We start from the raw sequence: 71,590 nt of genomic DNA on the forward strand, positions 1-71,590 counted from the left end.
ATAGGGAGAGAGAGAGAGAATTAACATTTGAAAATATTTGCTTAAGGCGTTTATAAAATTATGTACTAAAGAATGACAAATAGTTCTCATATGATAGTATTCGCATAAAGAGTTTATAGAAGTTTGAACAAACAATGACAAATAATTAACAGTCTGAAAATATTCACTTAAAGAGTTTCATGCTGCGAAGGAATGTGGGCTAAAGTAGGACTTTTAATGTTAAGTGCAATGAATACAAAGTGAGCCATGCACGACATGCAATATATTAGGGTTGATAGCAATCCCTTAATGTCATCAGTCATCTGTCCTGACCTCGTAAAAGAAAAACTGAAGAAAAGCCTTTGTCCCTTTCATTCCCCCCCCCACCCCACCCCAACTCTGTTCACTCCATCGTCCAGGTGCCTGTGATTTTCTCTAGGTTTACCAACCGTCCTACATCCATCCCGTCCTTTCCATTCCCTGTCAAAAAGAAACATAATGAAGACGCAGACTCTACAATAGAAGACAGACTCCATCATCAATCGCCGATTACATATCATTAGCGAAAAACCTTGTTGCCAAAGATGGTGGATGAGGAGTAAAATAAAATCCAACCATGTAAACCCAAATATCCATACATGTATAGTGCATGGACGCGGACGGGATGGTTTTTTTGTCCCAGGACTAAAAAATCATTCGGTCTGTGAGGTTGGACCAAAACTGGGACGGAAATTCTTCCCGAAACAAATGGACGGGACGGTTTTCATCCACTTGGACGAAAAAATCGTCTCGTCTAAACGTCTGGGACGAAAAAACTGTCCCCTCTGCGTCCCTGGACTGATTACGAACGTCGGATGGGATGATCTTCGTCCCGTACTGTCCATTGTTCACGTCACAGATGATTTGTAACTATACTAGTACAGGGACAAAAACCATCCCAGAGGTTGGACGAAATCTGGGACGGAAATTCGTCCCGAGACGAACGGACGGGACGGTTTTCGTCCACTCAGACGAAAAAATCGTCCCGCCCGAGGGTCTGGGACAGATTCCAGACGTCGGACGGATGTGACGATCGTCGTCCCATCCCGTCCATTGTCAACATCCTGGACGATCCTGAACTATACATTCATGTTTATTTTTAGTTCTTAATAAAAAAAAGAAAAGAGAAAACAAGAAAAGAGGAAAAAAAAAAGAAAATTAATGGGCTTAATGGGCCGATCGGTTGGCCAAGTCGGGGTCTATAAATAGTTCAATTCTCGAGCTCATATCAAGCTTCTTCAATGGCGGGTCTGCTGGCTTGGGCGGCAGACGTGGTGGGAGGCGGGCACGGCGACGAGGAGGATCGATTTCCGGCGTTAGTCTTCTCTCCTGAGCAGGAGAGGCAAGCGCGAGAGCTGGACGAGAAGGCGGCGTTCCTCAGGCGCGAGATTCAGGATCTACGCCAAAGAATTCCGCCGGCCGACATCGCTCAGAGCCTACCGCATCTCCACGCGCACTCTCTCGCCTCCAATGCGGCTCTTGCGCTCCAGTTGAACGCCCATTCGGCTACGCGGCAGCAGGTATTGCTGAGCCAGATTGTGTTTTTTTCTTTTTTTTTGGGAGTTTTAAAGGTTGATTTTTGGGACAATTTTTCTATCCGGATTGGATTTCTGTCTTAAACATATGAATTTTTCTTGGGTATTTGTTTATTTTGGAGAGGGTTTGGAGATATTCTTGTGGTTGACGTGTTTGCATGCGTAGGTTGTTTTAAAGCATGATTTTTGGTAAATTTTCTCAATTAATATACGATTTCGGTCTTACAACTCGAAGTTATATTAGGGTATTAATTTATTTTGGAGAGGGCCTGGATATTTTCTTGTGGTTGACGTATTTGCATGTGTAGGTTGTTTTAAAGCTTGATTTTAAGTAGAATTTCTCAATCCTGACAGAATTTAGGTCTTGGAACTCGAAATTATGTTGGGGTATTAGTAAATTTTGGAGAGGGCGGGGATATATTCTTATGGTTGACGTATTTTCATGTGTAGGTTGTTTTAAAGCTTGATTTTTAGTATAATTTCTCAATCCTGGCAGAATTTCGGTCTTGGAACTCGAAAGTATGTTGGGGTATTAGTTTATTTTGGAGAGAGCCGGGATATATTCTTATGGTTCACGTATTTGCATATCTAGGTTGTTTTAAAGCTGAATGTTTGGTAAATTTCTCTATTTGAACCGAATTTTGGTTAATAACTCAAAGTTATGTAGCAGTGTTAGTTTATTTGTGAAGTTTCTGGACGGATTCTTATGATTGAAGTATTTCCGTCTCTAGGTACAATTAAGAGAAGAAACGTTGCAAGAGGAAAACGCGGCGTATGAAAAGGCTATACTTGCTTGCCACAAGAAAATTGAGGAGAAATCAAACGAAGCCACTGTACTTCAGAAAAAACTGAAGGTTAGTGAGTCAAATTTCTGAGACGCATGAGTTTTCACCTTGATGCTTTCTTCTCTGTTCATTACCCGCCGTAAATTATTGTCATTCTAGTTATAACCGAAAAGATATTTTTATGGTTCATTGTCACTCATTTTTAGTTTTATCTATGTCGTCAGCAGGAAGAAAGCTTGAATTTGAGATGAGAGTAGATGCTTATTATGAAAAGTCCAAAGGCGTTTCTAAAATTTCATACCCCTATCTCTTTAATTTATGACATCTTTCATGTTAGATGAATTTAAAATTTTGTTGCCATATTAACGGACAATAAAATAAAGTTTAGCCGAGTGAATAGAAGGTGTTTTTCCTCCACTATTTCCTGAAGATTTTCCTCAAAATTTGTTCCTAAATAATGTTTGTATGGCCTGATTTATTTGTGCACAGTGCTTCTATGGATGAAACTTGGGATTTGTCGTACTGCACATTGTTTAGGGTTTCTTTATTATACTTCACCACTGTGTTACTAAAGGATAAACCTCGAAAAAAAAGATTAATGAGTTTTTTGTAATAAAAAGGAAAAGTAAGAAAAAAGTCCGTTGGAGAATGCTTAGGCGCAATTTGGGTCGGATCTTAATATCGTTGAGATCAGATGGTATTTCACCAAACTCAATCTTTAGTGATCGATCCTTATTGATCAGTCATCGATTGATTATTAAGATTGATGCTAAAATCTTATAAAATAAAAATAACGTGGTAAAAAGTCTGGCTAAAAGACCAAAAAGTATGCGACTTGTGCCAAATATGACGTGCAAAAGGACCAAAATGTTACCCATCTTAATCAAATTTACAAAATTTTTAATTCGATCTATTAACGATAGATCATGATCAGATCATCCATCAAACGATTAGATCCAATCATGATCAGATCTAAACAATGTCGATTGGATCATTTAAATACAGATATTTTACAGTGGAGTTCATTTTTTCAAAATTATTAGTTTTTCGTTAATTTATCTTCTTGAAGACGTTTACCTGACATTCTTGAGCTTCCTTTTAAAATAAAGACATATCCTACCCATTCTAGGAACTAGACTTAGCGGAGAAAAACTTGCTGACTGAACTCGAGAAGGAAGAAGCCACTTTGGCGGTCAATCAGTCAGCAGTATCATCTGAAGGAGAAAGCTCCACAGACGACGACAAAACTCAGCTGAATCAAAATCTAGTCGAAAAGGTGTCTCTAGAACAGTTGGAAGAAAAAAAAAATGAGCTGGTGAGCACAGGACAACTCTTGAAAATGTTGTAAGAATACCTGTAATATTGATAGAATGTGTCACTTTGCTGTAGAGCACATGTGAAATCGCAGTTCATGATTTGGAGGGCAGATGGGCTGCTGTTCAACGTGATTCTCTTAAGCAACCTTCATCAGGTATGTCCTTCAATTAGTGTCTATCTTTTTTCTCAATTTAATTAATATCATTTACGCATGTTTCAATAAAATATTCTGAAAGGAGCCGAGGCAGTTTCTTCTTTATATATCTTTTGTATGAACCCTTTTTTAGTTTTCCCTTTTTATGCGGTCGAGTTAGTTTCCAACATTTTATTTAATTTTAACCGAACCATTTACACTCAACATTTTATTTCACGTGCATTTTCATCTATGTACCTTTTTTATTTCAACATTAATTACTTGTCCCTTTGAATTTTTCAACTTAGTTTCTGTCTTTGTCTTTTTATTTGAAGAGTATCGTTTACGTAAATCTTAGTGGGCTTTTTTATTTCACTAACAGATTCTGAAAGGAGCCAACGCATCATTTCTCCCAACCCTTGATTAATTTTCCGTTAAAAAACTTTCAAATTTTGCAATTAATCTTATATATTCCTCTCTATGGTCTATTTATTAACGTAATTTTTCGTCAGTCCAAAGGGAGAAGAATCTGGAGAAGCAACTTCATGGCTTGATTGAGCAACTAACTGTGAAGCAGGTAACTTCTGGCATCTTATTTTTAAATCAATATGGAAATCTCTAAAAGTTTTCTGTAATTACCCAATTTGGATTATGTTATGATCCTGTATCCCTGATGGTATCTTAGGCACTCAAAGCCTAAGATACTGCTTCAATAGAGGCAGCTTGGCTCAACCAGTCTCTCTCTATCTTGCTCTTCCACTCACTCTCTTTCTAATCCAAGAATTTCATGTCTCTCTCTCTCTCTCTCTCTTCCGTCCTTTGCTCTCTCTCTCTCTCTCTTTCTCAGTTCCTTCCCCTTTGAGTGTTCAGCCCTCACCAAACCCTACATCATCCCCAACGGTCTCTCTCTCATAGTGTTCAACAACTGTCGTCATCAATGTTGACGTCATCAACCCTCATTGACTTCAATGCTAGCGAGGACAGTGACGATTATTTGGCAGTTTATGATGGAGCAACTCCAATTGGATTAACCATCATCATGTTTACGATGACATCGACCATCATCGTGTTTATGATGAGAGCTCTCTAATAATGTACACGTGTGGACCATTATCGTGTTTATGATGACGTCGACAGTTATTTCAGTGGTTCATGATCAGTACACCTCTGGACACGCGACGCTGACGTTGACCTTTTCGTCGTCGATGACTTGACGTTGACCGGTCGTCAATGTCTGGTGTTGACATGCCAAACCATACTCCCTCAATCTTTGGCAATTACTTGCCAAAACTCCGGATAGCTTGTCCCGGGTCGATCCCTACCTCCTCGGATTGATCATGATCATCGATAGGAACCTATGTTGAGGTTCCAATTAGTTTGCTCTTTGTTTTCGTAATTTTTTGTCTCACTAGGCTTGGTTTGTGGCCATCCAGACCCAAGCAGAGGCGCTGATGGGCGAGATTAAGGCGAAAGAAAAGGAATTAGAGAGATTGAATGTGATTTGGAGGCGGCTCGAAGAGAGACAAAGCGAAGAAACTGCTGCTCGGAATCGATTTAACAACCGGGGAGGATCTTCTTCGTCTACTTTCCTGGATGGATTTAGTGTGGAGGGCGGCCGCCGGCACGGCTTCTTCAGTGGGGGAAGGTTAGAGAGAGAGGAGAAGCCTATCATCCTCAGGTCTCTTCTCTTACTCTACATCCTGACCCTCCATTTGATCGTTTTCATCAAGATCTCTTTCTGATTCTCTGAGTTACCCCCCATCTATTTCCTTCTCTCTATCTCTCTCTCCTTTCTATCTTAATCCCCATAACCAAAACTTCATAGCTCTGTAGGACAGTGCGTCTCTTTCATCTTTACTCTGAGAGAGAGAGCATGGAGATGGAGATAAATAGGGATATATAAATATATTTATCAAGAGAGAAATAATTAGGGACAGTAAAAGAGAGAAATGGGGGGAGAGAGGGAGATAAGAGAGCATGGAGAGAGATAAATATGGATGGAAAGGGAGATAAAATGGAGAGAGAGAGAGATGAGAGGGCATGGAGATAGAGATAAATGTGGATGGGATGAGAGATAAGTAGAGAGAGAGAGATGAGAGGGCATGGAGATAGAGATAAATGTGGATGGAAAGAAAGATAAATGGAGAGAGAGAGAGAGAGATGAGAGGGCATGGAGATAGCGATAAATGTGGATGGAAAGAAAGATAAATGGAGAGAGAGAGAGAGATGAGAGGGCATGGAGATAGAGATAAATGTGGATAGAAAGAGAGATAAATGGAGAGAGAGAGAGATGAGAGGGTATGGAGATAGAGATAAATGTGGATGGAAAGAGAGATAAATGGAGAGAGAGAGATGAGAGGACATGGAGATAGAGATAAATGTGGATGGAAAGAGAGATATATGGAGAGAGAGAGAGAGATGAGAGGGCATGGAGATAGAGATAAAGGTAAATGGAAAGAGACATAAGTAAAGAGAGAGAAAGATGAAAGGGCCTGGAGATACAGATAAATGTGGATGGAAAGAGAGATAAGTGGAGAGAGAGAGAGATGAGAGGGCATGGAGATAGAGATAAATATGGATGGAAAGAGAGATAAATGGAGAGAGAGAGGTGAGAGGGCATGGTGATAGAGATAAATGTGGATGTTAAGAGAGATATATGGAGAGAGATAGAGATGGGAGTGCATGGAGATAGAGATAAATTGGGATGGAAAGAGAGATAGATGGAGAGAGAGAGAGATGAGAGGGCATGGAGATAGAGATAAATGTGGATGTAAAGAGAGATAAATATATAGAGAGAGAGATGAGATGAGAGGGCATAGAGATAAAGATAAATGTGGATGGAAAGAGAGAAAAGTGGAGAGAGAGAGGGGAGACAGCAAAAGGATAGAGAAATTAGGATCAGGATGGAAAGAGGGAGAGAAATTAAAAAAGACAGATCAGAGGGAATGGAGATAGTAATAAATTGGGATGTAAAGATCGAGGGAGGGAGAGAGATAAGTCGAGAGAGAGGGCGAGAGGGAGAGAGAGGAAAAGTGGAAGAGAGGGAAAAAGAGGGAAAGAGAGGAAAAGTGGAAGAGAGGGAAAAAGAGGGAAAGAGAGGAAAAGTGGAAGAGAGGGAAAAAGAGGGAAAGAGAGGCGAGAGAGACGGAGAAAGAGAGAGCGAGAGAGAGAGAGAGATCAAAAGAGAGAGCGAGAGAGTGAGGAGTGAGCGAGAGAGAGAGGAAGAGAGCGAGAGAGAGAGGGAGAGAGCGAGAGAGAGAGGGAGAGAGCGAGAGAGTGGAAGAGATCGAGAGAGAGAGAGCGAGGAAGAGAAAGGGAGAGAGCGAAAGAGAGCGAGAGAGAGAGGAAGAGAGGTAGAGCGAGAGAGAGATTGAGAGATATAGAGAGAGGAAGAGAGAGAGAGAGAGAGAGAGAGAGAGAGAGAGAGAGAGAGAGAGAGAGAGAGAGAGAGAGAGAGAGAGAGAGAGAGAGAGAGAGAGAGGGATAGAGCGTGCCCTTCGAAGCAGGTTGGGGGGGATGGTCAACTCAAGTGATAGGATACCGCTTTCTCAACAGTCAACAGGATAAATCCCTTCCAAAACATGCAGCCACGTTCAGCCGACCGACGATAAAACACCCTCCCCAACCCCGATACTTCACACAATCAAACCCACCCATCTCCCAACAATGAACCCACAATCCCAATTCCCCCCACCAACCCTTCTTCCTCTTCCTCTTCTTCTTCTCCTCCTCCTCTGCTTGCCGGCGCTCTACTTCGCCCAGCCCCACGTTCTGGACTCGGACGGCGACGCGCTGCAGAGAGCGCGCCGCTACTACTTGCAGGCCGCCGGCGGGCTCGTCCTCGGCCCGGCCACCGAGCCCTGCCCAACCCACCTCGCCATGGCGCGGTCCACGGCCGGGCCCGGCAAAGCTCTCGCCTTCTTCCCCGAGAACCCAAAATCCAAGACTGTCAGCGCAGGACACACGCTCTACGTCAGGCTCGCCGCCTGCGCAGGTCTCTGGCGGGTCCGCGCCGACCGAGCCGGGCTCGTGACCACGGACGGTACCGGCTCGGCCGCGATCGGCCCTCACGACAGCCGGTTCGCTGTCTCCAGCGAGAAAGGCGATGGGAGAAGGTACCGGATATGGGCTTGCCCGTGCAGCGTCGGCGTGGACCGCGGCTCGTGCCGGATGGGCTGCTTGGGTCCGTTGGGTCTGACCCGCTCGAACCTGCTGGGCTTGGCCGACGGTCGCCCTCTCCTTGTTAGTTTTGTCAAGGCATAGCTCCTTGTTAGTTTGCTCCCTCGTTGACGTTGTGCGTTGTTGGGGTGTTCTCGTAGGTTTTGAGGTTGGTGCATGTTTAAAAGGTATTGGCGTTTTGTGAGTGTGACAAATGTAGTAACTTTGTTTTTAGTAGAAAAACTACCTTCTCAGTTTTTTGTTCTGTTCTATGTACTGAGTCTGTAATGACGGGGTTCAAATTCCATTCGACTTGATTTTAGTGCACATTTTGATGTGAATTATGCTCTCTCTCTTTCTTTCTTTTTCTCTCTCTCTCTTCCTTTCTTCCTCTCTGCCTCGCTCTCTCTTCCTTTGTTTCTCTCTTCCCCGCTCTCTCTTCTTTTCTTTCTCTCTTCCTTGCTCTTTCTTCCTTTCTTACTCTCTTCCTCGCTCTCTCTTCCTTTCTTCCTCTCTTCCTCGTTCTCTCTTACTTTCTTCCTCTCCTCGCTCTCTCTTCCTTTCTTCCTCTCCTCGCTCTCTCTTCCTCTCTTCCTCGCTCTCTCTTCCTTTCTTCCTCTCTTCCTCGCTCTCTCCCTTCCTCTCTTCCTCTCTTCCTCTCTTCCTCTCTCTCCCCCTTCCTCTCTTCCTTTCTTCATTTCTTCCTCTCTTTCTCGCTCTCTCTTCCTCTCTCTCTTCCTTGCTTCCTCTCTTCCTCTCCCCCTTTCTCTTCCTTGCTTCCTCTCTTCCTCTCTTCCTCTCCCCCTTTCTCTCTCTCTCTCTCTCTCTCTCTCTTCCTGTCTTCCTCAATTCCTCTCTCTCTCTTTCCCTCTTACTATCTCTTTCTTCCTCTCTTCGTCTCTCTCCCTTCCTCTCTCTCTAAATATTCCTCAAGAGATAGAGAAATATAACATAAAGGGAGACTATTTGGCTCAAGAGAAAGGTACTAGCCTATTTCCCTGGCTTCAAATAAACCTCAATAGAAAGTAAGAGGTATATCACTTGACTTCAAGGTAGTAAAATTGGGTTAGTCTTATAACAAAAATAATTATGTAAGATAAATGGATATCATGATTTTAGTGAAAATTTACATTTATTAATATTTCAAAAATAAAACATGTTAATACATTCTCGAAATTTCATGATATGTATAATATTGCACATTATGATTTGTGGTTCTCATATCTAAAAAAGTTATAATTTAATGAACTTTGAGGTAATGGTTTCATGATCCAAGCTTAAAATCCAATAAAAGCAACCATTTTATTCTTGCATAACACAAATCACCATTCACAACCATACTGTAGAAATCTTCTAACGAAACATGATCTTGATACATGGGAAATGCATTGGAGTTATGAAAAGTAAAACCATATATAGGAACTTAAAACTGAAAATCCATTCAAATATTTACTTTTACATGTGTGGAATCCTTTTAAAAGCTTGTACATTAAGTCTCATATTGTGGGACACAGACAATGTAGGAAATATTTAAAATTAAATGTAGAAGGTGTCTCAAAAGGAAACCCAGATAAAAAAGACGGGGTCCGTACACTCAGCCCTATTGAAAGGCCTCAGAATATTAAAAGAGGTTCAAATCATATCAGAATTGCACCAGCATAGAGTAGAAGAGGAGGAAAAGCCAAACTGAGGTTAGGGGACAGCAATTGAATTCGTATAAAAGAAACGGCACACTGAGGTTAGGGGACAACTATCAAATTCATATAAAAGTTCAGAACACTTCTTGAAATATTTCTGAATAGTTTTAGCCCTTCTAATTGAACTTAAATCATTGGGATTTGTATTTGGAACCACGTTTTCAATCAAATTTGGGAGAATGGCTTCTTTGATGAATTTCATTGAACAGTTTGTGGCTCTATCAAATTTTATCCAATTTTACCTTACTTTATCTTTGTTTTATGTCCAAAAAATATCAAAATTAATTATTACATATGTAAACCATACACTACTACTAGAGTGTACCTCCTAACCATATAATAATATAAATACGTATCTCTTAATTACTATTATTATTCCCTATTATCATCTCTTATCCTCTCCTTATCTGCCTAATTTCTTAAACTCTTCTAAAAATTTATAATGTATTATCTTCCTATTACTTTATCTCTTAAATTCCAATCATATATCTACAACCTACCTCACCCAATTAATCTATAGATAAAGGATAATCTCTTTGTCTAATCTATCTAATTCTCATCCCTTTTATCCACCATCCTACCTATTATCTATAGATAATACTAAAATAAAATGTCCCTTATTTAGTTCTCCCTAACATGACTTAGTATTATTTATGATTGTATATCATTCTAACTTCTCCCTTACTATTACTACTTATTTCTACTTACTACTTACCTTCTACCTTATCACTATCCCTTAATTTATTTCATTATATACTTAATTCCTCTTAGTACTTATCATCGTATTTTACCAAACCTTAACTAAAAAATTAGATCTATCTTGAAAGGCTAGTCCATGTGGAGATGACCTCACTCTGTCTATACATATTTGAATGAGTCTATATAGCTAAAATTTTAGTTTTATTTAGGTTATTTCAATGAACAAAGACATTGAACTAATACCCTAATTTACCTTCGTCAGTTCTCACAAGCTATAAATGAAGAAGGAAGCACATTCAGAATGCACAAAACCAATATCATAAGGGACCAAAAGGAAACACCACAGTTTTAAGAGCTTCCAGATTTTTCCCTTCAATGCTATAGCATAAACCTCGTTTATAAGTATTATGCATGAATCACCTCATACATTTTTGTGTTGCATTTTAGGGGCAAATTGATTGAGATCAGACAAACTAAAATTTCTAACTAGAAGCAGAATCGATGGTGACTATCCAGATAAATTGTGGAATATCAGGCATCTGCTGATTAATCACCATTTGGAAGGCTTTTAAATGATAGGGAAGATCCATATAATATTTTACCATTAGAATTGCCACTAGGAAAGACTAAAAGACGCAAAATGAAGCAAGGTATTTCAGGGGAAATTTTATTGTATATATTTGGTTTTACATCAAACGAAGGGCATGAAAGATATCAAGTGTGCATTCAAAAGCAGAATGATCAAAGATAGCGGTAAAATCCAAGTGCCTAAAAACATCAAGCTACTGACTCAAATTATATAATAACCCCTCAAAGGACAAGGAAAATATTTTATTATAAGTCATAGATCTCTTTGAGAGAAGGAAAATAACAATGCCATTTGATTAAGTATAAGAAGAAACACAATATCCTAGGAAAAAATTGCAGTTAGAGAAGCAGTGCCACATCCATGTTGCAAATAGATTATCAAATCATTTCATTTCTCATATCAGCAATACGCTGGTATTACCAATTCTCACCTTGTCCTAATTTACTTCCCTTTACACAAGACTCATGCGAAGAAGAATATATAGTACTTTTCTGTTTGATATAGAATTTATCCCATCCCCGATATATCAAACCACATTATATTGAAGGATTGATCTTCCTCAATTTATCAGATATCCCCTCACAAAACCCTTTCCACACAATTTGTCATGGACTTAGAGGTATTATTCATCTTATTTTCTATATGGTCTTTACCTCCATTACAGGGATTTTTAGAGACGTCACCATGATTCTTTACATGTACTTAATGCAACCATAATAAGTATGTCGATTCACTAATACCATGGAATCCAAGGATACAATTCCACATGGAATTATTTTCTTCTTTCCTTTCTCTCAAGAGAAAAATCACATCATTATTTCACTCATTAGAAATCTTCAATGATGAGGGGCACAAGCACATACCAAGTGAAAATTCTCAATGAATAAGAGACACCGAAGATCCAGATTAAGGGACACATATATGGATACAGATATAGATTTAGATGATACAGATACATAAATGGATACAGATGATATAGATGCATATATGCATACAGATCTAGAGATACATATAGATATAGACAGATATAGATATAGACAGATATAGATATAGATATAGATATAGATATAGATGATAGATCCAGATATGGACACAAATATATATAGATTCAGATATAGATATAGACATAGATGATATGGATATGTATATATAGGGGCAGAGATAGAGTGAGAAAGATTTGATAGAGATAGAAATATTTAGAGAGCAATAATAAGGGGTTAAAGAAAGATATATTTAGAGATGGAAATACAAACTCATAGATATTGAGAAAGGTTGAGTCTTACACAAACAATAAAGGAGAGGAAAAGAAATCTCAGGTGCATATTCAGAGATGCTATAGCCTGAGATAATTACCAATATAGAGAGGTAAATATGCATATAGATATTGAAGAATATAAAGAGATAGAGAGTAATTAAACAGAGATTGAGACAAAAGCATATCTGGGAAGAGAGATAGGTATATTGACAGAGAAACAGATAAATGTAAGCATATTTTGAATAGACATATGTTTAGAGATAGAGATATATAGATCGAAATGGAGGGAATTAGAAAGAAGATTTTGATATTGACCTCACTTTTAAATCTATTTTTCAATCTAAATAGGTTTTTAAAAATGGTTTATGGTATTATTAATTGTCGTATATCATAATTTCATGGTGTGTGCCCTATCTCGTCATCTATTTTGTTTTGTCACTTTCCATAAGGTTATGACACATTAGAATATATTTTCTTACAAAACAATCCATTGGCTAGCCCTACCCACAGGTAGGAAAACCCTCTATCTATGCCCCTCTTCTGTCTCCTTCTTCCAGTTTCAATATTGCATGCAAAGATAGTGAAACTACTTTCTATCTGGCTGCATTATAAAATGTTAACATTACTTCAAAACCAACTAAAACCAAACTAAAAGAGGGCTTTACATTCATCTCGTTTTTTCTCCTCCCCCATTTTCTCAATCATAAATAAATAATCTGTAAAAATTAAAAAAATACTACTCTCTCTATCCTGACACCATCTGGTTCACCTTTGAAAGAGAAGGTACTTTTGAAATTTTCCTGCAATAATCTAGTTGTGATGGCCACCAAAAGAAATTAGGAATCAAGCTAATCCGAAATTATCGTGTTTATCAATCTGAAATGATATCTTTGTGTGACTGCAAACTTTTTGAAGTACACCAATTTAGTTTACAGAAAACAATATGTTCGCTGAAAAAGTTTTTTCCAATCTGGTCGCATAAAAATTGAAATAAGATCTATATGTTATACAGGTTGTATTTATTTCATCTCAACCGACAACGACGACCGAAGTTGCTACCCTCACCGCCAAATTAATTTACTGGATGTGACGTCAATCTCGCCAAAGTGAACTAAAAGGGACGGCCCAGATCTCACCATTATCTTCCAAAGATTGACTGTAAATACAACAATCTTAAGGGATATTTGATACTTCTCTCACTAATATTTTATAGGAGTAGATAAGGTAGAGAACTATGGAGGCATTTTCTAGGCCGTGGCCAGGGCAAGCTGCAATTTTCCCACAAATCATGAGCTTTTTGTCATCTGCGGTGTAAGAAAAAATCAAAACGTCATAAAAGTTTCAAGGAATTCTTTAATACTATTAAATTCACAGAAGGGTTATAAGTAAGCGATGACAATAACGCTGGAGAAATCATTTCCTCAGTTTTCTTGGTCATGGCGAGTTCATTAGAACGGATTTTTGGGAGTCTGAAGACGAAGATCAAGGCGATGAGGCCGAAGAAGATCTACAACAAAGTGGAGAAGAGCGACAGCATGAGGATGGCGATCCGGAGCAAGAGAGCTCGACTGCTCATCGCCAAGACTTTAAAGATCGCTGATTCTCCTGGCAAGAAGAGTTTGGCCTTTTAATTGTAGCCAATCTTTCCTTTGTTTCAAGGCCACATTTCTATGTTTTGATGGAACAACAAGATGTAACTCGTATCAAGTAGTTCTGTTGCCTGTTTAATGGGTAAGAAGTTAAATATCGTTGTGAATTGGAACACTGCTATGTTTTGATGAAACAACACGATGTTATTTCTAAGTTGTAACAAGTAGTTTTGTGACTGATTAACGGGTCATAATTTTTAATAAGTGTGTTGGGTGAGTGCTATTCTGAATATGGTAAAATAATCCCCCTCAATATGTCTATTTTTCAATGAAATAACGGGAAACTTTGTTGGTTGGTTCATTGGGCATACCTTTTTTGTTTGAGTGCGTTGGATTGTTATCGTTCAAAATCATTAAGCTGTGGAATGAGTAAGCTCGTAGAGATTTGTAGTTTTGTGCTTATTAAGTTACCTGGTATGGCTTGGTGGTCAGACAAATCGCATCTTTGCGTACGTGAATTATTCAAGTTGTGTGAATTAAGTCTTCCCGTCATGTGAAGAAATATTGGGCGGCTCTATGAGCATCTTGATGATTATGATTCTCCGGTGATTTTGTAAAATTTCGATCGACCGACAGACGGAGGATCCGAGAATTGGTTATGCATGATGCCTACGGAATATTCGCTTTTCCCGTGGCGTCTTTCTTTGATTCGCATGTCTCTATCTATATTCATATTCATATCTCTTTCTCTATCTCTCTCTTCATCTCCATCTGTCTGTCTCATCATCTTCATCTCTCTCTATCTTTATCTCTCCCTCTGTCTCCTTCTATCTCCCTCCGTTTCTTTCTCACTCTTTTCTCATTTCTTCTCCCTCCCTCTTTTCCTTTTCCCTCTCTCCCTCTTCATCTCAATCAATCTCTCGTCCTGCCTTTTCATCTCTCTCTCTCCCCCTCCATCTTCGTCTCTGTCCCTCTTTCTCTCTCTCCCTCCCTCTCTCCCTTTTCCTTTCTCTCTATCTCTTCCTCTTCATTTCTTTCTATCTCTCTTCCTCCCTTTTCATCTATCTATCTCTCCCTCTTCATTTCTCCGTATCTCTTTTCCTCCCTTTTCATCTATCTATCTCTCCCTCTTCATTTCTCCGTATCTCTTTTCCTCCCTTTTCATCTATCTATCTCTCCCTCTTCATTTCTCCCTATCTCTCTTCCTCTCTCTTCCTCCCTTTTCATCTCTCTATCTCTCCCTCTTCATTTCTCCCTATCTCTCCTCCTCCCTTTCCATCTCTCTATCTATCCCTCTTCATTTCTCCCTATCTCTCTTCCTCCCTTTTCATCTCTCTATCTCTCCCTTTTCATTTCTTCCTATCTCTCTTCCTCCTTTTTCATCTCTCTATCTCTCCCTCTTCATTTCTCCCTATCTCTCTTCCTCCCTTTTCATCTCTCTATCTATCCCTCTTCATTTCTCCCTATCTCTCTTCCTCCCTTTTCATCTCTCTATCTATCCCTCTTCATTTCTCCCTATCTCTCTTCCTCCCTTTTTCATCTCTTTCTCTCCCTTCCAGCCTCTTTATTTCCCTCTCTCCCCCTCCCTCTTCGTCTCTGTCTATCTTTCTCTCTCTATCTCTCTTCCTCCCCTTCATCTTTTTCTCTCTCGCTCTCTCTTCCTCCGTGTCAATTTGTCTCTCTCTTCCACCGTCCATCTCTCTCTCTGTCTCTCTTTCTCCGTCTCAATCTGTCTCTCTCTTCCACCGTCCTTCATCTCTCTCTCTGCCTCTCTCTTCCTCTGTGTCAATCTCTCTCTCTCTCTCTTCCTCCGTCCTTCATCTCTCTCTCTGCCTCTCTCTTCCTCTGTGTCAATCTCTCTCTCTTTCTTCCTCCGTCCTTCATCTCTCTCTCTGCCTCTTTCTGTCTCTCTTCCCCCGTCTTCACCTTTCTCTCTCACTCCCACCCTCCCTCTTTAACTCTCTCTCTTCCTCCGTCTTCATCTTTCTCTCTCACTCCCTCCCTCCATCCCTCCCTCTTCATCTCTCTCTTATCCATGTCCCTCATCTTTTATCTACAGGTTCGAGATCTTTCTTTCTGCATAACTCTCGATCTCTTTCTATCCATCCATCTATCTATATATCCTTCCATCTATCCGACCATATATCTACCTATTTTTTATTCATCTATTTATACATCAAAAACAGATCTCAGTGAGACGTCAACGGTGTCCAATACATGCCTACGAGGCCCTATCATAGCCAGAGCTCCAAGTCAACTCAGAATGCCAGGCTCTCTCTCTCCCAAAACACAACACAACTTAGTGGATGTTACAGGTGTCCACTATTGTTATATGCTCAGTGGACCCATAAGAGACAGAGTCTCACATTTTCTTTTATCCCTCATCGCTCCACCTGTTTGTCTGAAATAAACTAACTTATAAAGATGTGAACGGCATCCACTATTCTTTTACTGACTATTTCCAGGAGTCTCACTCTCTCTCTCTCTCTCTCTCTCTCTCTCTCTCTCTCTCTCTCTCTCCCTCTCTCCCTCTCTCTCTCTCTCTCAATCCTTCTCTCTAGTGACAGAATGGCAAGTATTCTACAGAATGCCAAATTTACACTCTTCCTCTATCTCTCCATATCCCTTTCTATTTCTATGTCTATTTCTCTATCTATCTATCTATCTATCTATCTATCTATCTATCTATCTATCTATCTATCTATCTGTCTCTCAGAAAAAGGAACTCAACTTAGTGGAACGAAAACGGTGTCCATTATTCATATGGTGACTGTTATGAGTCATGTATGGATGGGGATTTACCATGGTCAGGCTCGTATGCCAACTCACATAATTTTAGACTTATACTTTATCTCCTCAGATATCTATCTCGTTTTCTCTCCATATGTTCTAGAAGCAACTGAATATAGTGGGATGTAATGGGTCTCCACTATTGGCAGGGTTACTATTTCGAGTGATATGCTGACGGGGATCCACCAAAACCAGAGTTACAATTCAACCCACAAAATGCCAGCAAGAACATGAATGAAAAATCTTTTATCTAGTATGTGCGCTGGCTTTTATTTTTAAATAACTCGAATCATGTGTCAGTTGTCATCCATTTGCCACAAGTCCCGATAGAAGACAAAACTAGTGAATAGATTGAAAGATGGAAAATTTACAAGAGTGAGATCGTTGGAAAACAACTTTATGTTTAGTATTCCTGTAAAATGAGGACTTCATCTTTTTATTGATAATTACTTGATTTATTTGCATTTGAAAATTATAATCCACAGGTCGTTAATATCCCTCTTTGGGAAGACACTCTCCAAATATCCCTCTCACTGGAAAAAAAAACATATATAATCAGATTTGTATTCACCTCGAACCTCTGTTCGCCATGCGCTTCAGTTATATAATATGCTCTTATACAGTATGCTGATAAATTTTGCGATAACTTTTCACAATGTTTGTTAGAGGAACTGGACTAGGCCATTTCACAGTTGATGATACCGTACCTTCTGAGAATAATCTTTAATCATGGATTTGTTGATTGGTATTTCGCAGAACTTAACTGTGCCATCGTCATTTTCAGTTAGGCATGGTTTTAGTCATACATTTTCTCGTTTTGGAAAAAGATAAATGATTTTTTGCTCTTTCCTGAATTTACCTAATATGTTTATTAAGTTTGAGGTATCTTGAACATGAAGAAATAATTTTTCTAATGTGTAATGAAATCAAGAAATAATTTTTCTGTAGATTAAAAGACGTAATTGGCCATCAATCGTTACATGAAGAATAATTTTAATCAGTATTGATATTAGAGTTGTCATCATGCCTAAGGAGAATAAAAAAACTAGGAAGGATCATCTGTCATATAAAACTGTTTGCCCTTATCTAATGTCAAACGTATTCTATTCACTTATCATATTTCTTAGTGTTTTTAAACTGCATGAGATTTGCAATTGAATGGTTCACGACAAAAGAGAATATGAATAAAAGTCAAACTGTCTGCTTCATTGGACCTTACTAAGATCACATGTGCTATTTTTCACAAAAAATATTACTATTATCTGTATAAGTCACAAATATGATTTAGAATGGATCATGACCCACTTGCCACGTATGACAGAATAAAATGAAAAATGAGAATAAAAGGTAAATAAAGGAGAAAATTAAATATATGTCTAACAACTTGGCATATATAGTAAAGATGGAAGATCAAGGAAGCCAAGACAATGCCCAGTGGGTGCCAAAGTGCAGGATGCAAAGATAAATGAGCCACATGCAGACAAGGGGAGACATACGTAATTGCAACCTTTGTAAGGATATTTAATGATTTTACAACATGGTGCATACCATTTGATATCTTGCTATATTTTTTTCTGAAACGTCCAATATAAGAGATATCACTGAGTTTTTGAGAAGGCAATTCAGATATGCCAGTAAAACTTTACAATTCAAAACGTGATTTGGAATGTTATGCTTAAAAATTAGGCTCACCTGTGGACAAGCGGGCAGCACACTGAGCTAAGTTTTCAAACCTAAGTAACAGTTTATGCTTTTATTCACTTAAAGTGACAGATTATGTGAAGTAGACACTGGAAGATGATGATCAAAGGCCAGTCAATCATTTCATGCCCTAGCCATTTCAAGGTCACAATACAATGCAATGAAAATGGGCCTCCTAGGGCTCATGCCATCAAGTAGTGGTAAAATATCATGGGATATCTGATTGGCCTGAAAATCCAACTATATGTACAGTATCACAATCCCCCCTTTTTCTAATTCCTATTTCGAACAATCATGGTTGGATGCTTTGGTTGATACAGGTTGAAGGAAAAAGCTTACTGGATCTCTGACCTTTTTGGGGTGAAAATGAATGTATTAGAGATTACTATATTGGTCAGGCAATTAGGTTGGGAAGAGCGAATCAGGTTGGTTGGGCAATCAGTGTCAATCAACCAGAGGATATGGGGGCCACGATTTACCACCATGGGTTATCATCTGTTTGGGAATCACATATCATTTTAAAATCACTTTTGTAGTGCATGTGTCGTGAGCTCTGACAAACTATAAATTCGTGATGTATTAGAGATATTTCTAGAGATTATGTTTGAATCCTTACAACATTCCTGTTTTGCACTAATTTCATTTATGCTACTGATTCTTGTCCTATTTGGACTCAATTAAAATGAGTTTATACTCATTATTCGTCCTGCTCATTATTATTTTTTATCAAAATTATCCATCCACTGAAATATTTATCCATTTTCATGTTATTCTCGTTTTTCTTCACCTATTCCTGTTTTTTACATAATTTATTATATTCCCCGTCCCGCCTTATCGTAAAATATCAGTCTAATTTCGTCTTCATAAAAAAAAATTAATTTCTTCTTCATAAATCCCCTTCCTGACACGGTGATTTTTAGGCAATTTAGGCCTAGTCCTTTACTCTAGTCCCTGGGATATCCTTTCACTGAGTTTACTTGAAACCTAACCTGAGTTAAAATCCCTCCAAAAAAATTCTTCGAAAAAAGGGTAGGACAGATATAAAATAAAGAAAGAGTTGGGGAAGACTCTGCCACTCGTGGCCCACTTAGCCTTGTCGGATGCATATCTCTTCCATCTACATCTATTCATACCATGTATATATCTTCACTAGTATTACTTAACCATATGAGAGAGGTTAACACAACCTCTGTGTTGACCACACAGATCACTAGATTGAACCCTTTATTCTAGCCTAGGAAATTTTCTCAATTTCCTTAACTACTTGAGATAAATCAATTGAATGAAAATAGTGACAACTAAATGATACATTTTGAGATGTTTAACTTTATGTCATTTATGTTAACTTGCTCCTTGCATTTTCAAAACTCATCATTCGCAAAGATTCACCTTGATTTACCAACTTGACCCAAAAAGGACCTATGAATGGCCTACCAAGCTTCACTCACCTTGGTCCACCCAAAATCACTTATGATTACTCAATAGTATCCGTTAAATTGATTCAGTTAATATTATCCATGTCCCTAAAACTGACCTTAAATATTACTCCACAGATTAATATGATAATATTTCCTTAAAATATCGAAATAGAACCTTGAATCAATCAGATTGATATTATATCAATGCATATAATATCTTCTCCCTCCCTTTTTTTTAGATCCACACTTAAGCTCTATCTCAGTCAATGAAGTTTCCTCTAGGTTTCCTGACATGCCCAATCTTAATCCACAAATTTTCCTCTATCTAGGTTCACTTTAAAGCTCAATATTAATGAAAAATTTTCATCTCTAGGTTATTTTTGATACACAATCTCGATAAATTAAATTTCCTCACTGAGATAATGCTCACCATCAATCCACAAAATCATCTATTGGATCTCTTTGATACAAAAAGGGGATCAATGAAATTTCCTATCAGAGATAATGCTCAATCTCATTCAACAAATTTCTCCTTCACTAGGTTTATTTGAATGCCCACTATTAATAGGTGAATCTTCCTCTCTCTACTTGTCAAAATTTTTGAGATCAGACCCTCAAAATTCTTCCTCAATAATTACCTCCCCACAAATGATGCGATTGATGGGTTAAGAAAAAAATGAGTATGAATTGTACACCTTGTCTGTGCATTGAAACCTGGCCTACTCCTCCCTCTCCTTTGATGAATGACCTTCTCTCCTCTTCTTCTCATGGCCAGTGACCTGGTAGGTGACCTGAAACATATGCTAAAAACAAAGAAAATAAAATTTACTAGAAAGAAAAATAGATCTTGGAAGATGATCCAAAATCTTCTGTCTCAACTTCGAGGAATGCGTTAGTGAAAGAATGATGGAGAAGCTTTAAATGCACAAAATGGGATTTTCTTTTCTTTTGCAAATGCAGGAACTTACAACTCGATTTCAGAATTAGAATGGTGCCTTAGGATATCCAAAGAAGCACCTTAATCATGGAATTTAATTTGGCAAAGAGATAGTGATGAATGTGTAATTAAGGATGTTAAAAGATTAATATCAATGAAAGCATCCTTTTGGAAGGACGTCCCACCTTTAATATGCATCAATAACCATTAATTACCACCTTAAATACTTTTAAAATGTGAGTTAGAATTTTCAGAGCAAGGCACGTGCCCTTCTAATGAAAGAGATATATGGCTGCCATTTCAGGTTAGAAATGATTTAAAGCCTACGTTTACGAGTCTCATCACCAAGTTCAAGATTCGTGAGATAATCTATTGTAAACCGCGGAAATCCTGTGAAATTATCCACAAACATATCATAAAAAAACATAAAAAATTAAAATTAGGATGGTGAACAGTCAACCTACGTACCTTTGTCTATTTTTCTGTGCCAACCCCCACCGTAATACAAATAACAAAAATGCATAAAACTCTTCTTGGATTGCTTACTTAATAAGAAAAAAATTCATTTTAAGAAATCACTAATTCAATATATTTTCTCCTGTGCAAATTATTCATTAAAGTAGTAGTTTATTGACCCAAAATGAGACTCCGATGTCAATTGACACTTTTGGCATATCTACACAGCAAATAACAGGTCATAAAATGCTGACATAAATTGATTAGATAGTTCATTAAGAATAAGTAATTTTTTATTTCAATGTAATACATTTTTCAGATATATAGGCTCCTATAGAAAATGTTCAATGAAATTGAGCGTAGTTGGCCCAAAACCGGAAACTGGATATTGGTCAATGTGTTTGATTGGTCAAACATATGCAAATTGATAAAAAAAAAACTCTGCTTTTTTTCAAATAATCATTCTAGTGTTGAGCATTCAAATATGGGGCCAAAATATGTATGTTTGGCTTGTTGACCTAACTTGCAAAGTCCAGTAGCTCATTGCATCTCCATTGACCTAGGGTGACACATCCATTCAATTAATGTATTTGACATATTAGATTATCCTAATTAAATGATCATGTGTTTATGATGTTTCCTCCCTTTAAAGTATGTTGATCATGAGTTTACTAAATTATATTTATAAATTCACCAAAATTCACGCATTTACATAAAGTCGATGAACTTCAATTTTCGATTTTGCTAAGTGATAAGACAGAAATATGCAATGATGTAAACACAACCAAGCTTATAAAAAGTTACTCACCAATTTCACAACTAGAATTTTAAGTTCATGTTTCCCATCTTTCATTATAATTTCGAAAAGGGAAAATACACAACAGTTGGTGTACTAAGGGTATTAACATATTTTTTATGAAGTCCCATAATTCATGGATTTGTGAAACATATGTGGCTTAATTTTGATTCCATCATGGTATTAAACAAAAAAATGTCTTCAATTGAAACCCTTACTTGATTATGTTTCCATATGAAACTGTGGTACTGGTGATTAAGTGTGACTATGATCAAAATTAATCTCATTTCTGATAGGAATCATGACCAAACGAGATAAGTGGGTATAAAAAGGGGTAAAAGTCCTTACAGTTTTCATTCAAACCCCTCATTTAATGTAGATGAAATGTAGACCAGGGGTCTATAAGATGCTTAAAAGTATTTGTTTTTACGGGATGAATATAGGTGATCAGGAACAGATCCCATACCATATATTGTAAAAAATAAACACTGCTGCTGTTCTTTATAGATTTATTTCATAAAACACCACAAATTTAATTAGTATAATGTTGGCATCAATAAAGCATGATCATCAAGTCTCTTCATCATTCTTCCACGTTCTCTTAATCTTTAGTTCATGATTATCCTTTGAAGTACCCATTAAAGTAAATAATTTATTTTCATATGTATTTCAAACGTCCCATTATTTAACTCCAAATTTTGAAGGACATTGAGGAGAGAAGGAATTCCTATTTGGGACGGTATTAATTATTGATAATGAAGAGTTTAAGATGAAAACTTCTACAGAAAGATATATACTCGTAGAAGATATATTCTCATTGAACATATTAAAAATATTATTCTTAATGTTTTTTATGTGGGACTACGCTAGGCTCTTTCTTAGTTTTCATTTTCATTTTGATACTTCTGACTCTCTCATGGATCCAAACTTGTAGCCCTTTGAATTGTGATGGTTACTGCTATAAAAGTAGTGAAAACATAGGGTTCACTAGTAATGCTTATTAAGCTAGGCATTTTATTTGGAGCCTTATGATAATACTTTAAAATCAACTTCCCATGTTCTCTATTTTGAGACTTATTTCTCACTCTATAGGACTAAAAAAGGTTCATCAATGAAGGATATTATAAATGCGAAATATTGTGACCCAATTTCTCCTTATAGAATAGAAGCCCACATGTATTTTAAGCCCAATCAGTCATTATGGGGGAAAGATTTATCTCACATGGCATTAATTATGGAGGGCTAAACATAAACATAATTGATGATAAACACATTTCAACTCTTAGTATGAACGTCAAAAAATGTATGATTTATTAAAAAAATTATGATCAGTCTTTTCCATATAAATCCCTTCTCTTTACTTTGTACTTTGATGTGAGAAGCTTACATGAAAATGCCATAAATAATCTGATTTTGGATTCAAACTTTGACACCCTTTTATGATAATCGTGGACACTCAGATGAATAAGATAACCCTTCATTCCATGAAAACATAGAGGATATCCTATTTCAATGCAATAATGGAAGAGGGAAAATATGATATAATATCTCTATGTATATGATGAATATGCCAGACAGAATGATGCAGATATCAATAACAGAGAAGGAATCCATGGCTAAGAGTAGACAGCAGAGAATACAAAGAGAGATATCTCTTGTAATGACAGATGGGACAGAATTATGTTATGTTTCCAAAATTTCATTCCAATCAAGGTTCAGAAGAAATAGAGGGGGCTATCTTGGTGGTTCAAACAAAGGCGGCTGAGAAGATTATAATTAATTAAGGTAATCCTCTCATCTCCCCAAACAAAATTACCGTATTATAAAACCTCTCTTCATCTACCATTGAACAGGGCTGTTATCAGCCAAATAAATAAAATGACCTAGTCAACACAACAGTCCCAAAAACCCAAACCGATACATATAATTTATCTCTACAATTTTAATCTTATACATCCATATAATTTTGTTACCAAATACATAGCGTGCATACAACTTGATGATATCTTCAAAATTTACTCGGAAGGTAAGCAGACAACCAACAGAAATTAACATTGAAGTAACTTGTGAAATACATTGCTGCAAGTTTCTAGCTTCAACTCTCTCTCCCCCACTCTCCATCTCTCTCTCTCTCTCCTCTACTCTGTCTACCTCTCTCCCATCCTCTCTTTTTCTCTACCTCTCTCTCTCTCTCTCTCCCCTATCCTCGCCCTTTCTCTCTCTCTTCTCTCCTCTGTCTTCCTCCCTCTCTCCCTCTCTTTCTCTATCTTTCTCTCTATCGATCTATCTATATCTATCTCGCTGACTCGCTCTCATCCTCTCTCCCTCTCTCTTTCTCTATATCGATCTATCTATATCTATCTCGCCCCCATCCCCTCTCCCTCTCTATCGATCTATCTATCCCTATCTCGCTCAAATCCTCTCTCTCCTCTCCTCTCTCTATCTCTCTTTCTCCTTCTCTCTCTCTCTCTCCCATCCTCTCTCTACCTCTCTTTCTCCTTCTCTCTCTCTCCCATCCTCTCTCTAACTCTCTTTCTACTTCTCTCTCTCCCATCCTCTCTCTACCTCTCTTTCTCCTCTCTCTCTCCCATCCTCTGTCTACCTCTCTTTCTCCTCTCTCTCTCCCTTCTCTCTCCATCTCTCTTTCTCCCTCTCTCTCTTCTCCTCTCTCTACTTCTCTTTCTCCCTCTCTCTCTTCTCCTCTCTCCATCTCTCTTTCTCCCTCTCTCTACCCCTCTTTCTTCCTCTCTCTCTTCTCCTCTCTCCATCTCTCTTTCTCCCTCTCTCTCTCCACCTCTCTTTCTCCCTCTCTCTCTTCTCCTCTCTCTACCTTTCTTTCTCCCTCTCTCTACCTCTCTTTCTCCCTCTCTCTACCCCTCTTTCTTCCTCTCTCTGTTCTCCTCTCTCTACCTCTCTCTCTCCCACCCTCTCTCTCTTCTCCTCTCTCTACCTCTCTCTCTCCCACACTCTCTCTCTACCTCTCTTTTCTCCCCTCTCCCCTCTCCCCTCTCTCTCTCATCGATCTATCTCTATCTCTCTCTTCTGTGACAAATAGAGCTCTGGGGAGACGCCAAGAGAGGAGAAGATTCAGAGGGTAGTCAGGCTGTATTTCTTGAGTTGTTGATGAAGGCCGCAGTGCACAAGACGGACGCAACGAGGAGGAAAATCCCCGCACCCACCGCCGCCGACACCCCCGCCACCGCCACGTCCATCGCCCCCTGCAACGCCCCCCACCCCACCATCCTCCCCCAAATCTCCTCAGCTGCCCACGATAAGAGAGAGAAAATATAGAGAGATAAACGCAAGAAGATAGAGAGAGAAGATCGAGGGAAGAGAGATAAAATAGAGAGAGAAAGAGAGAGGGTTTTCTCACTTTTCGGGGGACTGCTCACTGCTGACACGTCGCTGTGATGGGTGTCGCGTGTTGGGGAAGAAAAATTATTCGGGCTTGGGCTAGAATGATAGTTGAGAAGATAGAAAGAGAGCTGGAGAAGATAGAAATAGAGAGGAGAGGAGAGAGAGAGAGATGTAGAGAGAGAGGATGGAAGAGATAGAGTGAGGTAGAGATAGAGGATGAAAGAGATAGTGGGCGGTAGAGAGAGAGGAGAGGTAGAAAGAGAGGATGGAAGAGATAGAGGGACGTAGAGAGAGAGAGGATGGAAGAGATAGAGGGAGGTATAGAGAGAGGAGAGGTAGAGATAGAGGATGGAAGAGATAGAGGGAGGTAGAGAGAGAGAGGATAGAAGAGATGGAGTGAGGTATAGAGAGAGGATAGAAGAGATGGAGTGAGGTAGAGAGAGAGGATGGAAGAGATGTAGTGAGGTTGAGAGAGAGAGGATAGAAGAGACGGAGTGAGGTAGAGAGAGAGGATAGAAGAGATGGAGTGAGGTAGAGAGAGAGAGAGGATAGAAGAGATGGAGTGAAGTAGAGAGAGAGGATAGAAGAGATGGAGTGAGGTAGAGAGAGAGGATAGAAGAGATGGAGTGAGATAGAGAGAGAGAGAGGATAGAAGAGATGGAGTGAGGTAGAGAGAGAGGATGGAAGAGATAGAGTAAGGTAGAGCGAGAGAGGATAAAAGAGATAGAGTGAGGAAGAGAGGGAGGATGGAAGAGATAGAGTGAGGTAGAGAGAGATGATGGAAGAGATAGAGTGAGGTAGAGATAGATGATGGAAGAGATGGAGTGAAGTAGAGAGAGAGGATAGAAGAGATAGAATGAGGTAGAGAGAGAGGATAGAAGAGATGGAGTGAATAGAGAGAGAGGATTGAAGAGATAGAGGGAGGAAGAGAGAGAGAGGATGGAAGAGATAGAGGGAGGTAGAGAGAGAGGAGAGGGGAGAGAGAGGGTGGAAGAGATAGAGGGAGGTAGAGAGAGAGAGAGGATGGAAGAGATAAAGTTAGAGAGAGGGGAGAGGGGAGAGAGGATGGAAGAAATAGAGGGAGGTAGAGAGAGGAGGGGAGAGACAGGTAGAATGATAGTTCCCAGATTTTATGGACATGTATTTTTTTTCTACTCACCTGTTAAGAGAATCACAGGTTTTTACTTCTCAGAGGGTGAAAGATTTTTCTAGGGTCTACATCGAAAGCTACTATCGTAGTGCTCATTCAAAGGAGCTGGGTAATCTTAAGAAGTATTCGGTTGGGGGTTTTTCTTTTTTGGAATTTACGAGCAGTAAATGTGTTCATGATAATAAACGAGTGGATCAAATGCTCATATGACTTTTGGAATATCAAGCCCAAAAGTAAGAAGTATTCCCTGCTAACCCTAGATACCTGTAAGAAGAGAGTGATAGGCACAAAAGACGATAAAAATATATTAAGAGAAAGGAAGATGTAGACGGAGAGAGATGGTTGTTCTAGCCACTGCTTTTTAGTGTGGACCAAACTTTTAGCATGGATTTGCTTCAAAAGTCATACCAGACCAAAGACCGACATATAATTAACATTTTATCAAGTAAAAAACAACATATTGCTTTTTGCCACCCACACCACCTTCGAAGGTCGGTCACCTCCCTGTTAGAGAATATTATTTTGGAACTCTTAATATCTATGCAATTTAGTTAATTATGTTACTAATTCTGTTTGGTGATATTCTTCCATAAATAATTAGACATCTGTGATTTCGTATTGATTTTATCCAGTCTCCTATAGCATTCTATAAGGCATCCGAATTATGTGCAATTTCATTTATATCATTCTATAAATAGTCAGATACGTAATTATGTTATCTATTCTATTGAATTGGTTTTTTGATATCATTATGTAAATCATGGTATATTTTTAATTATGTTATATTCTGTATTAAATCTTTTAGTTTATATCATTAGGTAAATTCTATGACATCTACTATTTCTTTCTTGAGTCTATCCAAATTATTTGGTGATATTCTATTCCAAATATCCAGTGTGAAAAATCTATTCCTCATCTTATGAAGTAATGACCTGGTCTTTGTATCCTCAGTTTACCAAATAAGATTTGTGTCTTAATTCTCTTGAAGTTAAAATTAAACTTTGGCTTTTTCAGTGGTGTTATTTACTCAGATTCAATAAATATTTATTCGTTTTATTCATTATTTGTCAATGTTAACGGACTCCGAGTTCAAATTTTTGACAAATCATCTCTTGAATGATGCCATAAATTCATGACTTTCTAAACCCTTGGAACTGACTGAATACTCTAGTGGTCACATTTTAACCATTGGGACTATCATGATAATTTCTCTGAACTGAATCCTTGGTCTATTTGTGCTTTTGCTGAATATAATCTTTGGATTTGTTAATATATTCAAACAAAAAAATTAAGTTAAATTCTTTAATTTATTATCAAATGATCTTTGACTCTGCAAAAGTTGATAAAGTACATGAACATTCTGAGAGAAGGTTATTTGATTATTTCCCGATCTAATTGATAACTTGTCTCATTGTATATTTGTTATACATCTAATTAAATGATTCAGCGATAAATTTTCACTACATTATAATACTATCAGAGGTTACCAGTTCTTCTAACATATGAACATTTAGATTTGTCAAACGATTTCTTATATTGTAGGCCTATCATTTAATATCCACTTTTTATTGTTTCATTTTTCACGTTCTATGACCATGATACTGAGAATTTGTCATGATCGGACAAAGAATGGACGAACCAGTCCTAGGCCAGACTGAGACAATCAAAGACTTGACTTATCTTTTGGTATAGTGGTACATATTTGCTAAAAACTGAGACTGAACCCATCATTCTCTAATTGTGGCTTCTAAATTCCAAGATATATGTTGATTGGTTCAATATTTTAGGACTATATATGTTATTTCACTTGAAATGTTTAAAGTCTCACGATGAAAGTGGGAGACAATGGAGAATAGGAGAGCATGACAGATGGAAAGATACACACATACATGGAGAGAGAGGTCAAGAGAGGTATGAGTGCTGGCTATAGGTAAAATATTTATATATAATTTTAAAAACAAAATATAAAATAGTAGTTTTATGTAAACAAATGGAGCTATAACGAGCCGGTAACGAGGCTTCAGTAAGATCAGGTATTGATATTAATTAACTTAATTGATAACAGATAAAAAAGATAATTCATATAATTCATGGTCTGCTGGGCTTGAGAATTTGAGCATGCCTAATAAAGCATGGACCATACCCGAAGCTACTCATCTACACTATTTTAATGTCCCACCTCGTCTCCACTGGATCTGTTCCCATGGCTCCCCGTTTAGCTCTGCTTGTCCAAAACAATTTTTCTCATTGGACACAAGTAAATGTGTTTCACTGGGTATATACAACTTTTGAAGCTAAAATAAGATTATCTTTACTACAGGAACTCTTGGTTTCTTCTGTAATCACATTAAGCTCAGGAAGAGATGCCACGCGGCTAAACTTGTTGGGCTCTCACTAGAGAGCCCTCGCGGCACGGAGAACTGTCTGTAAAGTTTTAGGACGGAGACTTGACAATGGTTTAGGATGAACATAATGGGACTAAACGGGCTTCTGCTAAGTCATCTATCGCTAGTGTTCGCCCATCCCGATATCGACATTGGATTATAGTATCAGGATGGATGCTGAATCAGATATTAGAAATCACATTTCTGATATCCGTTGCTACAGTACCGTTATCTGGATATCAGATCACGATATCCAATATCTGTTGCTACAGTACCGATAAAGATATCATCATCCGTTTCGATGTCATCATCCACTTCTGTCTCTCGGAAAGGATGACGATATCGGATATCTGAGTTGGATATTGGGTTTCGATATCCAACATAGAATGGTTGTAAAAATACATTTATTCGTTGAAGCTGTCATTGTGCAATGGTTTGGTGAGGAAAACCGTTGGCCAGCAGGTAAGAAGAGAACTTTTAAGTATATTTTTATCTATTGTAATATATACGCTTCAAAATTTTTGTTTTCTTCCATATGGGAAATAATATTCAGAGTTTAAGATAATAGGATTCCATATGGATAATAGAATTTTTTATGTATATTATTATCTCATTTAATATCTACGCTTCAAAATTTTCATTTTCTTCCATATGTGACAATAGGCTTCGGAGTTAAAATGAGATATATTATACTTGAAAGATTTCAGTGTTGTTACCGTTAAACATCTAAAATCATGTTCCATACTGTTTTTTCCTCTTGTTACTGGATATCAATATCCAGATGTCAGATTCCGGTATCCGGTTTCCGAGATCGACCTCGTCCCTTGCCTAGTCGATATCTGTCCCGATATCCGTTATCGATAAGGATGTCGGTATGCGTGTGATATCCCATATCCGATATCAGAAACCGCCTTGTCATTTACCGGATATCAGATATCGGTTGGCCGATATCGGATGTAGGAACAGCCGATCCCTATCTATCTCTCTTACACAGTCTCTCTCTTTTTCTTTCTCTCTCTCTCACTCACTTTCTCTCTCTTACATTCTTGTAGTCTCTCCATCTGAATCTTTTACATTTCACTGCAGTCTCTTTTAAGTCACCCTCACTCAGTAATAGTCACCATCTAACAAGATTATTTACGAGAAAACCCCCCCAAAAATATTATTGCTGATATGCCATGGATTTGCGAACTATTTAACAGGCGGACGATCGCAGTCTTTCCCGCCGGTTCTTCCTTCTCGTCGTCTTCTTCTTTCCTGCAATTCAATGGCGGCTTCTGCTTCTCCCAAAACTCCACAACCAGCGCCTGAGGTATCTCCTCTCTCTCTATCGATCGCTCAATCTCCCTCTATCGATCGCTCAATCTCCCTCTATCGATCGCTCAATCTCTCTCTAGATCCCCCAGTTGCTGTTATTCGAAAGATTTAGAGGGATAGGGAGGTTTTACGGTTCCAGATCCCCGATTTCCTGATCGTTTTTTTTTAATCTACGTATCTCTCCTCTCTCTAGTTCCGCCAATGGATGTTATAGTAAGGATTTGGAGTTTGTACCGTTCCGCATCCTCGATTTCCTGAAATTTTCCAATTCGGTCTCCATATCAAAAGTTTTGTTTACCTTTTTTTACCTTTTTATTCGTTAGATAACAAGGATGTGGATTTTCTACCGTTCCAGATCCTCGATTTCCTAATTTTCCTCTATCTATCAAGTTATCTCTCTCTCTTTCTCTATCTATCTCGGTCTCTAAATCCGCAGATGATTGTTATTCGAAAAAAAATAGCACGGATTTGCAGTTTCCACCGTTCCAGATCCTCTATTTCCTAGTTTTCACCGCAATCTGTTTCCATTTCTAGAAACCTAGCTTGGTTTCTCGTCCTTCTTTCTGGACTCGCCAATTGTTAATATTCCAAAGATAACGAGGGTTTTGAAATTTTCCCTTTCCGGATCCTCGATTTCCTTATTTTTTCCATTGTCTCCAAATCTAGGGCACTAGATTTAATTTTTAAGCCTCTTCTGCTGTGCGATTAGAAAATTAACTTGTTCATAGATTAGAAATTTAAATTAGAAAATTAGATTTCACATGTTCATCGATCGAGAGAATTTCGTCCCGGAATAAGAATCAATGATCTTTCCAAAAAAAAAGTCCCGGAATGATTCAATTCCATGTTCTTCCGTGTTCTCTTGTGAATGATTCAATTCCTCTTCATTTTGTGATTTTTATCAGGTGATTATGGCTGATGCGCCACTAGAAGGCGAGAGGGAAATGTTGCCGCTGCCGCCCTGGTAAAGGTCTCATCTCCGATCGCCATCCTTCTCTAACGAGTAAATAAATTAAAATGTATGATTGCTCGAAATTAAAATTGAAATTAAATAAATTACACTCGTTCGAGATCTCAATTACGTGATTTGTAGATGATTGTTTGATCCTGAAGACTAGAAATTAAAATTTATTCATCAAACTGAACTCGCAGACAGATCTTGTGGTTTATGGATTGCTCTCTCGGTTAAATCATGCTGCCAGACTGAAATTTTACTTCTGGGGGGGAAGATTTCTCTTGCGTGCTCTCGTCGGATTAAATTTTTTTACCAAATTATTGTGAACTGCTCACAAAAATGGTTGGAATCCATGTTTTTATCGACACTCTGATGAGCAAGAAATATGATCTCGCTCTCATTCTCTTTAATACAAGATATGCACATTAGTTTCGTGTTCCGTCCATTTTTTATTACATAAAGTTGTAAAAAAAACTTGGTAGGAGTGCAAGATCTTATTAAATTCTGATGATTAAACCTTGACGGTCTTTTTTTTATAGAAAAACTGATCTTGTCAAATTTGATAGACACTCGTGATCTTGATATCATCCTCTCTTAGGGAAGAAATTTTATTAAAAAACTGGATGGAAACCACGATTTCATCAAGTTCCGATGAACAAAGATTCAAGATCTTGATTTCAAATTCGCTAAGGAGAGGAATTTTCACGATTTCTCTGCTCCTATCAATATTTTTGGGAACTATACATTTATTTAATCTTGGTAGGAATCCACGATTGCATCAAGTTATGATAAACAAAGATGTATGAACTTTATCTCATCCTCGTCAAAGGAAGAAATTTTTTTTACCAAGAATGTATCAAAAACTTGATCAGAATCCATGTTTTTATCAAATTTGGATGAACAAACATTGATGATATTGATCGAATCCTCGTTAAGGGATAGCGCCAGTGCGGCGGAGCACAGGGAGAAGTACAGCCGATACCAGACCGCCTACGCTAGACGGCTCAAAGCCAAGTACTTCTCCAGGAAGGATTTGGACGGAGGTCTGCTACCTTCATCCCGTCTTCGTCTTGTGATTTTCTCTCTATCACTTCATTTGGTTTTCCAGGGGACGTATTCGACCAAGAAATGAACATTGATGGTGAAACCATCAAGGCTGGCAGGTAATGATTGAAGATACTATTTCCTAGAGAGAGCAAATAATTCAATAAAAAAAGCTTCCATCTGGATGGCTGTTTCTCTCTCTAGGAAATCTTTTTTTTTTAAAGAAAAAAAAACTATTTCCTAGAGAGAGAAACAGCCATCCAGATGGAAGTTTTTTTTTATTGAATTATTTGCTCATTCAAAATTTCCAGATGGAAGGTTAGAGATAGGGTTGATGGCAATGTAGCGTGATGTTGACGATGCTGTTGACAAGTAGATGATGTTTCGTCAACGTCACCATCAACGGCACTCCATGCCATCGATTTCAGAAAAGATTGTCGAACGTCGTCAACATCAACGAGGGCCAGTGAACTTGGCGTAGTTGACAATTTTTAATAAAAAAATTATCGAATTAAGGGTTTGTTTTGGTGGCCGGTTTCAACGTTAACTGTTGACGGTGATCTTGCAACGTTACCGCCAACTGTCCATCGTCCATAATACAAGGATCAATGACGTCAATACGACTATTGACGAGTGCTGAACCTGGGTACTCATTCTTCCTAATATACCTAAATGCATCGAACCATGGTTTGCCGAAATGTTGAACTAACTTAATGTTTTATAATCTATCATGATCATGAAGATTTGGGCTGATTTCAAATTTTCTTGGCCAGGTGGCCGTGCACGAGATCGTTCATAGAACAGGCGACATGGTCGCCCGGCGCAGGAGCTTTTCCAGTGGCCCGGAGGCATAATTCCAAGAGAGAGCGATAGCCACCAGTTATTACTCGACACTCAATCTTTTTTTTCATTGAACCATCATAATGTTTATGATCAGATCATGATCGAACGATCGACATAAATCCAAGAATGAAAGGTTAGAGGAATTCATACCCATTGATATGCATCCTGGGTTGCATCAGATCTTGAAGTTTTCCAAAGTTTATCTGACCTAAGATTATGCTTATGATATTTGAATGCTAGGAGGCATCATGCAAAGGGAGAGATAGAAAGCCAGTACTTTATACAAAAATGAAATAAGATAATTTGAAAAAAAAAGCATATATGATCTTGTTATTCTGTTTAAATCAAATACCCAAACCTGTCAGATTTACCCAGATAATGCCTTTTTCTTCCTTTTTCTCCCATTTTTCACGGCTTTATGCGAACAACAAAGGAACCTGCCAAGGTGAGAGCCGGCATCAGAAAATGACGTCGACCAATCAGAAGCCGAGGAAGAGGATGATAGAACTCACAAGCAGGAAGGTTGGATATATCGGCGGAGACGGCACACGGGATACCCAGATTGGTGAGGGCCCCCCGGATAATCCCACATGGGAAATAAAGATGCATGCTTGCTGCCTGGGCCGCCTTGCTGTCCGAATCCTGGCCGTCGATAGACTGATCCACGGATATCCGCGTCAGCCACCGGAACCGATTATCCTGCAACACAAAGGTTCCCTGCCAGAAATATGCATATGATAAAACAGATATAAAAATTCAAGTCAAGAAGCATTAATAAAAACAAATCTGACTTTTGAGAGTTTATTTTTTTCTTTTATCACGCACCTTGTGGTTCGTCTTGAGGTTATCGATCTGCTTCTTGAAGAGCTCTGACCAGAATTCTTTGCAGATGAACTTGATGATCTCGAGATTGTCGGTGAACCGCGGCCGCTCCATCGTGTACCTGGAATTTTTCATTATGTTTTGTTTATAAAGATAAAAAAAACTAAAATTCCCCTTGTTGACAAGACGACAGATGAAAATTGACAGGGCATAAGGAAGTGAATAACACATGGCTCTTCTATCAGATCAAGTGTAGATTCGACGGCTGTTCGTGTCTTTCGAGGCTCGAGTTCGCCACATAGAATAGCTGATGAAGTCAAGTTTCTGATAAGATCTGGAGGACTTATCGTCAAAGAGGTGAGGGACAATGTGATAGAATCCTATAACCCCAAGGGTATCTTAGGCGTTTTAGTCCAATAGGGGCATATTAGTCATATCATGCTTAGGGTAGATTGTTTGCTTTTATTATAAACATGTATAGCCCTCCTTTGGGGAGGGCAGTCAAGACTTAAGGTAAGATAGACCTCTAGGCTCACTATCTCGTTCCTCCCTATCTCGGTCCCGTCCCCTTGACCGTCCAGCGATCCCCTAACCCCGTGATCGTCTCACCGGATCTTCAGACAGCTCCCCTCCAATCCGATCCCTACCCTTGCCGTTCGGTTCTCTTCTAGTCTCCGACGATCCCCGTCCCCGTGATCGTCAACCCTTCACCACGTCATCAGGCGGCTCATCCTTGGCCGAACACTACCCCCTCTGCTCGGCCTCCTCCCGATCCTTCCCATTTCACCTCTCTACCCGGGGAACGTCTACCTCGCCCCGCCCTCTACCCTCCTTCTGATACGAACCTAGATCAAGGTACGTATCGCAATGCTCAGGCCTATCAAAGTCGGCCTGTCACGGAATTGGGCCAGACCCAGCCTAGAGCTACTAAAACAATGATGGTTAGATGATTAAGTTTTTTCCTGCCAGGCTTATTATAATTATTCATCATAGTTTTGAATTGCGTAAAGGAATTATTATAATGACGAGGAAGCAAAGGACTAAATTTACAGATATAATAAAGAAAGATCACTAAGATATCAGTGGCACCTCAACTTCTTCTCACCTCCGTAGGGGAGGGTTACATATATTTTAACCATACTTCGATGGCATCTGGTATAAGAACTTTAGACTATTTGATGAATTAACTCATAGATTTTGCCTCTGGATTCCCTGCGTCACCTCTTTCTCAGATGGGATCTTATCCATTTAAGCCAACCAGAACTAAATAGTTCTTTCCTGATCCCAAATTACCATGAAGGAGGGCTGTTCTCGTTAACTATCTCACTCAATTTTTTATCCCTCTACTCTGTCAATTCTTACAATAACCAACTCTTTGTGATCATCTTTCTATCACTGGATCTTCACCAGATCTCCCCTCTAGACAGATCTCCCCCTCGTCTCTGATCCATACGTCTCACATTCATCATTTCTGGCCCTCCCTGAAAGGCCCCTCTGATCTTAATAGCTACTCCAAGGTTCTTATCGGTCTCCTCCAAGTTTGCATGATCCAAAAACTCTCTCCCAGCTCTTCTTTCTCAACTTCAGGAAATCTTCCCCTATCCTAGTGACATCCATGGACATAAGTGTCTCCAACAGACTGGAAACCCTAAAACGAGAATAGGCTTCTTCTTTAACAACAGAAAACCCTCTATTGTTCACTATTCAAGCCTGGTTTAAATACCAGGTTAAAAGATACAGGTATTGGGCCGATAGTGAGGTCTAAAAATGAAAATTACAAAAAATAGAAAGTAAACATTAAAAAGGAAATAACAATGTAAATAGGGCAGTCCTTCTGACTCCTAGTCCTCTTCCTCTTCCTCCCTCATTATCCTCATCACAGTTGAAGCTTGGTTTCCATTAGGGTTTCCTCTCTGACGACGAGGACGAGTGGAGGATGACGAGGTTGTCATTGTTCTAATCATTTTGTACAAGGAATGGCATTGATGACGATAAAAATGTCATCTTCTTCGCAGTCAAAGATAAAGGAGAGTCCATCTCACTGTAATCGGTGGACGATGATGAGTGTCTATCTTGTCTTTGTATTTGGACTGTTTGAGGGGGACTGCTTTTTGGAAAACCATGCGTAGAGACATGACATCATACCTAAGGCAAGATCGAGGCATTCGGATCGTTGAGAGATTATTTAAATTGATTATCAGCCCATAAAAGTTAAGGACTGCGAAGGTCGAGGACTTCCAGAATCCCTTAAGCCTATTCTTTCAAAACATTTTTTTGTATAATGCTTAATTTACATATAATGTTAGTTTCCCTGTCGTCCAACTACTCTTCACCACCTTTCCCATGTTCTTTTCTTGATAAACTACAGGACTGTCCAAGTGCAATACAAAAAACCATTGATCCTTGCACCTTGAGTGTGTTTTTCATTGATCATGACTTCCAGCCAGCCCAAAGAAAATCCATAGAATAATCAAATTTAGAAAGGACCAAACCAAACATCCAAGATAAAACGGGATAATTTTTCCATTTCAGAGCTAATAAATGAAGTCGTAAAGATAACCAAGAGAAAACAAGAGAATCTTATGATACTTGAACAAATGACGCTGTGGTTTTTTCTTCTAGATGCGCTCTTTGAGTGACCTTGTCTAGAGTTGCAAATTCTTTGAATCAAATCGCCGCTGCACTTATCTAATCACCAATTGTTTTTAGAAAGTCTGGATTCTAAGACTTGAGGGACAAGGATCTTGATCAAAACGAATATCCCAGGATTAGTTGGATGAGCACAACAGAGATTTTTCCAAGCAAACATCAACAACATCCCAAAAGCTATTTCAAAAGTGCACTATTAGCTTTTGAATAAACGGATTAAAACAGATGGAATTGACAAAAAAATAAAAAACTAGAATTATACTTAAAAGATGGTGTTCGACGGGTGCAATCTTGTTAATCACTAGGAGACCATAGATGTAAATTCCAAACCTAAAAGCTTTGCTCTAAGAACTAGAAGCATTCTGCAACTCTTGTACCTCCCGTTTAGACGCAACAAATAAATTTTAATTTAATTCAATAAAAATAAGGGTATTGAACGTCAGCAAACCTGTCATCTTATGGTAGAAAATCACTAAAGGAGAAAAAAACCGGAACCTCAATCAGCAAAATAAACCGGAGTGAACAGCGCCAGTAAAAATCATCAAAATCTTCATCAGCTTGAATGATCAGCAAAGTAGCAGGGTACCCACTACCTTGATTATAAAGCGTACCCAGAACCAGAATCCATCAACTTTAATATAACTAATCACAGGGTACACCATGATGACTAGTCTGGTATAATTTTACTTCTAATTAACAGATATGAAAAAAGCACTCGGGAAACGACGATTAAGGCCCAAAAACAACGAGAATTTACCTCTTCATTAACTTAATCATTGCCAATCACATGGTAGACTTGTGATTTCTACTCATGAAGAAAATTTATCAGCTAATGAGAAAAACAACTCAAAAACGGCGATCAACGCCCACAACAAAGAGAATTCACCTCTCCATTAATTTTAATAACACAATCACAATATAAAACCGTGATTTCTACTCGAGTAAAAGTTTCAAATTCAATCGAACGATACGAAAAACTAAACAAAAACAGCGATCAAGGCCGGGAACAAGGAGTATTCACCACTACATCAACACTAACAACACAAATCACAGAGTGGAAAAGCGATTTAAACTACATAAAAGTTAGAAATTTAGTCAAAGGGCATGAAAAATTACGTAAAAAACGGCGATTAAGGGCAGGAAAAAAGGGAGGATTCACCTCTCTGAGAGCTGCAGGCCAACCTGGTAGCCAATAGCCTCGATCCGCCGGGCGGCGAGATCGGTCTTGGAGGCGAAGAAGTTGTGGGAGTAGGAGGAGACCATCTCCATGACGATCCCCTCGACGCAGCTCTCGGCGACCTCCCTCGCCATCTTCCGAGCGCTGCTCTCTCTGCTCGAGATCCAACGGCAACGATAACAGATCCGACCCTCTTATTATACTGGTGGGCCGACAAAGAAAGGGCCTGTACTTGGAATAAGACCCTTTGGTGGCCCATTAAAATGGGCCCCGCAAAAAACATTAATAGTCTCTTTCTCTCTCTATACCCATCTCTCTCTCTCTCCTCATCTTTCCCTCCCTCCCATCTCATTCTATGTCCCAATCTCTCCCTCTCTCTCTCCTCATCTCTCCCTCCCTCCCCTCTCATTCTATGTCCCAATCTATCTATCTCTCTCTCTCCTCATCTCTCCTCCCTCCCCTCTCACTCTATGTCCCAATCTCTCTCTCTCCTCATCTCTCCCTCCCTCCCAGCTCATTCTATGTCCCAATCTCTCTCTCTCTCTCCACATCTCTCCCTCCCTCCCATCTTATTCTATGTCCCAATCTCTCTCTCTCTCTCTCTCCTCATCTCTCCCTCGCTTCCATCTCATTCTATGTCCCACTCTCTCTCTCTCTCTCTCCTCATCTCTCCCTCCCTCCCATCTTATTCTATGTCCCAATCTCTCTCTCTCTCTCCTCATCTCTCCCTCGCTTCCATCTCATTCTATGTCCCAATCTCTCTTTCTCTCTCTCCTCCTCTCTCCCTCCCTCCCCTCTCTTTCTCTCTCCCTCTCTCTCTCTCTCTCCCTCTCCCCCCTCTCCTTCTCTGTCCCCCTCTCTCTCTCTCTCTCCTCATCTCTCCCTCGCTTCCATCTCATTCTATGTCCCAATCTCTCTTTCTCTCTCTCCTCATCTCTCCCTCCCTCCCATCTCATTCTATGTCCCAATCTCTCTTTCTCTCCCTCCCTCCCATCTCATTCTCTGTCCCAATCTCTCTCTCTCTCCTCATCTCTCCCTCCCTTCCATCTCATTCTATGTCCCAATATCTCTCTCTCTCTCTCTCCTCATCTCTCCCTCCCTTCCATCTAATTCTATGTCCCAATCTCTCTCTCTCTCTCCTCATCTCTCCCTCCCTCCCATCTCTTTCTATGTCCCAATCTCTCTCTCTCTCTCTCTCTCTTTCTTCTTATCTCTCCCTCCCTCCCATCTCTTTCTATCTCCCAATCTCTCTCTCTCCTCATCCCTCCCTCCCTCCCATATCTTTCTATCTCCCTCTCTCTCTCTCTCTCTTCTCATCTCTCCGTTCCTCCCATCTCTTTCTATCTCCCAATTTCTCTCTCTCTCTCTCCTCATCTCTGCCTCCCTTCCATCTCCTTCTATCTCCCAATCTCTCTCTCCTCATCTCTCCGCCCCTCCTATCTCTTTCTATCTCCCAATCTCTCTCTCTCTCTATTATCTATCTCCCAATCTCTTATTCTCTCTATTTATCTATCTCCCATTTCTTTATATCTTCAAATCTCCTTCTCTCCCTATTTATCTATCTGTCTTCCATCTCTCTCTATCAATCTATCTACATCCCATCTCTTTATATCTTGTAATCTCTCTCTCTCTCTATTTATCTATCTATCTCACATTTCTTTATATCTCCCAATCTCTCTTTCTCTTAATCTATCTATCTTCCTCCCATCTCTTTATACCTCCCAATCTATATCTATCTATCTATCGACCTCGCATCTCTTTCTACATCCCAATCTCTATCTATCTATTTATCTATCTCCCATCGCTTTCGACCTCCCAGTCTCTCTATCTATCTATCTATCTATCTATTTATCTCCCATCTCTTTCTATCTTCCAGTATCTCTCTATCTATCTACCATCTCTTTCTATCTCCCAATCTCTCTCTCTATCCATCTATGTCCCATATCTTTCTATATCCCAATATATATATATATATATATATATATATATATATCTCCCCATCTCTTTTTCTTTCAGCATCCCTATCTATCGATCTATTCATCTTCGCATCTCTCTCTCTCTTTCAATCTCCCTATCTCTCTATTTGTTTATCTCCCCAGATCTCTCTCTCCCATCTGTCTCTATTTGTCTCCCCATATATTTATATCTCTTTCTATCTCCAAATCTCTCTCTCTAACTATCTTCCCATCTCTATCTCTCTCTTTCAATCTCTCTCTCTCTATCTATCTATCTATCTATGTCCCCATTGAGGGAAAATGAAGAGAGATATAGAAATTGATGCATGGAACGAGGACCAAGAAAAAGAGACATAAAACATGAGATTTAGGAGAAGGAAATCTTATACATTGTTTATTACAGCATTGCATATGATTGATGATTGAGGAACAAATATTATAGGTACAATAGCAAGTGGTAGAGATGGAGATGATGCAGGTGTAAAGATAAAGAGAATGAGAAAGGCAAGTTAATATGCTCACAAACTCATAGATATTTGATTGTCTGCAAGGTTTTACTATTGATTTCCTGACTTGGACAGCAACTAGGAGGGAAGAACACAAAGTTAACTTCTATATATTTGTCAAGGACGATATAGGGTTTAAACCGAGGCAAAGGAGACAAGTACCTTAAAGAAATGCTTAAAATGGAAAAAATATAAAGAAATAAAGGAAAATAAACCTCAAACTTTTTAGTTTCCCCTCACATGCTCCCAAAATAATTTGTTCAACCTGATTATTTCCAACAACACTAACATCAGCTAGAGACAAAGATAAAGTTAGATAGAGATAGAGATTTAAATACAAATAGAGATAAGAATAAAGATTCAGGTACAGTTTTATGAAAGACAGAGACATTGCTTTTCAGCGCTGCTCAAATATTCTACATCCCATGGTAGAAAAATAATTGAATCCAGAAAAATTTTAGATATATTTGAGTTAAAATACTAAACTTCCGAGTTATTTCCCCAAATTTTTACCATCTAGATATAAAGGTTAACATTGGATAAAGCGTTTTATTACTAAACTTTTATAACTAAAGCTTGTAGAAATAAAAAGAATTTACATGCAGTATATTACAAAATATCAAGGCATGGAATTCAGGAGATATTTGTGAAATAAAGTTATGAAATTCATGGGGCCCATTATGCATGATACAACTATTTCCATGTTGTTGTTTACCTAGCCCACTTTGCATGTCAAGGACATCATTGTCATTCTATGATTCACAACTGCACATAAGGATTTATTGACATGAAGGTAGAGTTATGGTTTATCGCCTGTAAAATTAAATTTTCATTAGGGCTTCCAGCATTGAGTTAGTATTTCTTACCTTGTTGTCCAGTTCCTTGAGCCATAGAGGGAGCTTATTGTATTTAGAGTCTTTACATCACCATCAAGAATGATACAAGGAACAAAACAATTAGTTTCCATTGCCATGGCACCCTCATGTATTATTGATCTATGAAATGGAATCAAGATGGATTATGGGTGATTTTTATCAAAAAGAGTTCACTGAATTGATTTGTCTGAACCTCTGAATCGATTTGTAGGAACCACACAGTCAAACATGTTGATTAACGTCACGGTTGTGTAAGATGTCCTTAGACCCGAGACATCAAAAACTTCTTCTGAATGGATGGTTGTGCTTGGACTATAACCTATGAGTTTGTATTAACGGAATTCCCAAAAGTCTCAGCTAAGGGCAGAAACAAGTTCACGAAGATGATAGAGTGGTCAAGATAAGCTAATAATCCCTTCGTAAAAGAGGAGACAATTCAAGGAAGTTGATATGAAGAAGTCCTAAACCAAGGCAATAGAATATTGGAGGAGTTCTTGGATGATTTCCAAATGCATTAGTATTAACTCAGATGACTGATAACTGGCAATATTTATATTTTAACATGACAATATTTACATGATTATTTTGCATTAAATTAGCAACATATGCATGATATTAAGCCCAAAAGTATAAAATTGATTTTTAGATAAACATTTTGAATTTTCTGATTTTTAAATATTTTTTGCGAGTTAATCATATTCTTAAGAAAATACTTTTCTAAGTCAGAAAATATGATATATATATATTTCCTTTATGTTTAATATTATATGGATTATTAATACATTTCAGGTTTTATATTTTCCATGTTACTTGTCCAAATAATATTTTTTTTTCTTGAATATGATTTTTCCTGAATTTGTCGACATCATATTCATGAAGATTTGATTTTAATAAGCCGAAACATATTTTTATTTACACTTGTGACTCTATAATTTATTTTATATGTATTATTGAAATATTTTTGGGTTTTCTCCATGCCACTAGTTGACATTTGATTCTTTTTTTTTTTTTTTGGCAAAAAACATGGTGCCGGGTACGGCCAACCCGGGGGTTGTGCCTGTAGATCGATCCATTCGTGCCCTGGATGCCACCCAGGGGGATTTTATTTATATGGTGAAGTGTTTGTCAATGTTTATAGGCGTGGAGCAAGTATAAATATCCCAATTACACTCGGATCCCACTCGTCCACGCCCATGTTGAGAAAAAGAAAAGATACATAAATGATACCTTGCAGGCGCTCGGGGAAGTATGTATGCCGTCGTCCCACTGGAGCCGCCCTGCTATGACGATGTTGTGCAGGAGATGTCCTCTCCTCCGTAGAATGGGGTCGATGAAGGGTGTGGTGAAGTCTCTAGTCGAGGCGGGCGCTGTCTGCCGCTCTCGCTCCAGCGTTTCACGCAATCCTCCAATCTCACGGGCTTACGAGGATGCGCTGTGTGCGGAGGGTCGGCATGGCGAGACGATCGACACGATAATAGCCTCTAGCTATCTGGGGAACGCCTGCGAAGAGAGGAAGATGGAGGAGGGGGTTCGTACATGTACTGCATGGTTGGCGAGTGCATCTGCTATCTGATTGCCCTCTCGCAGCTGGTGACGAAAGCATCGTGTGCGAGGTCGGCACCGCATGATGTCTTGCCATACTCGGTATAGTTGCCACTGGGAGCATGTACCTAGACGAAGCATATCAACTAAAATCTGTAAGGCCGATTCTACGACGATATTGTGAAGGTTTCGTTCTCACAGAGGAGTAGACCGTCACGGATCGCCATAGCCTCAGCTACTGTATTAGTTTATATGCCGTAGTAAGAGGAAAAAGCAAAGAGTATGCTCCCCGTATGGTCCCGTAGGATACCTCCGCCCCCCGCGGGCCCTGGGTTACCTTTGGCAGCACCGTCCACATTCAATTTAAGGATGCCTATTGGCGGTGCTAGCCAATAAACAACCCGATACTGAATGCGGATGGGGACGGGTGTCACCGGAATGCCCACGGAACGCAGAAGGTCGCAAGCAAGTGTGGATGTGCTGCCTCGAGGGGAAAGTAGATGGTGAATGCGCCTTAGCCACAACTGAACTCGACGTATAATATCCACGACGCGCATGGGCGTACCTGCAAAACGAGAAGAATTTCACCCTTTCCATATCTCCCATAGTAGATAGGCTATGGTGATGTGTGGAATGGGGCTCCGTGTAGAGCGTGTTGGCGAGGTAAGGAACTTGCCAAAATACTCAGACGGAGTCAGTGGACAACAACGATCAGTGACGAGGTGCCAGCATGCGAGTGATGTCTCACTCTGGAAGAAGAGGTGATCCATGGTCTCACTGTGTGGTACTATGGTACAACAGTGACAGCGGGAACTGAGAGAGTAACCTCTACGAGTCACACGATCATCAGTCAGTAGGCCGTGATGCAAGAGTCTCCAGAGGAAAAAGGAAACTCGAGGAAGGATCGCCGGATGCCAGATGCGGCGACCCCAGTGCTGGATGGGGGATTTCTCCCTATAATGCTCCCATGAAGATTTGCAAGAGCATGTGCCTTTGGGTGTGAGCGTCCAAATGGCAAGGTCAGGGGTGGACCCGAGTGAGGTTCTCTGGACCTCACGTAGCGTATCGAGAGGGAGGCCATGCTCCCGCAGTAGGTGTTGGGTGTTCCCCCTAAGCAGTTGTGCCACTGTTAGTCGCACCTCGTGTGGGATAAACTGTGGATGGCGCGCGAGTGGTTCGTCAGCATGCCAGGTATCAAACCAGGTGCTAATCTCACCTCGGCCAATATGCCAGCGGGTGACCTGGGGCCAGCTGGAGCCAGTGGCACTACCACTGCCTCCATCGCTGAGGACCCCGAATGTCAGCCTCACGATGGGCCCACTTGCCATACTTGGCGTAAATAAGACAACCCAATAATGAGTATGTGGTGCGCAATCTCCATAGGAGCTTCTTTTGAACCATGTCCTGGACGTCCGTGAGGCGTCTGATCCCTAGACCCCCCTCGTCCGTCGGCCGAAATGCTTTCTCCCAAGAAACCCAATGGTGGCGGTATTCTCCCGCGAGGTGACCGGACCATAAGAAACGTGCGCATAGTCGTTCCACTAAGCAGAGGACCGCAGAAGATAGTGAATGAACCGCCAGCATGTGCAATGGGATACTCATGAGGACGTGTCGAATAAGTTGGATGCGCCCACTGGGTGTTAGGAAACGGAGTTTCCATCCCTCTAGTTTCTTTCGGAGTTTACCCAACAAGGTATCAAAGTAGTAGTGCCTCGCGGGTCCCAAAAAGATAGGGCATCCAAGATATTCAAAAGGAAGGCATCCTCGTGAGTATCGAGTATAGTGCTGAATGATCTGAGTGCGCTTTATAGTAGTGGAAGGACCAACTATAAAGCTACTCTTCGAGGCGTTGACGAGCTGGCCCGAAGCTTGCTCGTATGTCGGGAGGATGCTCATAAGTTCCCTAATGGATTTTTTAGATCCATTGAGGAAGAGGATAGCATCGTCTGCAAATAGAGAATGTGAAAGGATCGGGCATCCCCTTTTCGTAAAGTAGGGTTGGATGAGGCCGCGATCGATGGCATGGGTGAACGATCGACTGAAGACCTCTTCCATCAATATGAAAAGGGTAGGCAAGATAGGGTCGCCTTGGCGAAGACCTCTCCTGGCCGTGAAGAACCCAGTGGAGTTTCCATCCATCAAAAGAGAGAAGTGATTCTCTCTTATGCAAGCATCGACAAGATCGATGAACTCAGTGATGAAACCAAAGTGGCGCAACACTAGGGTGAGGAAATTCCTCTCGACTCGATCGAAGGCCTTCTCCATATCCAGTTTGATGATGGCATTTGAGCCTGGAATATAGGCGTCCAAGGATTGGGCTAGCTCTTGCACAAGCATGATGTTGTCGTGGATCTGTCGACCCTTGACAAAGCCACATTGCTCATGCGACATGAGTCGCTCAAGGAGGTTCCCTAGTCTATTAGTAATGATTTTGGATGCAACTTTGTAGCATACATTACATAGACTAATGGGGCGAAAGTCTTGGAAGGTAGTTGGAAGAGCCACTTTTGGTATGAGTGCCAAAAAAGTAGATTTCCAACCGCGAGGGAAGACTTTACGCGTAAACACTTCCTTGATAGCTAGCACCAAATCGGTGCCTACGATGTCCCAACAAGCCGTATAGAATTCCACGGAGAATCCATTCGGTCCGGGGGCTTTGTTCCTAGCCAAGGAAAAAACGACCTCCTTGATCTCTGCTCGAGTGGGTATGGCTGTGAGGAGGGCACTGTCCTGGTCGGTCACCAAGTGAGGGATAGAAGCGAGAAGGTCCTCACTAACCATAGTGGGTTGTGAGGATAGGAGCGAGCGGTAAAATGCCACTCCTGCATTTGCCAGCTGGGTGGGGTCCTGATTATACGTCTCTAGTAGAGTCGTACAATTGGGTCTGGATCTGTGACGGATCGAGGCGTGAAAGAAACGTGTGTTTCTATCACCTTCGCATAGCCATTGGATACGCGATTTCTGGAGGTAGAAAATTTCCTGGCGCCGCATGGCGGTCTCAAGCTGCTCCTTTAGTCGAGTGTGGCGCGCTCCCACATCGTCCGTCCAAACATCCTGCAAATGCCGCTCGATGGCAGCTAGTTCTATCTTGAGTGCTTCGACTGGCGCGTGGACGTCTCCAAAAACATGTCGATTCCACCACTTCAGGTGGAGTTTGAGATTCCTCGGGCGATAGCTGAAATTCTCCATAGGTGAAGTCGAGATCGTTCCATGCCAATGGCTGTGTACAAAACGACAGAAGTCGTTATGCTCTAACCACATGGCTTGGAAACGAAATGGTGTGCGACGAACTCGATTACTCGAGTCTGGGAGAAGGAGGATCGGTGAGTGATCCGAATAATAACACGGGAGGAGCTCAATCACGATGGTACACTACATCAGTGTCGCACTATTGGTGAAACAACGGTCGATCCGTTGGTATGTACGTGCATTGGCCTGACGCTGATTACACCAAGTCCACTTCTCACCGATAGTAGGAGGCTCGACAAGTGATGTCTGATGGATAAAATCATTGAACGCTTGCATCGAGCTTGGCCGAGGTAGGCGCCCCCCTTGGCGTTCGCTGACTGCCCGTATGCAGTTGAAATCTCCAGCGAGAAACCAAGGGAGGTCTTTAGGCTGTGAGTGAAAGTGAATGTGTAAGGCGAGTTCCCCCGAGAAGGCCTCCCGCACTAAGTGTATATGTGAGGCACATACTATAGTAATCCTATAGGGCTTTGGGGAGGTTGCTACGTCAAAAGTGGCATACTGGGTCCCTTCAGGTAGTAGGTCCATCGAATAGTCCCGCTTCCATAGGAGCCAGAGCTTATTCGATGGATGACAGTAAACATGATCTATTCCGGGTTTCCGCGCAATGGAATTGGAGTAGTCCGATGTAATCATCGGTTCAATAAGTCCAACTATTCCCAAGTTGTACTTATTGACTAGGGAGAGGAGGTGTGAATGGGTTAGAGGGTTACCGATCCCTCTACAATTCCAAACAATACTTGGAATCATAGAACTATCGACTCGTGTGGCGCACCCTCGATCAGGTGTTATATACGCGACGTGGATCCGGGTTATCCAAGTGATGACCTGGTAAAGGGGAAGTGTCCACGTCTGACTCCTCAGAGAGGGAGGCGACATTGTCCTCGTCTCCTGTGGAGGTGTGGCCGCTAGTATCTCCTTAGGCGTCCTCGGTACTAGAGATTGGTGCTTGATTTTGAGTCAAGCATCCTTCCTGCTCGAAAGGTATACGTAATGGGTGGAGGTCGGGCAAGGAGGTGAGAATGTCTGGTGGGGAGTGGCTAGGTGAAGGGTAGGCTCAGAGCGGGGATGGGTGGAGATAGGCGAGGGGTGGGGATGGGTGGCGTTGGGCTAGGGGTAGTGATGGGTGGCGATGAGGGGGAATGTGGGGATGAGCGAGGTGGGGGCGAGCGAGGCGTAGGGGAGGGGAGGGGAGTGGATGGAGGGTATGTAGGTGGAGGTGAGCAATGTGGTGGGGAGGCGATGGGATAGGTGAAGGCAGTGGTGAGGGAAGGGGGGATGTCGGTCTCGTAGAGATGGTGGGTAAAGAGGATGCGATGGTCTGATCAGCCTCCCTAGAATCATCCTCCTCTAGTCCCTCTGTGGTTTCTAGGAGGGCAAAGGTGCTTGAGGTCAGCGGGGGTACGCTAGCCTCCTTACCTTTGCTAGTAGAAGGGGCCTTAGCCCGTGGTGGGGTTTTGGAGCGCTCATCAGCGCCCTTCTTTACCCACCGTGAGGCTGGGAGGGAAGGCTTAGCTATGGGAGGCTTGATGGACGTAGGAGCTCGTGTGGTAGAAGTGGGGACAGAGGTGGTATCCAGCGAGGCAGAAGATGAGGAGGGCTTGCCTGTAGAGGGTCGCTCGTTAGGCCGTCTCCCGTGGGGGGTGGAAGTCGCCGCAACTATATAGTCATCATAGGCCAAGGGAGGAAGAAATTCCTCCCTAGGGATGCTGTCATCAGTATTTTTTGACGACATGTGTTGATGGTATGACCTAGTAGACTACAGTGTACAAAAACGTGGAAGGTTTTCATACACAACTTGCTGGCGAATCAACTCATCGCCATTGCGAATGAGTATCATACGATGTAAGGGTTCAAGAAGGTCTACCCCCACACATACCCGCGCGTACCCAGGACGACTAAAAAGATGGATATCCTTGTCGGCACGTATAAAGTTCCAATAGCACTAGCAAGGGATTCTAAGGCCGCCGGTGTAAAGAGATGGGGACGTAGGCCCGGGAGTCCTATCCACACCGGGACAGAATGAGGACCTTGCTCGCGCGAGCTCCCTATCTGATCCGCTGTCCACCGGTAGGTGTGCATCAGGGAGTCCTTGATCGTCCATGTAGTACAGCTCCACACCTTCCTGAAATCATCTTCAAGCTGGAAACGGATGAAGACGCTCTTGTGATTCCTAGCTCCAATAGCCATAGGACCAAGGAAATTCCCTAGCGCTAGATAGACTTTCATAATATCATCTATAAGTTGTCGCTTCGTAGTGAACCAACCTATAAGTGTATGGGCGAATGGGGCGGCCATTCGTTATATTTCTTCCCGAGAGAAGGTGACTAAACGTATGCCTTCGGAGTCAGTGTAACCTCGTGTCAGGATCGTGTCGTCATAGCGGGGGGGAATCGTAGTCTTGGGGTGGGTAGTGGGAGAGGGTGTATGGGAGGGACCCGCCACTCTCACTGCCCATGTCTTCGTAGGGGGTGGCCATGTGTCTAGTGATGTAGCTAGGGTGTGTGTGGGGATGATCTGGTCAACAGTGTCCATATGTGCATGTGTGGCTAGAGCAGCCGCGTCGACCCCATCCATAGTGACCAAGTCATGAGGTTCCGGTTGGTCCTGGTGGTTCCGGTTGGTCCTGGTGGGCCACCCCTCCTTGATTGACTTGGTCAACAATGACTAACTCAATCAAGGGGTTTCGGGCAGTGTTGACCGAGTCAACTCCGTCAGTGTTGACCGGGTCAACTCGGGCAGTGTTGACCGGGTCGACTCGGGCAGTGTTGACCGGGTCGACTCGGGCAGTGTTGACCGGGTCGACTCGGGCAGTGTTGACCGGGTCAACTCGGGCAGTGTTGACCGGGTCAACTCGGTCCATCTTGACGGGGTCTACTCGGTCAGGATTGCCCGAGTCAACTCGGTCAGTGTTGACTGAGTCAACTCGGTCAGGATTGACCGAGTCGACCCGGTCGACCATGTGGCGATCGACCCGCTCGACTCGGTCAGGCTTGATCGGGTTGACCGGGTCGACTAGGTGAGTACTGACCGGGTCGACTCGCTCTTGAACTGCCGAGTCGTCTAGGTTGACTTGGCAGTTCGCGACCCGATTGGCCCGATCGACTCGGTTGGGTAAGGCCGAGTTGATCTGTTCGGCTCGGCCTAAACCCGCCGAACTGCCACGTGCTGAGTCATCCAAGTCGACAGAGTCGACTTGGATTGACTTAGCTGACGTGGAGTCCTCTCTCGTAGATCCTTGTGGACAGGCGGACGTGGGATCATCCTGGCCTTCTATCAAATGGACCGCAGGTAGATCTGACGGCGATGGCGTTGTGGAACAGTCAAAGAAATCAGGCGCCTTGGAAGGGTCAATAAAAGCAGGCGGTGGCGTGGAAGGATCAGTAAATGCGCGCGGAGGCGGCGTGGAATTGTCAAAAAAAGGGGGCGCCGGTGGTAAGTGCACCGGCAACGGCTCTTTTTTTTGAATTTGCTGGGGGTCCATCGGAGGTCCATCATCCGGACCGTCCTCAGCGAGACCTGTCGTCGCAGACGGTCCGAATAGTCGGACAAACGATACCCGCAGTGTTGATTGCGGGGTGCAGCGCAAGATCGGGTTGTTTTTGGCCATTTCTGTAATTTTCGTTTTTTTTTGTTTTCGTTTTTTCGTGAGTGTTCAATCCACCCAAGCTGTCGTCTCCGACGGCCTGGATGAACCCACGTGCGGATGCCTCCAGTGCGCCCATCTCTGACGTGTCAAGCACGTCAGATGGGCAGGCTGGCTGGTCCCGCTGGCTGTTTGACGTGTTTGACACGTCAAGCGGCCAGCTGGGGACCGCCACTGAGTCAGCGGCCCGCATGGGATTGCGGGCCGCGGTTTTTCTCTCTTTTGTTTTTTTCCTCGGCGAACGGGGTTAAAAAATCAAAAATTACATAACAGAAGATGAAATAATTGAAAAACAAATTATACCTTGCGAATCTTCTCCCCGAGACGAACAATTCAAGCACAAATTTGGCAATAATTCCGGTTGTATATTGTACGTAATTTGAAAAATAAAATTCGGGAGTGAAAACTTACCTTCGATCTTGAATTTCCTCTAGAATGAGCTATATTGATCCGTTTCAGGCAATTTTTGAGTCGATTCCCATAGATTGTAGCCTTCCGGATCCAATGAAACCACTTTCAGCTTGATCTGAGTCGGATGGAGAAGTTATGAGCAAATCGCCTCCGACGGAGGAGAGAGAAGCTCCGACGGATTCATTGAACGACGACCAATAGATTATCCTAATTATGAACCAAGAATTTATGTCATAATGATATAAATGATTGACAACCTTTCCTCTTATTAATTTAACTGCAGCGATGACATGGCCAAATAAAAAAAGGAGATTTTTTTTGAAATAATTATGACTTTGATAAGCCTAAAAAAGATGTGTAAATACGTCGTTTATTGGGCATTAGACTTATAGAATAAAATTTATAAATACCCTTAATCACTAAATATAGTGTATTGAGCAAGCAAGGGGTCAAACCACAAGGAGGTAGCAAGCAAGAATTTTTACCAAATTTTTGATAAATTAATTCAAGAATGAATTAATTTTTTAATATATACCTTAATTATACTTAATGATGTTTTTAATTAGTCAAAATTCAGTAAAAACTTAATTTTGATTATAAATATGTTCGGTCAAAAAGCTCAAGATAGCATAATTTTAATTATAAGATCAGATTAATTCGAATTATTAATTTTCCAATTATTATAAAATTGTAAGACAATTTTTATGAATTAAAATTGGAAATTTAATAATCGAGAAGGGGGTTTTAAAATTGGATTTCAAAATGGACGAATTTTTTTGATGAAATTTTATATTTAGGTTTTTTATATATTGAATTGAATTTCCAAATAATCAATTTTGAAATATAGAGAGAGAAAATAGACGAATTAACCTAGAGAGAGAAAGTGAAGAATTGGGGAAAAGGTGAAATACGACCCTAATTTAAAAATCTAAAAATGCAGAATTGTTCCAAATCTATTTAAAACTAAATATTAAAAATCAGATCTTGAATCATACTCAAATTTCAGTGCTAATTTCATTAAAAACAACTTCTAAGGCACGTTTATTTTGCCGATGTAAGGCGTTTTAGAACCTCTCAAGAAGAAGTTCAAAATACAAATCAGAAACTTACAACATTGAATGCAGAATCAATATTTGCCTACTTCCAAAGCAACTCCTGTTTCCTTCCTGGCCAAATCCTTGGGGAGAGCTTCAAAAAGTGAATTTCGCCTTCTTCGAGACCGCTATTTAAAGATCCAACTGTATGGATTGTAGAGGGGGAAAAGACAAACATGCCTGATAAGCCAAAAATAGGGGTAAATTTTACGCAATTTTGAACCCTTGCCATTGTCAATTTTAGCTTATACAATAAAATTTTTAAAACCTCACTTAAGATGCACAATGATGAGTAGAGGTATCGTCCAAGGGAGGCTAGTAAGGAGTTCAATTCGATGATATTTCGATAATTAGGATTAATTTGATCTTCAATGAGGATCAAATCAACCTAATTAGACACGGAATTTAGAGAGGGAGGTAGAAGAGATGAGAAGAGTAGAAGAAATAAGGGAGATCTAAGTTGAATTAATTGATTCAAATGAAAGGATCAAGGAATTCAATTAGAGGGATTAAGAAGAAAATTTTGATTTGGTTGATTGGTTTTCGTAAGTTTGATGATTCAGAACTAACTACACTGTTAGATAATAATAAAAAAGGAAATTTTAATACCCTAGAATTTAAAGTTTTTTAAAGTTTTCTTTTGAAATGCACTTGAATACCTAGCTAAATGTCTCAATTTCTCCTCTGAATCCTAATCAGGGCTTGTACATGCCCTCAAGCCAAGCGATTTAGAGGTTCAGACCAGAATCAAGAAGAACAATCAAGAAATTGAACTAATTTCATTCAAAATGGACCAAAAAATCAAATACAATAAAGGGAAAGGTACCAAACAGGTTGATCCAGGCTGGGGCTCCTCTCTGTCTTGCAGCTGTGATAGAGAACCATCAAGAATGACCCCCTCCTCTCGAAATTTGGCTTTTATACCTAGGTAAAATGGTAAAAATTACCCTTTTACCCATAGTTAGTATTTAATTTTTATCTATCAATGTGGGATTGATCTCAATAATTTAATAAATAGTTAGAGGGGATCAAGACGAGCAAATCCATAAAAAAATCATCTCAATCGGACTTCTGGACCAAAAGTTATGAATAAATGAATTTAAACTAGTAGTAGCCATTGTATTTAAATCATTTATTCATAATATTTTTCTTTTAACCGTTCGCTGAGGTGGTGTCCTCCCATTGGCAGCGACCTTTCAACTTTTGTATATACCCCTTGCGCATTCTCTCTCCTCTGGTTTTTTTCCTAAAAACATTAAAACAAATATTATATAATTGCAATAAAACCCTATTATATTTTAAATAATATCTTTACGCCTACAACCACGTCTAAGAGCTGTTTTCAGGGTATCATTGCAACAAAATTTTACAAAAAGGCCCTTAAAAGTTTGAAAATAATCTTAATACTCATTTTTTTCTTATAAATATATCTTTTTTTCCTAGAAAAAATGCAGTTCTTCTTCAAATAAATCTCACAAAAAATCCCAGAAAATCCTAAAAAATCCTAGAAAATTCTAGAAAATTCACTGATTCATCCCTGTACTGATAAATCTTAAAATTAAATATTAAACTTGCCATTTTCATTCAAAAATAATTATTTCAAGCTCAAATAAATCCCTAAAAAGCCATAGAATTAACAGAAAATTAAGGAAAAATCAGAAATCACTTGAAAATAGTATTTTCATGTAAGTTGATGATAACAACCCGGTTTAAGCTCTTGAAATGCCTAAAATTGTGCTAATAGCATGAATTAAAGACAGAATGTAGGGTGTTATCAATGCCCTCAAAATTTCAGCTCAATCGGACAGCTAGATCTGAGGATATTGCAGATTTACTGGCGTTTAATGATGATCGTTGTATCGTTGATTTATTTAAACAAAACGGATTTTTCATATTGGCTGGCGCCTCTTTTTCTTGGTTTTCGCTGCCTTGGATCTCGTTCTGACACGTGTTTGAGCACTTCCACGGGCCCAATCATTGAATAAGTGATATTCCATTTAAATGGCCAGAAAAGCGCCACATCATCCTCGTCAGCTCCCCTTACAAATAAAAATAATAATAAAATGGTGAGTTTACCACTATTTTATAATACACGCGGATCGATTGCCGCGTGCATTTAATGCACAGGGAAAATCGATGCTGTGTGTATTACAGCAGCCGTTCTTTTTCTTAAATGCATGTGGAATCGATTACCGCGTGCATTTAATGCATGCGGCTACCCAATTCTGCGTACAAGGAATATATATATATATATAAATATATATATATATATATATATATATGAATGCAGAATTGATTCACGCGTGCAATTAATGCACGCGGTTATCGATTCCCCAGTCATTGATTATGCAAAATAAAAGACAAATCGACCTTTTTACTTTTCTCGCCGACCGTGCCATTCACCTTTCTAGCTAATGATTGCTCATTATGGCATCACGCATTGCGATGCCATAATGAGCTAATAATGCTCTTCTTATTATTATTAAAAAAACCGCATCCATTTATTTGCCCAAAGTTTGGGCGAATGACGTGGATGCCATGTGATATATTTATAAATATATTAAAAATGCTTTTTTAAAACACCAAATAAATAATATATGTATTCTTTTAATTTGTAAAATCATTTCTTGGCTAAATATTGATAAGAAAATTATAAAAAAATATGGAAAAATTCTAAAAAAATAGGAAAGCCCTTACCAACCTCTGGCCAAGTATTTGATGCCCTGTAAAAATATTTATTCAATGAAATGAGGTTAAATACCATGTAAAAAAAAATAAAAATGTAGAAATCACAATAAAATCAAAATGTATATCATTTATCTCCATTTTTATATGATAACATGTAAATATAGTCATTAAAACACATAAATATAATGTAAAATTCATCAATTAAACATGTTAATTTGCAGGTTATCAAACTTAGAGACCCTCTTCTCTTATGGTTCTCCCCACACACCCAAGACACCAAGAACACACTAGATGGATCTCAAAACTCACTATCTTTCAATCAGTCTACACAAGTAGGAGTCAAGTTCAAGATGAATTTTACAGTGATCCAGGCCTCTATTTATAGATCAGAAAGTATGGATGGAAAGAGGAGGGAAGATGAAGCAATGCTGAAAATTTCAGCTCAATCGGAATTTTAGACCAAAAGATATTGATGTTTGAGGTTGAACCAAACCTATCCCTGGATTTCTTTCTCCCTCCTTGTCACCGTCGCTGACTCTTCCTCGTTTTTGGTTTCTGTTAAATGGTCAAATCACTTGAAATTCCATGTCTTATCATCTTCCACACGTGCACTTTTTGGAGTCATCACGTGTACCTATAAAAGGGCAAAAAGACAAAAACACAAAAAGAAATCAAAAAGTCATTCTTTCTCAAGGCTGACGTAGAGGGCATCAGCGTGCCCCACGTCGCCCCTTCTTTTTTATTTTTATTACATCAACAGCAAATACGAGCGTGCCACGTGTACACGTGCCGACCACGTTTACACATGGGATCCCCTCGTGTGGCCACGTTGCCCCCCATTATTAAAAAAGGAAAAGGAAAAAGTAGTTTTTGTCATTTTGTGCATCGGCCTACGCAGGCATTTATTACAAAAAAAGGCTTTCTTTTTTTTTATTCGTCCATGTCATCCAGCGCCAGAAAATCCAATTATGAAATCCGTTAGTCATAAATGCAATCATGGCTTTGCGAATTGCGAAGCCATGATTGCCCAGCTAAATGATTGTCTGGCGCCAATCATTAACTATGTTAATGAATGGTTGTAGCCAATCATCAGCAGTAACCATGATTTGTTGCCGTTCGACAAATCGAATGGTGACACGTGGTGTGAGAAAGATGAAATAAAGGCTAAAACCTCTAAAAATTCATATTAAATAAAATCACAGCCCAAAAATATAAATAAATATAGATTTTGAGTTAGAAAAACCATATATTTCCAAATTTAATGTCAAACAATTCCATAAAAATCATATCCTGCCTCAAAAGTTATATTCTTTTAGAACATATTGTTAGAAAAATCTCAAAAAATGCAAAAATCATTCTAAAAACTGATTTGATCATTTTAAGCATGGTAACATGCAAATATGAGTGATTTAATGCAAATAGACATGTAAATATGATACTATGAAAGTACTAAATATGTGTGTTATCACATAGCCTAAGTCATCCTAGGATTGTTGATGACATAATGGTTACATGAGTGAGTTGATATACATTTATATCTTCTAGGGCATGAGGTGTAGTTTGGAACCCAATGGGCTTGAAACTTAACCCTCAATTGTGATAAAGGGATCTCTGATTTATTAATCTATAAGATAATTTGTTTGGAAGACCAATAAAGGCGTTGGACCACTAGAATCATTAACTAGACTAATATATGAGCCTAGAGAGTTACACACAAATGGTCTTTTAGACATCATAATATATACTTGTATTTTTTGAATTTTTCATAAATATGGGAAGGTCCTGAACAAACTTTACCCATCCCAAAAAATTTCAGGTGGCCCACCCTTCGTCTCCCTTCTCCCCATGGCTCCTCGCCACTCCTAATGCAATAGTGCAACGCAATGGCAACAGTGGAGTGATAACGGGGATCGTTAGAAAGGAGGAGGTTCTACATGTCAGGGGTTTGATGCAATAGAGCAACACAACGACGGTGGTGGAGTGATAACGGTGATCGTTAGAAAGGAGGAGGAGATTCTACATGTCAGGGGTTTGATCATGGGTTTTAGATTGTCCGTATAATTCCGTTCATAGTCTTCTATTGCATGAACTGTGTAAAACTTTAATCTCAATCATGGCCCAAGAACCCAATACTGGTATCCTAGAATTCAACTATGGTGACATTTTTTCAATTTCAGTAAACTTATCATCATCATTCAAGCGAATGAGTTTCTTTCAGGCACTATTTTGAACACCTAAAGGGTATTGCATGAAGTTTCCCTATATGAAGTTTCCCTATATTTATTAATCTTCTTAAACCAGGTCTGCTTTAACTCCTTGAGCATGACCCATTAGGGATCATGCTAGAGTAGGCCACTAAGTGATCCTACCAAAGTGCGGCCCACTAGGGCGAGCACTTGAGCAACGCCCGTTAGGTAACCCCAAAAGCATGGCACCAACGGGGATCCATGTTTATCATGGCCCATTAGGGACACTGCTCAAGCGTGGGCTCCCTACGTATCCCACTCAAGCATGCCCCATGGGGCCTTTGCTTGAGTGTGGCCCAAATGAGGGTATATAGGCCCATTTAGGGGAATTTTCAGTCCATAATAAGTAATGAAGGTCTTTTTGTAGTTTTGCGTCAATCTAATTGTTTTTAGGCTGAAAATTTGCCCCAAAATTTTTTTTAGACCTATCTCCATGAAATCATTTTTAAATATTATCACCCATCTCTTTCATGCATTAGTTAAATCACAATGAGTAAAAATGCTTTCATGGAGATATTTATTCGGTTCTCCCCATGTGAGTTGAGAAATTCCAATTATTTATTTCTATACTTATTACTGCTCTATGTTTGAATTTCACAATTTTCTATTATGGATTTTATGTGTTTATTATGTTTTTAGTGTAACACAATTTTTTGTTGGAAATCAAGAGGACATTTTATTTTGGCATCTTAGATAGAAGACTTGGGGAGATCACCTATGTGACACTAGGTAGGAGTTGTTAGTTCTTGAATTATAGAAAAATATATTCATTTCTATCTTTCTTTCTTTCAAACTTGCATGCCAATAATTGGGATTAATTTGTACTCATCTATGTGTGACGATTTACATGACTTGAATATTGAATATGTGCAGTTAGTATAAAGTACCATACAACACTATGATCTATAACTTTGTGTTCATTAGTCAATAGGCTCATATTTAATTTATTAATAAGTTATTTCTCACATATGCTTATGAGGATTTGTGATTCATTGCGCTAATAATAAATTTATTTAGGCATTGTGATAACACACAATAATTATAGGTAAATATGATGATATTTATATAATTATTTGTCTTAAATTGGTTATGTGTGGATGCTATCAAGCCTGAAATGATTTAATCCATTTTTATAATCTTGTTTTGAAATTTGTGCATTTATACAGAGTTTTAGGGATTTTTTGAACAACATAATCTAAAATAAAATCATCTTTTGAGGCACAATACAACTTCATTCTAAATTGTTCTATATTATATTCATCATGATATGATTTTTCTAAGTTGTAATACATATTATTTTAAATTTTTTCACTAATATTTACTGTGATATTAATTCATGGCGCTTTATTGTTCCATGCTGTTGGGTTAGGTGCCTTGGTTTGTCCATGAAAAACACGATCCATGGATGCGGAAGCGTCTTGATCATTCATAATCAAACTTTAAATCAAACATGATTGTACCTTGCGGGGAGCTCGTTCCACCCTTGACTTTGCCGCTCTGATATCATCCTCAAGTCGTTCACGCATCCAGCCTCTAGAAGTATCCGCACGATCACTCAGCGCTTGGATCTCCATGTCTCCTTCTTCAATTCTTCTTGAAAATATAGAAGATATTCTCACCATGAAGACAACTCTCCTTGGATGAGTGGAGAAGAGAGTTGAGAAAGGGAGGGACTCTCAACTCTAGCTGGTTTGGGTGCTTGAAATGAGTGCTCCTTGCCTATTTATATTTTACTTTAAGTTTTTCTCAAAAACCCTAAAATGTAAAAAGTGAAATGAGTGTCATTATGACCTTATGTGTGTGACCCTCTAGGCCTATGTATTGTTCTAGTTAATAACTTAGTGATCCAATAAAATTATATGGCCAACACCTTGTGCTCTAGAAGACACTGAGTAGTGTTAAATTCTCTCATGGAACCTTTACAGTCCTCGGTTATCGTATTTGTATAATCCATTATCTGCACGAGACTCTTGAACAACTTAGCGTACAGTTTATCATCAAACCCTACTCTGTCATTTGATTAGTACTAATGCGAACGGGGATCATTGGAGAACTCCTTCTCAAATATCCTCACTACTCTGGCCAAGAATTTTCTGCATTGTCTTCCTTGAGTTAATCTCTTCTTACACCGAGCGCGGATGATCTCATCTTGATCACTCAATCATCTTCGTGAGCATCTTACTAGATCTGAGCTATGACTTGTTTGAATCCCATGATTAGAGGCTCGTAAGTTGTAGTCAAAATGTAGTCATCCATTCACGAGATGTCCTTGGTGTCTCAGGACAGTGGATCACTTATACAATTGTGACATGAATCAACCTGATTGACATTTATGTATAGTACCATTCAGGGATTTGTATGGATCAATTCAGTGAACTCTTTCTCCGAAGAGCACTTGCTATTTTTCCTTAGTGTCGTCACACTAATAGCCACAAGACCAGCTATATTTATCGTATGAGTACGAAAAGCCGATGTTATTTTACGCGGATAATTTGATGTTTGTCTCCAATATCCATCAAATAGGAATATTTAGAATACATGTTTAAAGACTGGTTAGCACTATGTAATGATCTCATCATAATTCACTATATCATTACACGTGTTCATGGAATTCCTTATAAACATCAAACTAGAATAATAATGAACGTAACCTTTTATTCAGAGAAGTTAAATAAACATGATGGTGTGATTGGCTTAACGACCACATAATATACATTACATACTAGGTGTCGAAGATTGATCTGTCAAAGGACGACCAACCAATGATTACAGTTTATCATTAAAAGTGAACCGTTATGGCATCACTAATCGTTATGCTTATTATTCTCTCTCTTATGTGTTTAATTGCAAGGATGATGTGGCAGAATAAAATGAAGAAGGTATTTTTTCACAATAAATGTGATGGAGAGACCAATGGAATTGAAAATTTAAAATTAATATTCTCTATGTGATGTAATACGAGAGTGCCGGGATCGAAGGCGCATATTACAACATAGTAAGAATGACGAGATGCTGAATTGTAGTTATGTAATCGTGCAAGTGTTTGTTATAAAACCCTTCGATGAGCAACAAAATATACTATCGGACTAAGTGAACTATCAATTAAATTCTCAAAGGAGGGAACGAATCAAGATAGACTCTCAATAACCCTCGAAACTACCATAATACCTAGGACGTAAGGAGCGTTTTACGGCCCGTGGTTGTCCACACTCTTGTATCAGAAAATTTAATCCTCTATCACAATGATTACCCTACCTCTCGACAAGGTCTGGCTATCATATTCAATCAGATATCAAGTAAGTGGCAGAGGAATTGATAGGGGAAGATGGCACTGCAAAAGACGTAATAATACTGAATTAATAGGGAGAGGACGAGGGTAAGACCTGGCAGGAGTCAACCGTGGTGTCTTTGGTGATTGACGACGTGAAGACCAAGCACGACGCACGTATGGCTGGAGAGGGGTGGCGCGTGGTAGGATGTGGTCTGCAACAAGAGAAGCATGGGCAGACCAAGATGACACGCTTGGCAGGGGCAGCATGCATAGGGGCGTGGCACGCGACGCACGATAGGGCACGACATATGACGGGTGTGGCGCGGGGCGAAGCATGGTGTGCAACAGATTGTGGTGCTCAGCGGGAGCGGTGCGGTACGCGGTGAATGCGCGGCGCGCAGCAGGTCGTGGCGCGCGACGGGCGTGGGCGAGGCGAAGCACAACGCACAACGGATTTGCGGCGCTCAGTGGGAGTGGCGCTCGGAGGAGCGCGGTGCGTGGTGGATGCGGTGCGACAGGGTGGGGCACTCAGCGAGCGTGGTGCAGTGCAGGGCTCGACGTGTGGGGAGCACAGGGCACAAGAGCAGGCGAGAGGTAGGGACACGGGCAACGGTGATGGCGGAGGCGATGGCGACTGAAATCTCTCAAGAGTTCAGACAGATGATATGTTCTTGAGGGTTCTTGGATGGTAACTGTCAACAACGCAGGTTCGTGAATCCTGGTTCTTTCAAGGAAACGAGGCGTGGAGGAGGTCGGTCGACGGTGACACTATCCTTGAGATCTCGACGTAGATTGCATAGGTGACGACTAAGCCCACATTCTAGATCTCTAACTGCTATCTAACTCTCTCTAAAGAGAACAGGAAATAAACTTTTAACCTTTCAATTTTCAAAAATCCTACCTCGCTTGGGCATGACATCCCCTTATATAGGGAGTATGAGTGCCAAGCGGACGATCCTAGGCGAAGAAACCATCGCAAGACGAAGTCCCCCCAAGACAAGCATTACAACGGAAAACAAAGATGAAAGGAAAAGGCCCAACACATAATGGCCCAATCGGATTGTTCAACGAAAAGAAAGAAATACAACCAAAGCAATATACAAAACTTATGAGTAATTTTAAACCGAATACTTGAAGTCAGGGTTGCGAGCATCGGCGCGAGCAGCTCAGTGCAGTTGGATCCGTTCCATCCCGATGTTGATGCGTTGGTCCTCCATCACTATGTTGACTGGTCAAGAATGATGACACCATCTAATTATTATGGTACATGCCACATACAATTATGTCTCTCTTTGAATGGGTTTAAAGGATATATGCTTATATGGCGTGCACTTACGTGCCACCACATCAGACGTGGAGGACTTCATTCATATGTATATTTTAATATTAAACAATTATCCTTTTATTTTTTGTCTTTTCTTGAAGCAACATGTGGCACAATGAGATGCGTGAATTGAGGATGATGCGAGGCAATTTGAGTTAATGATTGCATTTAACGCAGCGATGAGACAAAACCCTAACAGAATGACATAAAGTCACTGACGAGGATGAGGAAAGAGAATTCTTTAGATCAAATCAATGACTAGGAATCATCAAGCTCCAAGCTTGATATCTGATGATATAGAACTCCGATTTAGCTGAAAATTTAAGGGTAGCTTCTTCTATATGTTCTCTATCCATTCATACAGCTGGATATATAAATTGAGCTCTAGAAAAACATCTTTAAGCTCAATTTTTTCTATAGATAAATATTGAAAGAATTTGAAGTTTTGTAGGTCCATCAAGTGTGTTCTTTGTGCTCTAAGTGCTTGGAGAGGATCATTAGAGAAGTAGGGAGGCTGATATGCATCGTGAAGATGCCATGACCCCAATGAAATATAGCCTCTTTCCTTACATTGGTCATTCTTCAACACATTTACAACGACAATTTATCATCCATAGCCATCAATAACCGTCATCCATCCCTATCTATCATCATCTACCATCGGTCAAAGCATATTTGGCACAACAGGCACCCATAGCATCTACCTGACATCGATTCTCTAACCGTTGCCCATTATCCTCGAGCCATGCAAACAACGCCCGCTGCCAGCACACAGAACGAGGACATCTATCCTCGAGCCTCCATTAGTTGCCAATGCCTCCACTGCACTGTATGACCTGTTGCCACCTGTCCTTGAGCCACGCAAATGACACCTGCCGTTAGAACACCAAATGATACCTGCTGTAGTCATACCATACGATAGCTGTTGTGACGTGGTCTCAAGGATGCCTTAATTACTTCTGCATCCCAAAATGTCCGGCCAGATGTGTCATCATGAAGTTGACACCATACCATCATAAATTCGAGAATGCTCCTTCCACTTTATTGAATTCTCTATATAAGGATGGATAGACACTCGATTTTATGGGACTTTCTTCTCTCCTCCCAGTTTCTTCTATTTCGTCTTCTTCTTCTCTTCTCCCTGGCTATACTTTATCTTCTAACACCATTCACCTTGAGTGTCACCTATGCTGTCACAATCTCATCACATGTCCTCCTCTCCATTGTCTAGGAAAAACTAATTCACCATCTTCATCTCACTCATCACTCAACTCCTATTTATATCTCCTTCATCATCACATTTCTACCCCATGTCACCTTCGCACCCTCCAACAATTTATTAAACACTAAATTATACAACCGTAAATCAGATACTCATTATTAGTTCTCATTTCATCTTATTGTCACCCTTTCACCGTACTCTCTAGTTTTCACTCATTTGGATCACAACGAGAACTCATGCATTACTTGTCTCACTTTTCTCAAATAGGAGTACCACTACCTCTTACACAATACATTTCCCTTGTTGTCATCTCAAAATCACCCTATAGAGAGAGCTATTTCCCAAAGATCCGTTCCCTATGGAGATGACCCTTGCTCATCACTATCTGTATATAATATTTATGATTAAAGGTTTATAAATATTATCTGTTAAACTCAAATTTACAACAACGTAATTTTACCCACAAATTTGAGTCTATCACATTGGTAATCATTTTATTTAAAGCACACTAGAATTAGAGTTCCTATGTTGAGAGGTTATAATTTTTCCATTTGGAAGGCAGCATTTCTCATCCAGCTTAGATATATGGAACCTGAATTATATTTGATTTAGCCTGAGGTTGACAATCCTAGTGAGGAGAGGAATGTAGAGCTACAAGTACATTAGGAATCCTACTTCTAATGATTTTCTAGATTGTGCTTATCTAGAAATGATAGAGCATCAGTTTTTTGGGAATGAGAAATCTAAAGCTAGAGCATTGATTCAATTCTTCATCATGACTTTCTAAACTTGATAGAGAATCATTTATGATCATATTCATATATTATTTAATTTTTTGATTCAGAGTATATTTTATGAGTTTTTTGAAATTACATTCATTTAGATGTTACTTTTCTAAGTCAGAATATATATATTTATTAAATTTTTATGACTTATTACTTATTTTATAAGTATTAATTTATATATTTTGGTCTTAAATGTTGCCCGCCATGTGTCACCATTTGATTATGTAGACTGGCGACCAATCACAATTTTCAACAATGATTAGCTTGGCTAATCATTGAAAAAAGTGACATTATGGCATCAACATCAGGTGTGGAAGAAGATGCAACATAGAAGATGGGGAGGTTACCTACAATCGCAAATCACAATGATCCTAGCAGAACGTAAGAATCTATGGTAAGTATCCTTGCTTTACATTTGTTCTTATTGGCATCATTCATTAGGTTACAATCATTTTGACATCCCATTTTACCATCACATTAAATGCTTGCATTATTTGATCATGTCTTACCCCTTTCACATTACCGTAACCTTGGTATCTCACTCATCATACATTTTTCATGACTCATTCATTTCATCATGTCACGTTTCTCTATTTAGTTTTTTATATTGTAATCATTACTCATTTTTTATCTCACTCATTCTTCTAAAATCTCCATGATAACTGACTACTCTCTATTACAATAATATATATATTTTAAATAATTACAGTCTTATGAACTTATATTTTTGTGTCTCTCAGTCCTACATTTTATATGTATCTCATCTCATCTCATTAATCACTATTTAAATAATACTAAATTCTTAAGTATCGTTTAATGTGGAGATGATCCGTACTCGTTACTAGATAGATTTAATTGAGTACATCTGATACTTTTATTGATTAAACTTATAAAAAATGCCAATGAATTAAAATGCTTTTATTTTGGTTTATTAGTGATGCATCTAGTTTACTTGAGTATAAGATGGACAATGTGAACTCATCAGTTCATGATTATAGGAACTTGTCATCAATGTCTTTAAAGAACAAGTGCCATGCAGTAAGTGTACATATTAAGGCTAAGAAATTCATCTCTAAAAAAAAATGCCACAAGAAGGTATAGTTTTGCCAAGAGTCTGTTATGTAATATTTCCTCCATAAAAACGAAAGAATAAAATATGCTCTTTGTTCCTCAATGGAGTTGGTGGATTAACCCTAGAGCTAATGTGTACATTTCAACTACCTTGTAAGTATTTCAAACAAGTTGGGCTACAAATGAACGCAAATCATTCATAATATTTTGCAATAATAGGATGCGTTCAGATGTTAAATACGTGAGAGATTACTGCCTCACTCTAGAAAAAATTGAAGATAAAATTTTGAAGGATTGTTTTTTCATTCCATGTTTAAAAATTAATTTCATATGTATAAAAAAATGGTTAAAGTCAATTTAAATATATATATTGATTCATCTAGAATCTGTAATATGAGGGAAAATTCTCCTATTGGTAATATATGGATTGCTCAAAGTGGAAGTTAATTCAATTGAATCACGTACTTAATTGGTTTGCTCAAATATGAGAACAATATTTCAATGATATTCTAGTACCTTATGACATAGAAGGTTCAGATACAATCACAGGGGAGATTGGAAAGACTTCTGAAGGGCCCCCTTTTAAAGTCCAAAGATTTCACAAACTTCAAAACATTTGTTGACTATTTTCAGCCCAAGACACTAGTGCCTTTAAGAAAACTGTTAAGAGGAGCCATAATCTAGATTTTATTTAAAATGATGTGTGCAGAATTTTTCAGCCATAATTCACCTGCAAAACATGATCATACTTCATAGATGATTACTCAAAACACGTGAAATCACCACCTCATTCATGAGAAATCTAAATCCTTTATGATGTTTAAGGATTTCAAATTTCTCCATTAAATCACTTTAATCTGAGAGAGGACGAAAGTAGTATGGCACATCCTCTAATAAATGACAAATAACTTGACCTTTTGCTTTATCTCTAAAGGAACATGATATAGTTACTTAATATGCAATGGCAGTCAAGCTGATCATGAATGCGGTAGTAAATGGAGAAATAAAACCCTGAAGAAAATGTTTATCACTATAATGAGACATTCAAACTGTCCAGTTTTTGGGCAAACTAATAAAAATAGCAGTGCTTACCTGAAATACGGTTCCTATCAAGTATGCAGAGTAAAACTCCTTGTGAACTATGGTCTGACAAAATAATTCTTTATATTACATTGATATTTGTGGTTGCCTTAGGGAATTTAAGCTTTAGAATAAAAATGAGAGATCTCTGGATTTGATCACAATTATTGGATACTTTTATATAAATGTAATATAAAGAATATTGATTTACATACCTACTACACATTTTACTAAGAATATTGATTCTGATTGAGTCGTTGTCTTCTAAGAATGTTGTGTTAGTGAGACTATTCTTAGGGGATTTGTCTTTGAGGAATTGGTAGATACCCTCATTAAGTGATGCACATATTGTTACCCTTTATTATTCTTGCCATGGAAAATACTCCATGATTAAGCATGCCATTTTCAGAAAACCCTCAATCACAACCCCTAGAGGAACCTCTGGCAGATGAAAATATACCTCAAGATGTAGAGGTTATCATAAGAAGGTCAACTTGACAAACAATGCCTCAAATTCCATCAAATTGTGTGGCATACTTAATTGGCGAAGATATGTGTCACAAGTCATGAACTTCACAAAATCTGGACTTTCACTTGAAGCAATTGCGGAGCTTGGATTCATGGATGGCAAATGAGTTTTGGAAAAAATGGGCTTATGATTAGGGAAGAAACCATTGGTTTTAAGTTGCTCTACAATATTAAGCTTAATCTTAATGGAATAATCAAATGATAAAAGGCATGGTTGTTGCAAAAGGGTCGACATACATGTAAGAAATTGACTATTATGAGTCCTTAGCACATTTATCTTTGAAGGAATCCTTACAAATGTTAATGGTGATATAACTCAAGTAAATTTAGAGCTATTTTTGTTGGTTTTATGATAGAAGCTGACTCTGTAGCTGGTTTCCGCACAATTTTACAAGCCATATGGTTGTGGACTTTAATGTCACATCTTGGAGTTGTTTGCTTCACAAAGAAGCCCATATGGATAAATGTGAGAATAAAGCTGCGCAAGTGGTTGTAAGAACATGGAGGTGAAAATATTGGTTGTAAAAGGGAGGATAATATGGTAGTGTCTATTTATCACACAGGGACTGGTTTAATGCCATCTGAGCTGCCGACTAAGGGGATACCACGTGTTACTTATTGTGGACAAGGTAAGAGAAAAAAAAAACTACTGTGGTGAGACTTCTCACTAAAGATACTAATGTATTCATGTGATATCACTCTGCATTTCTGACCACATTATGTATGAATAATTTTTAACAAATTGTTGGAGTGAAGTTCAATCTTCTATCATGACATTGTGAGCCCGTCCAATATCTTACATGTTTATATTTAGTGTCTTAAGTATTTGGTGCATAGTAGGGACTTATGTGTGGAAGTTGTATTGCTACTATGACAAGTATTTATGTGCATGAATGACATCACAATTGTGTAAATTAGATCCACTATAGTGATACATTGATCAGGTCAAGTGAGAGATAATTGGCATTGACCTAGTTGACTTGCCGTATGTAAGAGCTTATCATCATTTCAAGGTTGGCGACTTAACACTAAGGGTTATCAACGTTAAAAGGGTGCTATGGTTCATCTCATATAAAATGAAAATGTCATTAGGGCTTCCAGAATAAAGTTTCCACTGCTTACCTGATAGTTCAGGTCCCTGAGCCACAGAGGGAGCTTCTCATACTGCTGGAGCCACTACACTGCCATCAAGTAAAACCCAAGGAGCAAAGTAGTTGATTTCTGCCGTTATGTCATCTTCAGCTACGTCCCTGATCCATCACACCATTCCATATGCTAGATGCCTGCAAATATACAGATGAAAAATAAAAAAAACTCAGTTATAATCCCAGAATATGAAACAAACTATTCGATCATCAGCCCATACGCTAGAGGTCTGTCATTAAGAAGTTAACTAAATGATCGTCCATACAAAACTGATAAACTCGAAGAACAAGGATCGATAAGTGGATACGGGAAAACAAAAGATCATTACAGAAATCATTCTTTCAAACTTTCTGGAAACTATTAAAAAAGTCAAGATCTAAAGCTATAAACTAAAGAAACTGTCATACATCCGTCAAGATACCTGATTGATAATCCGATCGGGATGCAACTGGGTGAGAGAGATCTCGGGCTGGAACTCGACTAAAGGAAATGGAGAAACTTGGGAATGGTGACTCTGCAAAAGGACAATAAAGTTCTAAATTTGAGAATTTTCAGTAAGTCAAGGAAGTTTGAGTTATTTACTTCTCCTGAGAATGGTCCTTCAATGTTGATGAAGTCCTGAAGACTGCTAAGTGTGGCCAACTTCATGGAGAGGAACTAAGAAAAAGAATCTATCTCTTAAGAAAATACGGAAATTTCGGAATACATGATCTCTGCTGCTTACTTCGACTTGCCTCTGGAGAGATTGAATGTAGTTTATAATCTCATCTAGCATCGAGGCTTTTCCTGTGACCTATTCAAACAAAAACCCATGAAATATCCCTCAAACAGACCAAGATATTAGCATGATAATATCATGGGTATCTCTGATTTAAAACCTTGCTGCAACCGGGGACGAGATCCTGAAGAAACTTCATCTTCTCGCTGATTCTCTCCCGCCTGACCTGGAATTGGAATCGAACCCATTAGAGGAAATATAAAAATTCTTGGTGGGTCAGTGAAGATTTCATCATTTGCCTCTGACCCACTTGAAAAAATTGAAGTTTTCTCCAAGAAAAAGCTTACTCTTTCTGCAAGACTATGACTGTTGGTCGCTTGCCCTCGCCGGGCCCTGACGTGGACATACTGTTCCTTGGTTGGCGGGCCTGCCACTTCATATCCTTGTTCTTCGCTCGAGTTCTTGCCCACCTCCTAAAATTACCATTTGATGAAAACAATTAATAAAGATTTTTGGGTCTGCGTGATAGTTTCATCTGGAACCGAAGGCTACATACTGTAGATAATTATTTTTAATATTTTCAAAAAAATAAGATGTTTTCTTTGTCCCTTCCTGTCGATCATAAAATAAAGAAAAGGTAAGGTTTTAACCAATTTGTTTCAATTCATTCTAGTTCGTCAGATCAGGGTGATCACAAAATAAAGAAATGGTTGCTATATTAAAGATAGTCATATATTTTTCAAAATACATTTTCAATTCATTCAAATTCATCAGATCAGAGTGATCAGAACGTAAATAAGCAGTCGACATATTCATGATTTTATTCAATTTCCAAATTACAGTCTCTATTCCTCGTAATTCATCGTAATTCAATGCATTCTAATTCATCAGATCAGGGTGATCCAAACGTAAATAAGTGGTCGATATATTCAAGATTTTAATCAATTTCCAAAATACAGTCTCTATTCCTCGTAATTCACCGGTTCCGCGCGATCCGAAAATAAATAAATTGTTGACATACTATAGATAATCACGTGTTAAAAAAACTTAAATCGCTAATTGTCGTTATTCATCACATCCGGCCGATCAATAGATAAAGAAATACTTTACTTTTTTCAAGATAGTTACAAATAGTCTTAATTCAGCAGAACGCGAAAGAGGAACAAATCCAATAAGATTTCATTCTCGAACAAAAATAAAAGATTGGAATTCTTTCATTTAAATTCAACGACCGAAACGATGGGGGAGAAGGGATACCGGAAGAACTAGAACTAGAACCGACCTGGTTTCTTCTCTTCCTCTTCCTCGGACTCTCCGCTTGATCTTCTGCAACTTCGAACAAGCTTCTATCTTTCTGATTTGATCCCATGTTGTTTTTGAACATGAATTCGTTGGAGAATGAAGAAGACGACGCAGAGGAGATGTTTTTGTAGAGAGATGAGGATGAAGATGAGGAAGCTCACAGCCTTAGATTGAGCTTTCACCAATGGCGACGACCAGCGGCGGCTGCCTTTAAGGCAGATTAGCAGAGTACCCACTTCAGATTCTTCCCCAACGCTTTACCCACTTTTTTTTTTCTCTCTCTACTCTCTTTCATGCCAGTGAGGAGAGGATATTGACCCGCCAGACGGACAGATGGGTCAGGGAAAGAGAGTGGTAGAGAAAGAAAAGGATACGCTTTCCTTGGCAGGGACAAGGCTGAGAGAAACTGATGAGAGAGAGAGAAGACAGAGACATAGAGGAGAGAGAGGTAGTCGAGGAGAGAGGGGAGAGAGGAGTCAAGAAGAGAGAGGTAGTAGTGGAGAGAGGGGAGACATAGGGAGTCAGAGAAAGAGAGAGGAAGTCTATGAGAGAGAGATAGGAGAGAAACAGAGTCGAAGAGAGGGAGGAGAGGATGTCAAGGAGAGAGAGATAGGAGAGAAACAGAGTCGAGGAGAGGGAGGAGAGAGAGAGAGAGTGAAGGAGAGAGAGATAGTAGAGGAGAGAGAGAGAGAGTGAAGGAGAGAGAGATAGTAGAGGAGAGAGAGAGAGAGTGAAGGAGAGAGAGATAGTAGAGGAGAGAGAGGAAGTCGCGGAGAGCGAGATAGGATAGAAACGGCGGAGTCGAGGAGAGGGAGGAGAGAAAAGGAGTCAAGAAGAGAGAGTTAGTAATCGAGAGAGAGGGAATCAAGAAGAGAGAGATAGTAGGTAGAGAGAGGAAGTCGCGGAGAGAGAAAAGAGCAGAGAGAGATGGAGTCAATGAGAGAGAGAGGACAGGACAGAGAGAGAGGAGAGGAGAGAGAGGGAGTCAAAGAGAGAGAGAGAGGGAGTCAAGGAGAGAAAGAGAAGAGAGATGAGAGAGATGGAGTCAGGGATAGAGAAAAGAGAGAGGAGAGACGTGAGGAGATAACCGAGAGAGGAGAGAGAGAATGGAGAGGGAACAGAGAAATAAGAGAGAAGAGAGATGGGAGCGAGGAGAGAGGAGAACGAAGAGAGAGAAGAGAGATGGGAGCGAGGAGAGAGGAGAAAGAAGAGAGAGAAGAGAGATGGGAGCGAGGAGAGAGGAGAAAGAAGAGAGAGAAGAGAGATGGGAGCGAGGAGAGAGGTATCGAAGAGAGAGACGAGAGAGGAGAGAAGAGACACGAGAGGAGGGAGAAAAGAGAAGAGAGAAGAGGAGAGAGGAAAGAGAAAAAAGACGAGAGAAGAGAGAATAGAGAGAAAGAGACGAGAGGAGAGAGAATAGAGAGAAAGAGACGAGAGGAGAGAGAATAGAGAGAAAGAGGCGAGAGGAGAGAGAATAGAGAGAAAGAGACCAGAGGAGAGAGGAAAGAGAAGAGAGACGCGAGAAGAGAGAATAGAGAATAGAGAGAAAGAAAATAAAGGGGAGAGAATAGAGAGAAAGAGACGAGAGAAGAGAGAATAGAGAGAAAGAGAAGAAAGGAGAGAGAATAGAGAGAAAGAGACGAGAGGAGAGTGAAAGAGACAAGAGGAGAGAGGAAAGATAAGTGAGACGAGAGAAGAGAGGAAAGAGAAGAGAAACGGGAGGATAAAGAGAAAGAGACGAGAGGAGAGAGGAAAGAGACGAGATACGAGAGAAGAGAATAGAGAGAAAGAGACGAGAAGAGAGAGGAAAGAGAAGAGAGACGAGAGGAGAGAGAGATGAGAAATTAGAGAGAGAGAAAGAGTTTGGGGGAGTACTGGCTACGGGTGGAAGTTTAAATCTCAGAGGCCATCTTTCTCTACAAGTCAAAAGTAGATTTCCCTCTCTCTCTGTCTATCGGGATTACAGAGAGCCTAGATAAGTATCCATCTCTTTCAGTCCCTTTCATCAAAGCATTGACCTTTTTAGAGCCTCATGAGAGCTTCATATTAGCACCCCTTCTGACACACCCGTTAATTTATATAAGGCTCACCTGCTTCATCTCTCAATGTCAATGTTGAATTCATTGAATGTCACATTCTTCACTCAGTCTATTCTATATTATAACTACTTTAATGTGGACGACTGAATTCATTACGATCCCCTAGAATGAACTCATCTCACTGATGGTTGGCTGTACCTCCATCACTGTTTATCATGTCCATTAGAGTCCAGCCAAGCTTTTGTTAAATTGGGTCAAAACAATAAACTAGATCTATCTGGCATACTATAGTTCTTTATGGATGTATGTAACCTAGGTGAAATACTTAAAACTCAGCAAGAAAGGAATTGTCTACATCTCTTGCCTCATCGATGTTGCCTCATCTACCATGGAATCAATTGTAGTCAAATAAGGGATAAGGACTATGGAGGATCATATTTTTGAGTCAATTCAAATCTAAACTTAGATGCCACAAAAATATTATGGAGGGTATTTTCAATAATGGTTTTACTATATTCCATGGTGAACTCATCTGCCATCTGTGATGGTGGCCCCGAACGACGGGAGCTCCAGACGACAACGACCGTGGACAGTCATTTCATGAGACTAAGATTCAAGGTTTTCAAAAATACTATAGTTAATGACCAACAAGGCAGTGCTTGGTGTAGTGGAGCTGAGTCAAGAAGTCAACAGGGATTTGGAGGGCCCATAGGAGATTCTATCTTTGTTTCTACTCTTTATCCCTATCCTCTTTTGGTTGAGATGTCCCTACTTCCTCAAATGTTTCTAGAGAGCTTATACCCCCCCTTTTAGTAGGCAATGCTTCTTCTTCCATCTCATGTATCTTACCTAGATTCTTCCTATGTACCTTATAATTCAATGGAAAAATATTCCATTAGAATCCATAGAAAACTTTGATAGTATGTGAAAACTATTTGAATTTTTATTGAATCCTGAGATCCATAAGCTTCAATTCTAGACTAAAAATCAGGGGTGAGGACTTGGAGGTGAACACCACTCCTAAGCTTTGGTCACTACTGTTTCATGGACCAGTATGGCGACCAGCAAAAGTTTCTGACAAGTCCTATTCGATGAGGTTGGATATAGACTGCTATCTAATTTCTCATATTTATCTCTCTCACATGTTACTAGAAAAAAAATTAAACAAATAACAGTTATATATTTATTGTGGTTACGTCATCAAATGTGGGCTTGAGTTGATGGGTGAAAATTGTGGTCCAAAGTGTTCTATATTCTACATTCTCCATTATATTATTTTCAACTTTTCTTAAGGAAAGATATCATTGGCATGTCATTTATGATT

General features: G+C 39.6%; 5 protein-coding genes and 1 pseudogene across 5 annotated transcripts; 3 read left to right on the forward strand and 3 right to left on the reverse strand.

Annotated features, from left to right (window-relative positions):
- The first annotated feature begins 1,242 nt into the window (after positions 1-1,242).
- Positions 1,243-5,567, forward strand: LOC144709640 (golgin family A protein). The gene is made up of 6 exons (XM_078583231.1): positions 1,243-1,538; positions 2,285-2,407; positions 3,468-3,653; positions 3,728-3,809; positions 4,301-4,365; positions 5,222-5,567. The coding sequence occupies exons 1-6, from the start codon at positions 1,260-1,262 to the stop codon at positions 5,528-5,530; spliced, it is 1,044 nt and encodes a 347-aa protein (XP_078439357.1). The 5' UTR covers positions 1,243-1,259; the 3' UTR covers positions 5,531-5,567.
- Positions 5,568-7,454: 1,887 nt separating this feature from the next.
- On the forward strand, positions 7,455-8,051 carry LOC144709605 (trypsin/chymotrypsin inhibitor pseudogene; annotated as a pseudogene).
- Positions 8,052-23,777: 15,726 nt separating this feature from the next.
- On the reverse strand, positions 23,778-25,376 carry LOC144709719 (chaperonin 60 subunit beta). Its single transcript, XM_078583341.1, has 2 exons — positions 25,247-25,376; positions 23,778-25,135 (listed from the first exon to the last, which is right to left on the reverse strand). Exon 2 carries the CDS (start codon positions 25,113-25,115, stop codon positions 24,972-24,974), a length of 144 nt encoding a protein of 47 aa, XP_078439467.1. The 5' UTR covers positions 25,116-25,135; positions 25,247-25,376; the 3' UTR covers positions 23,778-24,971.
- A 4,551-nt stretch (positions 25,377-29,927) lies between these two features.
- LOC144709283 (uncharacterized) lies at positions 29,928-33,074 on the forward strand. The gene is made up of 5 exons (XM_078582780.1): positions 29,928-30,076; positions 30,987-31,045; positions 31,973-32,079; positions 32,145-32,199; positions 32,854-33,074. The coding sequence occupies exons 1-5, from the start codon at positions 30,032-30,034 to the stop codon at positions 32,951-32,953; spliced, it is 366 nt and encodes a 121-aa protein (XP_078438906.1). The 5' UTR covers positions 29,928-30,031; the 3' UTR covers positions 32,954-33,074.
- Positions 33,075-33,169: 95 nt separating this feature from the next.
- On the reverse strand, positions 33,170-37,752 carry LOC144709281 (Transport protein particle (TRAPP) component). The gene is made up of 4 exons (XM_078582779.1): positions 37,554-37,752; positions 33,749-33,866; positions 33,436-33,640; positions 33,170-33,360 (listed from the first exon to the last, which is right to left on the reverse strand). Exons 1-4 carry the CDS (start codon positions 37,703-37,705, stop codon positions 33,332-33,334), a joined length of 504 nt encoding a protein of 167 aa, XP_078438905.1. The 5' UTR covers positions 37,706-37,752; the 3' UTR covers positions 33,170-33,331.
- A 28,331-nt stretch (positions 37,753-66,083) lies between these two features.
- LOC144709698 (transcription factor bHLH49-like) lies at positions 66,084-69,001 on the reverse strand. The gene is made up of 7 exons (XM_078583318.1): positions 68,208-69,001; positions 67,273-67,398; positions 67,086-67,151; positions 66,932-67,000; positions 66,790-66,864; positions 66,629-66,721; positions 66,084-66,344 (listed from the first exon to the last, which is right to left on the reverse strand). Exons 1-7 carry the CDS (start codon positions 68,307-68,309, stop codon positions 66,300-66,302), a joined length of 576 nt encoding a protein of 191 aa, XP_078439444.1. The 5' UTR covers positions 68,310-69,001; the 3' UTR covers positions 66,084-66,299.
- Positions 69,002-71,590: the final 2,589 nt, after the last annotated feature.

This window comes from Wolffia australiana, chromosome 11 (assembly GCF_029677425.1).
Source record: "Wolffia australiana isolate 7733 chromosome 11, ASM2967742v1".
Taxonomy (NCBI): Eukaryota; Viridiplantae; Streptophyta; class Magnoliopsida; order Alismatales; family Araceae; genus Wolffia; species Wolffia australiana.

Excerpts from the sequence above, each read along its gene's own strand:
- LOC144709640 (XM_078583231.1), top strand. The coding sequence starts at position 1,260 with ATGGCGGGTCTGCTGGCTTGGGCGGCAGACGTGGTGGGAGGCGGGCAC. Across the intron at positions 3,810-4,300 it reads TCTTAAGCAACCTTCATCAG|TCCAAAGGGAGAAGAATCTG; the intron begins GTATGTCCTTCA and ends ATTTTTCGTCAG. Across the intron at positions 4,366-5,221 it reads AGCAACTAACTGTGAAGCAG|ACCCAAGCAGAGGCGCTGAT; the intron begins GTAACTTCTGGC and ends GTGGCCATCCAG.
- LOC144709719 (XM_078583341.1), bottom strand. The coding sequence starts at position 25,115 with ATGGTGGGGTGGGGGGCGTTGCAGGGGGCGATGGACGTGGCGGTGGCG.
- LOC144709698 (XM_078583318.1), bottom strand. The coding sequence starts at position 68,309 with ATGTTCAAAAACAACATGGGATCAAATCAGAAAGATAGAAGCTTGTTC. Across the intron at positions 66,865-66,931 it reads CTCTCCAGAGGCAAGTCGAA|TTCCTCTCCATGAAGTTGGC; the intron begins GTAAGCAGCAGA and ends TCTTTTTCTTAG. Across the intron at positions 66,722-66,789 it reads AAGGACCATTCTCAGGAGAA|AGTCACCATTCCCAAGTTTC; the intron begins GTAAATAACTCA and ends GTCCTTTTGCAG.
- LOC144709281 (XM_078582779.1), bottom strand. The coding sequence starts at position 37,705 with ATGGCGAGGGAGGTCGCCGAGAGCTGCGTCGAGGGGATCGTCATGGAG. Across the intron at positions 33,867-37,553 it reads GGCCTGCAGCTCTCAGAGAG|GTACACGATGGAGCGGCCGC; the intron begins GTGAATCCTCCC and ends GAAAAATTCCAG. Across the intron at positions 33,641-33,748 it reads ACCTCAAGACGAACCACAAG|GGAACCTTTGTGTTGCAGGA; the intron begins GTGCGTGATAAA and ends TATTTCTGGCAG.
- LOC144709283 (XM_078582780.1), top strand. The coding sequence starts at position 30,032 with ATGGCGGCTTCTGCTTCTCCCAAAACTCCACAACCAGCGCCTGAG. Across the intron at positions 31,046-31,972 it reads ATGTTGCCGCTGCCGCCCTG|GGATAGCGCCAGTGCGGCGG; the intron begins GTAAAGGTCTCA and ends ATCCTCGTTAAG. Across the intron at positions 32,080-32,144 it reads CAGGAAGGATTTGGACGGAG|GGGACGTATTCGACCAAGAA; the intron begins GTCTGCTACCTT and ends TTGGTTTTCCAG.